We start from the raw sequence: 72,089 nt of genomic DNA on the forward strand, positions 1-72,089 counted from the left end.
CTAACCCGTATTATTAGTTGATGCTTTAATTACCGATAACCGATGACAGTTTATAATGAAACCGCGTCATATACACTTAGCGAATTACATGTCGGACTACGAGTTAAGATGAAGAGGAAATGAAAGCCCATTTCCTCCCCTTGGACTCGGCTTGGTCGAATGATAAGAACAAAAGAGAGGCTCTCTCTCTTTTGTTAAGCTAAGCATTTTCATTTGTAAAAAAACTAGGGTTTTGGAGATCATTTTTCTCTAAAACCTAGATCTCTCATCTAAGCAAAAACTCACAAAATAATCCTCTCAATATTGCAAGGCAATTAGAGGATTCATTCTAGCACAAGGGCATTTCTCGGACAATCTTGGGTGCATCGTTTAGGAGGAGATCTACTTTGATCTCTCATTGCCAATTTGCACTAGGACCGAAGGTTAATTCTTATCTTTATCGTTTCATTATTGTTTTTCGTTTATGACTATAAATCACGTATTAAATTTGCGTTATAATCCTTCAAATTATGGGTTTTATACGGATATTACCCTTCAGTCAGAGGGTGCAGAATATGCCCCATCAATTTGCCCCCAGCGTAGTCTATGCCGTGGTATGGGCTCCGATGTATGTTGAGCGTATATTCTGCGTAAGACAAAATTTTTCTGCCCCGGCTTCTTCTACCTCGGCGTGGCTCGCTTAGGCCGTACCATATCCCCCCACAGGATGTGTAATGGACATCAGATGTGGAAAAGAAAGTGGTGCTGGCCGAGACCGAGGTTGTGAGCGCCGTGTGCTTTTGATTGCCCCCAGCCGGTGTTGACAAGCTTGGTTGATCATGTGGCCGGCGGAGAACAGATACTTAGGAGTTTGCTGAGGAAGATGAATGGGCAGAGAGATTTGAAGGGGCGTGTTGAAGACGCTTGGTCACTGTTGCATTGATTGACGTTCAACTGTTGCAACGATTGACATTCCGTGGTTGCATGTCTGACACGTGTCCGTCGCCGATTGGTCGACGTTTCATGGGTCAGCCCTGATTGGTCCTTCTTCATGGGCTTTCCCCTATAAATAGAGCAGTTAGTCCCTGAAATTGGCCACCAATTTCATTTTCCCTAAAAATTTTCTTCTTTCTAGCCCTCTTTGACGAAATTTCTCTCTAGCTTTCGGAATTGTTACTTCGGCTAGCACTTTTCTTCAAGGTAACAACCAAATTTTTCTCTTTTTAACTTGTAAGTTTTGTTGTAAGCATGTCTTCTGCTGGTGCCGGACCTAGTAAACCTGCGCCGGGGGGTTCCCCGTCGCGTCTTGACGAGGGGGAGGCACTGGCCGCCGTCCCGCTAAGGTCTGGGGGCCCTAGGTCCCCTTCTCCCGAAGTTGACCCAAAAGTTTTGGAGGATTGGGAGGATGACGCCGAAACTGATGAGGATTTTGATGATGTCGGCGAGGATGTTGGAAGGATTCGTCCTAGTGAGGGGAGGCAGCTCGTCATGGACCATGGCGACGCCTGTAAGGCCGGCCCTGACCGTGCTTGGACCCACATATTCGCCAGTTGTTCCGGTGAAACATTCTTCGAAGGCCATTTCTACTTCGGCAGGGGATACAAAATTGTCGTCCCTGAGGAGGGTCAGGCCGTCTGTTGCCCTCCACCGGGTTGCATCGGCGTATACATCCGGCACTTGGAGTACGGGGTCCGGTTTCCGCTGAACGAATATGTTATGGCCATTATTAGAGCCATGAACGTCGCCGTGGCCCAACTGCACCCCTTGGCTATCAGGACCATAATCGGCTTTGTCTGGCTCTGTCTCTTCAAGGGGGAGGTCCCAACGGTTAATTTATTCCGTCGGCTTCACCACCTTCGGCCGTCATTTCCTGGTCGCGTCGGATGGTACAGCGTGCAAATGGAGCCGGGTTACGTCTCCGTTGATTAGCTTACTTCCTGCAAAGACTGGAAAGATCGGTGGGTGTACGTTGAGGTGCCGGATGACTATCCGCTGCCTCGGTCCTTTCAGCACCAAGTTAATTTGCGGTGCGAGACTAAGGCGGAGCATCACAGATGGGTCACCCGGAATAAGCTCAAGATGGACGCCGACAATGTCCCTCTTAATGCGGATGAGAAGCTGGCGATGAGGCTTTTTGAGGTGGACAAGAGTGGGCTGCCGAAAAGATGGATTCCCCCGACGCAGATCATTCTTCAGGATGAGCTGCTCTGCCATGTCGGCCTCATACCGGCCCTAGCACAGGGTGAGTGGGGTCGGTGTGAGGCCCATCTCTGCTCTCAATGTTTCTGCTTCTTGAACTTTGATTTATTTCTTCTACTTAACTCTTGCTTTGTTTCCTTTGCAGACCACTTTGGACCGGACCTGTCTGAGGATATCCTCCGGAGAATGGGGCTGCACAAGGACAAGACCGTTGCTGATTTGCATCCTAAGGCTCTGGCCCGTGATCGCAGAACGTCGCCGAATGATCTCATGGATCAGCAGCTGAAAGGCTTGAATGTGGAGGCGGCCCAGGCGAAGGTTGCTAGTAACATGCCGCGCCGGACGCGGAAAGCGAAGTCTTCGGCGGCGACGGCGTCGACATCAGTTCCACCTCCTATCCCTTCAGTCCAGAAGGAGACGGTGGTGATTGTTGACATTACCAATGGGGAGGACTCCGATGCGGAAGGATCTCCCCTTGTCCTTAAGAGGAAGAAGTCTACCCCGTCGCGCGGGTGTTACCGAGGGCGGCAAGGAAATGGGCCCTCCGACCAAGAAGTCCAAGCCTGGTACTGATCTATCCTATGGCTCAGACTTAGCCGGCTCATTGGGTGTTCCTGATGACAGGCTTTCTGGTTTGTCCATGAATGTTGACATGGATGATTTGATTGAATTTTTTGTAGATCAACCGCTGCCGTCCACCGGACACAATGTTGAACGGCGTGCCGAGGGGAAAGCTGTGCAAGCAAGTGGTCAAGATGCCACCGTTGTCACCTCCTTCCCGAAGCCTACCCCCTCCAGATTAAGTCGGAGGGCCTAGATTTGATCAGGTTACTGGCGAAGTGGGCTGATACGGCCGGTGCTCTTATTATGGAGCAAGAGAAGACCATGGCTGAAGCTGCCCCACAGCTTGAGCGGCTAAGGCTTGAACTCGACGCGGCCAACAAGGAGGCTAAGAGGGCCAAGTTTGAGGCAGAGGAGGCAGTCCGTGCCGAGAGAAAACTCAGGGAGGACGCTGAAAAGGAGGTCCTTGCTGAGAGAGCCAAGGCCGAGGCTGCGGCCAAGCCGCTAAGCTGCTGGAGATGCGTGACCTCGTTCAGAAGCACGCCGACCTTTACCGTACGCAGAGGGACGAATTTAGGGGCTTGTTCCAGGCCCAGGGGAAGGTGGTCCGGAACAAGGATGCTATCATCGCCCAAAGGGAGGAGGACATTGAGACACTCCAAACCGTTCTCCTCCCTAACGTGTGCGCCCAATACCGGGACCTGGCCGAAGAAGCTGCCAGGGAAGTGATTGAGGAGCTCTTCCCTCTTGATGGTTCCTTTCCGTGGGACAAATTTGACGAGCTGTTTGATGACAAGCTCGAAGCTAAGGAGGAAGCCGCGAAGGAGAAGGCCAAGGAGGAGGTAAGGGTGAAGAAGGAAGAAGAGGTGGCCGCGGAGAAGGAAGCCCTTGCTGAGAAGACTAAGGCGGCCAAGGAGGAAGCTGAGAGGGCAAGGGCAGCTGAGGCTGCTGAGGCTGAGGCTGAGGCTGCTGAGAAAGCTGAGACTGCCAAGACAGCTTCTGGGTCGCCCATCAAAGATGGTGCTGCTACCGCTGCTGATGGCATGCAGCAACAGGCATAGGGAGACGGGCGGTCGTCACCGAGCTCACCGGCGTCTCGGATAGTCAGAGGCCGTTCGGGAGCCAATTATTAGGCCTTTCCTCCCTGCCATCTTTTGGCGCTTAAATGATACGTCTGTAACCTTTTGCTTTTCTTTTCCTTGTATTTTGTACAACTTTGGTAGGTTGTGTTTTGGCTTATCCCTATGGGGACGGCCGTCGTCTGTATTTTCCTCACTTGTAACCTGTTATTATTTTTAATAAGAGTTTGCTTATTTTGCCTCTGGCTTGGCCGAGGTCTTTTCTTGTCTTCGTCTGAGTTGTCTTCTTACGTTATTAATTGAGCGCTTCTTTTGTTTCTACCTCGGTCTGGCCGAGGCAGTTAGAATGCGTATCTCAACTGTGTTTAACGTTCCTAAGGCATGCTGATCGCTTTTGCGAGTATCAAATGCGCTGGTAGTGGCTGCCGTAACGCCTGCTTCCTTATAGTGACTGCCGTGGCGTCTACCTCTTGGAGTGACTGTTGCGGCGTCTACCTCTTGGGGTGACTGCCGTAGCGTCTACTTCTTGGGGTGACTGCCGTGGCGCCTGTTTCTTGATGGTGACTGCCGTGGCGTCTACCTCTTGGAGTGACTGCTGCGGCGTCTACCTCTTAGGGTGACTGCCGTAGCGTCTACTTCTTGGGGTGACTGCCGTGGCGCCTATTTCTTGATGGTGACTGCCGTGGCGTCTACCTCTTGGAGTGACTGTTGCGGCGTCTACCTCTTGGGGTGACTGCCGTAGCGTCTACTTCTTGGGGTGATCGCCGTGGCGCTGTTGTTTCTTGATGGTGACTGCCGTCGTGGCGTCTACCTCTTGGAGTGATTTCTTCTGCGGCGTCTACCTCTTGGGGTGATCCTAGTAGCGTCTACTTCTTGGGGTGACTGCCGTGGCGCCTGCTTCTTGATAGTCACCATGGGGGGAAATGAACACTTTGATGGAAACTTGGATGATTCTTCATTAGATATAAACATGCGTCGGGGTGCCCACAGTTGTCTCGGGCACCTCCGCCGCTATACAAAATTTTTCCCGAGATTGTCCGTCCCAATGGCTTATCAAAGGCGCACCCTCCATGTCTGTCAGCCGGTGTGTCTTGAGAGAGCGTCGGACCTGGGAATGTACTGTATCTGGAAGGACTTCAATTTGGCGGTGTCGGCTTTTATCCTTTCCAGGTATCTTACCATCCCATCGTCTCGAGCCTCATACTCTCCCCTGATTCGGTTGGCCACCAATAGTGAGCATGTTTTTACCACGACGTGCTCCGCCCCGGCAGCCCTAGCTAACTCGACTCCCTTTACCACCGCCTCGTATTCGGATCCGTTGTCTGAGGCCGAGAAGGTAAATTTCAAGGCGTGCTTAAACACGTCCCCATTTGGGCTGGTGATAAGGATGCCGGCTCCTGAGCTGTTCGCCGTAGGGGGCCCGTCAGTAGTTATTTCCCATATGCCGGGATGCGGTTCTTCTTGGACGGTCGGGGTTCCTCCAACCATGCCGACGTTGGTATTCATCGGGTCTTCCTCCTGCTGCAAGGATGGGCTCTTCCCCTTCTCTCGATCGCTTTGCCACTTTGAGGGATTGCATGTTGCACCCTCTGGCGGATATCTGGGTGTTGACCACCTCGTCCTTCTCGTTCTTGGAGACGAGCTTATGCGCTTCCCCCCGGTCCGAGACATACATCAGTGTCAGGGCCCGGATGGACATCACTGCGTCGGCCTCGCTCAGAGTGACTCGGCCTATTAGAACGTTGTAGGCGGACGAGCCGTCGATGACCACGAACTCAGCTAGGATATTCTTAGCCGCATCTCCCTCGCCGAACATCACTGGCAACCTGATTGACCCCAGGGGTACCAGCCGGCTCCGGAAAAGTTGTACAGCGGATTGGTGCAGGGGCTCAAGTCCTCAATCTTCAGGCCGAGCCCCAGAAAGCACTCCCTGAACATAATGTTCGTGTAGGCGCCTGTGTCAATCAGGCACCTCTTGACCAAGTGGTTGGATATGTCTAAGTGGACTACAAGTGGGTCGCTGTGAGGGGCGATGACTCCCTCGTAGTCCTTCTTCCCAATAGGTATATCGGGGATGTTGGAAGCGGTGGCCGCTGTTTTGGGAACAAAGTTGATGGCCTGATACAGCTCGTTCAGGTGCCGTTTGTGCCCATGAGCGGACCCGCCGTTCTCGTTGCCCCCGATGACAACATTGATTACTCCTATCCGTTCGAAGACGGATTTTTTATTGGAGCCGCCGGCATCAGTCTTTTGGCCTTTGGCTACATATTTGTCGAGGCTCCCCTTCCGGATCAGCTCTTCGATGGCATTCTTCGAGATGCCGGCAATTGTCGATAAGGTGACCGGTGTGGGCCGTGGTACTCGTAGTAATCGGCTTGTGTCGCCGTCCCCCCGGCTTGGGGGCCTTTCCCACTTCCCGGCCCTCGTGCTTGCTCGGGGCGAAGACCTCGGCGCGGATACGACCAAGGGGTGTGGCCATTGAACCGCTTCGTAGTACGATCCCGAATTCCCCGCGCCGCCGAGTTTTGCTTTCTCGTGGACTGTCGATCGTGACCTATTATTGTCACGGCGTCCTTCATCCGGGTTATCCTCCCGGACTCTTTCTCTCGAGTGCCCGCCTCGCTGGGCCTACCCGGTTTTGTGGTAGTCCTCCACCTTTATGGCCTGATCGGCCATCTTCCCGGCGGAGTCCAGTTCAGCCGCCGCACTTGATGAGCTCATTTTTAGGTCTCCTCTCGGGAGGCCTTTCATCAGCCGAAGGTCGCCGGTTCATTGTTCACTCACCACGAATCTGCTGAACCTTGGCGTCGAACCTCTTCACATAACTTCGGAGAGACTCGCCTCCCTCCTGTCTGATAGTCACGAGGTCCGAGGTCTCAACGGCCCTCCTCTTGTTGCAAGACTACTGGGCTAGGAATGTGTCCTTTAGGTCGGCGTAACAGTATACCGACCCGTCGGGTAGCCCCTTGTACCAACTTTGTGCCATCCCATGCAGTGTCGTTGGGAAGACTCGGCACCAAACCTCGTCGAGTTTCTCCCATACCGACATGTGAGACTCGTAAGCCTCAACGTGGTCGGTTGGGTCGCCTTCTCCTTTGTATGCTATGGGTGGCAGCTTTAGCTTAGTCGGCACCGGGGTCTCTAAGACGTAGGTGCTGAGGGGCTGTCTGACCACGTGTCGAACGACACGCGGCGATCGACTCCTCGCACCCCTAGTCCGGCTCCTCTCCCCGTGGCGGGAAGGGCTTCTTCTCCGACTCTGGCGAGTCGGGCTTCTTCCCCGACTCTGGTGAGTCGGGCTTCTTCCCGACTCGGTGAGTCGGGCTTCTTCTCCGACTCGGGTAAGTCGGACTTCTTCACTCCTCCGGGGAATGCCTCGTTGGTCTTTGCGGGCGACGCCGTCCTCCCGTGAGTGCGGGAAGGACTTAGGTCCGCCACTAGCGCTCTGGGCTCCCCGCGTCTTGACAGGGCCGACTTCTTCCAAAGGTGCTCCGTTCAAGTCTCTTGAGTCACATTATGGGCCCCGGTCTCCTGGGACGGGTTCCGCCGCTCTTGTCGGTGTGACGAGTGAGCCGGCGCACTACTAATTAAGTCCAGGAGTAGCTTCAGTTTTGCTGCCTCGACCACATGTCCCATGATGGTGACCTGGTCGGCGGGCAGCGGCGTATCTGGTATTATTGGCATCCCGTACTCCGGCTGAATTATTAGGCTTGGTGGAGGGTCATGAACACCGCAATGTGGACGGTATCCTCATGGTAGAATTCGGTTTCGTCAGTCACGAATACCTCTTGTTGTTTCGACATCTTCTTAGCTTTTTGGGTGGGTTTTTGTTTTTTGTTTGGGAATGAATGTGACTAGCTTCTAGTATCTTCCCCACAGACGGCGCCAATTGTTCCGGGTGTAATTCCAGAGCAGTTATTTGTTACCACCCGTGCTTGTAGAATGACGTCTTTGGTAGGCTTCTCCTTTCGGTCTCCTGAAACAGTGAACAAACTGAGGGCTCGGCTTGGGACCGAGCGAACTCACTCCGACGCTCAAGTCAGTAACTTAGAGAGGTAAGTTGTGGTTACTTGGCGAAGTACGTATTGTAGAGAGATAAGGAAGATATTACCAGATGAATAGTGATTCTTAGGTTAAATCGTGGATCCTTTCCTCAATGAGGGTTGAGGAGTATTTATAGACTTTCCCCTTTTGTCACGTAGTGGCCAAGTGGCCAAGTGGCTAGCAGGTGGAAAGACTGATGTACCCTCGGCTGACGGACCGATGGCAGGCCGGCGGGCCCTTGATGACTCGCCGCCGAGGGGTCTTGGATATGAGTACGCGGATATGTGCCCCGGCTGGCTAGTTGACCTAGCCGAGGTACAAGAGACAGGCCGACAGGCTGCGTCGGTTAGGCTGTCTAAGTCGTTGACTTGTTGTGGATATCTTTGACCTTGCTCAATATGTTGACTTGGTCAGAGGGTGCAGAATATGCCCCATCAGCATCTAATAATATTTCGGTGAACAAGAAGCAATTTACATCATCATCATGAAGAAGGAAAAATGCATCTAACAATACTTTGAGGTAAATTTCTACATTAATCATACGAACAATTATTAAAAGAATACGAGTTAAAAATACGAGCACATAAGAATACGAGCTATTAAAATAAGAATACGAGCTAATGTAAACAGAATACGAGTTTAAAAGGATCACGAACGTAAAAATACGAGCTATTAAGATAAGAATACAAGGTAATGTAAAAATAATACGAGCTTTAAAATACGAGAACATAAGAATACGAGCTAATGTAAAAATAATACGAGCTTCAACTATTTTCATGCATTAGAAATTTTAAAATTACTTCAAGATGATGCTCACGAGTCACGTCATATGATTTGTTCCGCACAGTCAACCAATTATAATAATTTAAGCGAGAAGATGATTCATTAACTGGATGAGGGAGGAAGATGAAGAGGAGTTAGAAAAATATGGAAGCAGTCAAGAGGAGGAAGGGGAATTGGATTGAAAATTAGATTACGTTACCCATTTTTTTGTTTCAAAAGTATATTTGAAAAAAGACTAAAATAACTTTGGGTGTACAATAGCATTATACATTCAATTGTATAGTCTTGGAATTGTCATAAATACTACTATACCTCCAGTTATATAATGAGCATTATACAACCATTATACCTTTATCCGAGCTTATGTTTACGTGTAATTTTTCTTAACTTTTAAAAATTTATTTTTTTATGTTGAAATGTGTTAGTTCAGAAATTTTACAGTATAACTCAGAGCATGTTTGGCCTAGTTTACTTAAAATGAATTTCTATTTTTTAAGCTTAATTTTTCAAAAGTAGTTTTCAAGAAACAGAAACATCAAATTGATGCTTCTATTTTTATGGGCAAAAACATGATATTTGAGCTTTTGAGAATCTATTATTAGCTTTTAAATTTATGGTATGTTTGGCCAAAAAGTGTTTTTATGTGCAAAAACACTTTGAAAAGTAAGGTCAAACACACACTCAAGTTTTTTAAAACAAAACTCGAAATTTTTTGTACAGAGCTCGAATTATAAACAGCAGTTGTAATACAACTAGTATAGTCTTTTATTGGAAAAAGGATATATATACAAAACGGAGGGAGTAGTTTATTTCAAATAATGTAGACTCTACTGAAGGAAGGAAATGTGAGTCGATATCAGGTGGTGATACCCTAGCACTACTATTCTTAGTTTTAATTAGCCTAAGGCTCTAAAGGTAAAGAAAGGAAAGGGATGAATGTAGATGCACTGAAGAAGAGGAAAAACAAGAGTGGACTTGAATGTTCTTTAGCATATTTCAGATATGGCTTTTAACCTTAAAGCTTTGATTCAGCAATTCAAAACTTCTTATGGTCAAAAACATCATCCCCACCACTATTAACAACAAAGAGTAAAAGGGATTATGACAGTTGCTTAGCACTCTGAGAAGCTTAGAAAGAAATATGACATTTAAAATAAAAGAAGCTTAGAAGAAGAATAACTACATACATACTATTACAATGAAAGACATCTTGTCTTTCTTCTTTTCCTATGAAGGAAATGGAAAAGAAGAAAGAAAAGCAATTCCCCATGATTAATTACTGACTTTATCGTACGCTAGCTATGTGAATTAACGACTACTAGATAAATTACACCAGTTCTCATTTAAGACCGTTGTATGAAACAAATCTGTCTCCCATTGGCAAATAAGATGATGTGGATCTGTTTCACAATACAACGGTCTTGCATGAGATCAACTACGCTAGCTAGCTTGATTAAAGCATTATTATTATTATTATTGATAACTACAGCTTTATCTCAATTCCCTTGATCATTTCATCTACCTTCGGGGTGCAATGGGAAGAGCTCTAGGGTTTGGTCACCCAAATCATTGTTGTTTTTCTTCATGTTATTGTCTTGTGCAAATTCAAATGTCCACTCTCGGATCTTCCTTTTGCATGGACTCGTCTCTTGTTCCTCATCAATTTCAACCTAGTTTATAATGAACATTTTGACAATCGTTAGACTAACGCTAAAGGTTTACGAAACATGAATATATACATCTATATGACATAATTCATACATAATATGCTTTTAATGGTGCCTAACTAGTATCTACAGTAGATTATAATCATATATTTGATGATTTACAATTAAACCGGTCTGTAAGAACATCTTCGATGTTTTATTATGATAATTCACAATTAAACCGGTATTATATTTAATCTCTTAATGCAGACAATATAAATAATAGCAAAAAAAAAAATAGATAATGTAGTTTAATATGATTAGATCACTACAAAGTTTCATAGTATGTATGATACACTTTTGAAAGTCTTTTTAGTACGTTAATATTATTGCTAAATACCATTATTTTTTCCTTACTTTGGTCGTCTTTTAAGCATATTTTTTGTATTATAAGTCCATTAGATCCTACACTGTACTATCATAAAGGTCTTGATTATCACAGTGCCTTTTATTATATGTATGTGTACCATGTTGAATGTTTAGGAAAAAAATAATCGAGTACATAATATTAATTAAAAAACTATGGTCTTGCGAGAAGATTTTCTAATAACCCGGCCCTATAATAGGAATTATTGAAGGTTAGGGTTTAAGACGTGGTACTCACTCTTGGCCATCAATATTTTTATAATAAGTGATTTCTCAAAATAGATTGCTTAAAAACATACTCCGTACAAATTTACTCGGAAATTGAGATAACCCCTATTTACTTTATTTCGCGTAAATTTTCTTATTAAAAAACTTTTGTATGCATAGATATATAGGATGGATGTGACGGGTCACCAAATAACATTAGAATTTAAAGTCAAGAAAATGAGGTGCATAGTCATACCCTTGAATCCAAAGTCAAGAAAATAGAGGCATCAAGAGAAGAAGAAGCATTATGTGTCCTAGGACTATGACTTAAACCAAGGACATTACGCTTCAACTTTTGACGTTCACGAGCTTTATGATTTTGGAACCAATAGAACACATTTTTGCCTTCAATTTTGCCATACTTTGCTAGTTGTTCTGTTATCTGTTCTATTTGTTGCGCATTTGGTGTACGCATTCCTCCTTTGTACAACCTCTCTAGGATGCTTATTTGCTCTTGTGCCGGGTTCCATCGCGTCCCTCCTCCGTGTGTTTCTACCTGTTGTGTATCAATAAGAGTCATATCGATTTTAACACTGACGGGTTTTCAAATATTGTAAGTATGATCACTTCTCAATTATCCGATCAAGCTTGGATAATGCACGTACCAACTCGTACAAAATATATTGGCTACAAATTCCTTTGGAAAAGAATTCGACTATACCACCAACAGCTTAAGCTAGTAGACTATACAACCAGTTGTACATGATACCTGGTGGTATATTTTTTGTATGATCGAATATGTCAACTAGGTTAACCAATAAAATTATAAGCGGTGATACTCTTAAGCTGGGTTCGAATTCCCCTAAAACAACAGAAACCATATGAAAACATACCTGGAGAGGAGCTGAGTCTTTCTTCTGATCAGAGCAAGGAACAAGCTTTGGCAAACCGGTCTCAGGCTTAATGAAGCTCTTAAGATCAAATGAATTACTGACACTGACATTGTCAAGCTTGGGAGCAAGCGGACGAAACCGCTTGCACCCAAGTGAAAGAGATGGGGGATCATATGCTTGTTGATTATTATTATTATTATCCCAAAACCCACGTGCAAACGGGTGCACCTTCATGCTACTTCTGCTAGCCATGGACATGTACAAGAAAATTACATTGATAAAATTAGGTGGTAATTATAAGGGGGATATATATGTGTGATGATTGATAGGTAAATAAAAAGTAGGCTAAATGTAGCAAAAAGAAAAGGGAATGGAAGAAAATTGATGATGACAATAATAAAGTGAAGAGAAAAAAGAAAGTGGGAAATGAGGTGGTGCTTGGTTGCACCAAGACCAAATGATGAGGTAAGGTTGACTTATGATTTCCTTACCAAAAAGAATTGAATTTGGAAAAGGAGGGAAACTTATGTAAAAAGTGAGTTTTGTAATTATCAATTAGTGAGTGAACTTAGTGGTTTTAGTTTTACCTAATTATGGAAGTAGATTAGTTAGGTAGTAATAAGAGTAGACAATAGACACATAAGTTCATAGACTATACCATCATCAGCTGCTAAATAACTGGCGTTATAATTTATAAGTTGTAAAATTTACAATATAGGACGGTTAAATTTAAGTATTGATATCAAAAAATAAAAATATAACTTGAAAACCTTAAAACAATTGAGAAAAATACACATAAGTTCAGTTAAATTATGATTTCCTTCCCAAAGACAATTGAATTTGGAAAAGGAGGGAAAATTATGTAAAAAGTGAGTTTTGTTATCAATTAATATGTGAACTTAGTGATTATAGTTTTACCTAATTAACGGAAGTAGATTAGTTAGTTATTAGGGACTTAGGGAGTAGACAATAGACATACACACATCTTGATTAACTCCTTAGAAATGGAGACTAGATATGATATAGAGCTTCATTCACTCATTATTATATTAGGATTTAATCCGTGTATTTTCCAACGATTTTCGAGTTTTTCTTATGCATTACATGTTAATTTCTGCTAAGATTTCTTATCGTCATTGAGTTTAAACTCTGGCTTCATCACTGATTATAAATTAGATGGCTATTATTTCTTACAAGAATAATTAGTATATCTAGGTAATATAAACATATATATATATATATTATCTCCAATATGTACACCAACCTAATTATTTTCGGTCATTTAAATCCCACACAATAATTGTTGTACCCTAGAAGAGAGGAGACAAGTGAAAAATAATCCTTTTTTAGTTGATTTAACAACTTATTCGTATCAAATACAAGTATTTGTTACTCGTAGCTAATTAATGGTTATCATGATTGCTTAGGGCCTAATGGCCTATCATTGGCACGAATATACTATTTTTTTTCCAAAATTACTAGTACGGAGAAATAAATATACAAACTTGACTCTTTTAAGTTGCGGTGCATTTTAATACTTAATAGACAATAGTGTTATGAAAATCTTTATCAGACAAAAGAAGTATTCTAATATGAGACATTTAAACTACAACTACGTACAACATTAACTAATCGGATATTGATTCTCTCTATTTTGTTTCTCTCTCAATTCCGTTTGACAACATTTCTTATTTTGGAGAGGATTTTACAAGATTATTTACAGAATGAGTGAAAATTGAAATGTCTGAAATAAATTTGAACTCTTTATTTTATTCCACCGAACTAAAATCCGGATTATTAATATTAGGTACCGAAAAGTTGAAAATCTCGAAAATCTTGACTAAACTTATGATGAAATTAAAGTAGTAATGAAGGAAATAAGATGGTAAATGAGCGTGTGAGTTGAGGAGTCTAATCAAAAATGTGGTGGGGGAGTATAAAGGGTATTAGGTCGTGTTTTTCTTGCTTTCATCATTATATTTAGTGTTTGCTTTTCGGTGCCAATGCTTGGGAATTATTACCTTTATTATTATTATGTGTTCACTAAAGTTAGAGGGAATGTGTGATGAAAATAATAACAAAGTTAATTCCTCCAATCCATTTTGCTTTTCTAGATACGGATAGATAGTGAAATTCAGGAAAGCATACAGTAAGGAATTTCATCTCATCATGAATTTGAGAGTTGTACATCAATACCACATAGTCTTAATTAATACTCACTCCGTCCCAGTAAAAAGTTATTTATTTCCGTTTTAAAATGTATTAGTTAATAGTGAAATTCAGGAAAGCATATAATAAAGAATTCCATTTCATGATGAATTCTAGAGTTGTCCTCCGTACATCACTACCACAATATCTTACATTTTAACTAATAATTAATAAAGATATTGATAAACAAATTTTATTAATAAATACACTCTAAGTAAACATAATGGCAAGCTAACTGATATAGCTAATAATGATGTTTCAAAAATTCTCAATTTAGTTCATCAAGTATAATTTACTCATATAATAACTTACGTTGTATCTCGAAATCCTACAAGTTTTTGTTGTCTTATTACCTTTCCCGCAATTGGATCACTCCAATGCTCCGGGTACCCGTCTTCAGGACGATCTGGTCACAGGGTTTCGCTTCTCCGTAAGTGAAAGATTTGTCCCGAGGCACCTCACTCGAAAAGCTCGTGGCCGCGTCAATAACGTTGGTCGTCTATCACCTACTCGATCAGCTACTAATCTAATTGAGAGCTTTAGAACAGTAAAAGTGGTTTGTTCAATTAGATCTCCTAAACTAGGAGAACAAGAATCAGTCTTTCTTCATTTATCGAGAGAACAGTCAAAAAATGAAAAAAAATATGCAACCTAATATCCTTTGTCCTCCTCTAACTTATAAAGATAGAGTTTGGTAATTTGTTGCGAATTTAATAGAGGTTTAGCAACTTGTCTTACACCTTGTTTGAATACAAAAATTGAAGGGAAAGAGTGGGGAGTGTATGCAACCTATAATAAGGTCTTAGTGACGGAGTAAGATGCAAGTAGACAAGTAGTGTATGACATTTAAAACCTCATTTTCACTAAGACCCCTCTATTTCTACGGGCGGTTCTTGAATTATTTATAATATGACCCAGTGCCTTAATATCCTAGATAAGCCACTAATTTAAAACAATTCAAATTTCCTCCATTTTCTTAAAGAAATGGATAGTCCATTTCTTTTAACGAAACAGATTCCATTTTGTCACAACCTAATGGTTCAAAACTTTCATCACGAAAAATAAATGGAAAAATCATAAAATAAGAAAAAATATAAAATTGGTTTAGAAAATGGTGTTTTCATTTTTTTTTAGCAAATGAAAAGAATCTAAACTCGATTTAAAGTTATTATATACGGAGAATTAAGAAGATACACACCTCCTTGTGTTATTTAAACTATTGTACGGCTGCGGCAATGCGGCATAGCGGCATACACCTTACAAGGATTTTATAGAAAACCAATTCAATTGGGGTGGAATATAAATTAAATAGTCGAAAATGGACAGACCAAATCCACCTGAAAGGCAATATGTCCAACGATATTTCGTCTTGTATGGAAAATGTTGGTAGTCCCATTTTCCAAAAACAGTGTAATCCATGTTAAGCTTTTTTGTTTACGTATTGACTTTGGCGACAACCATGAACCACCATGCATTAATTAACCAATTTAATATTGTTTGGCGCTTTTGCAATTTGTCTCAATTAGTGCCTCCTTCATTGCTAGCTGCCAATCTTCTCTTATTATTTTAATGACATTTATTAAACATAGATCATTATTTTCTCATGGTGAGTGTGATATGGCATGCATGAACAACAGATAAAGGGACCCTGAAGAGTCACGGACGAGGGCACCTAAGAGGGGGAGGGGGTGAATTAAGTGTCTATTTAAAATTTTAAACTTAATGAAAGCTTCTTTTAAAACTCTTAAACACTTTAAACAATGCTTAGATGAAAAGAGGAGTCGATACTTAGAACTACAGAGTTAGAAGTATTCAACAACGATTCAGCAAGCAGAAGTTACAGTGTACTCAACAGTTGATGATGTAGATAAAAACGTGAGTAGAGTGTGGAGCGGAAATAAAATGAAATAGACACGATTAACGATATTTTTAAAAACTGGTTCGGTCACTACTCCACGACCTACGTCCGCGCTATTTTATTAAACGTCTCAGAAGTAAACTCATACAAACTAAGACCACCCCGAATAATAAAACAACTCCCCAACCTACTCCGGTTGCTAATGCTTAAAAACTACTCCGCTTCCAAGACTTTTGCTTTGGGCTACTCCGCCGAAAGACTCCTTGCTTAAAGCTACTCCGCAATAAGACTTTTGCTTTGGGCTACTCCGCCGAAAGACTTCATGCTCAAAAGCTACTCCGCTTCGAAGACTTTATGCTTAAGGATAACTCTATCCTAAGACTTTTTGGTTCTACCCGTTTGTTACAAGACCTCTTATCTCAATGTTGTTCACTCAATTGAACGGAGGAGATAAAGTTTAAGTACAAAACACGGGATCCTTGAACACGACTAAAACGACTAGGTGCAACAACAAACTCAAGTAAAAGACTCAAAAGATAAATAAACAAACTTGCAAAAGATTTAAAGATTTTGAAATGATAAACAGTTTTGCAAAGTTAATTTACTCGATTGAAAGCTTAAGTCTTTTTCAGTTTAAAACTCGTTTGTTGCACACTTGTAAAAATGAATTAAGCAAGCTATTTATAATGTTCAAGTAGTATACTTTACATTAAAATATCTTACACTCATAAGCACAAGTGATTAAAATATTGTAATTATTAGTTTGCTTGAGTAACATTCTCAAGCCATCCGAATTCTTTACCAAGAAACCGAGTATTCTTCCTCAAGAAATCAGTGCCTAAGTTTGCAAGAAATCAGATTGTGCACACACACAAAAATAGGCTGAGTTTTTCAACAAGAAACAAGCATAAATGGTTGTATGGGAACCATAAACATTTCCATAAATGTAAAAGCAAACAACTCATTTATAATAGGTGTCTTATTGTGCAAGCAAACTTCTTAGCAAGTCATTGAAAGCTCAGTTTTCTTTAAAAGACTTCAAAATATTTCCAGAAAACATTTGTGAACATTGAAAGCATTTTAACAAAGATTCAAATATTTTCGAAATATTTCTTTCAAAGCGAGCCTTAATTAATCTTGACTCAATCTTTGTTTTTGCACCTAAACTTAAATTCGTGTTAAACGATCACCTTACAACACATGACTTTAGCATTAATGATAATCTTCATCTTTGATCTTCATGATGACATTCTTGATAACTTTGAATTGACTATTGGAGCTTCATGCTACATGGTTAAACTTAAGAGGCACACAATTAAATAATAATGAGATTAATTTGTCTTAAGTCATCATCAACACTAGCTTAATCAAATTGGGTTTCTTCAGACCCAGAATGGTTAAACTACACGGTTTGTGATAATAGAGTGGTAATAAGTTAGCAGCCCCCTTGTGTGTTGTTTAGCAGTAATGATTATCAAGATTGTAATGGATTATAATTCACAAATTCTTGTGTAAGGTAAGTCGGTAATTAGTTATTGTTTTTACAATAATTAGTTATTAAGATAAATATATCCATCTTAAAGATAGAATAAATTAAATAACACCTCACGTGTATAGATGGAATAAACCTTCTGCTAATCTCAATACATTTTTTATTGTTTATGTGTGATACTTGATCCGTTTAAGTTTAAGACAGGATATCTTTAAATCTTAAATAGACGAATAATTTAATCCAGTATTATGACTAATTTAGTTGCTTGCGATTCAAGTGGAATATATAGTGGATGTCGTCTTAGAGTAATTAAACATTAAAAATATGAAACATTCATGATGAACGAACAGATATTTGGATTATGATTGATTGCGATGACGGCTTTGCTACTCATAACATTTGAAAATCTTTAACGCAACCTGACAAGCAATGGCTTAGGGAGAATCACCTATCAATGATGAGATCAGAGTAGTCGACTGGAAGCGACGAAGGTTAAAAGCCCAATCCGACCAGACCATCTTGCTTTGTTTTCCAAATGGCATCGTCACAGACTCCTAACGAAGACTTCCATAATGAGGTTTGAAAAATGGTTGGAAAAAAACTGAAAACTACTGAATATAACAAAGTCCCTTGCCAATTAACTTGTTTCTAAAGCAACAAATGTTCCATCTAATAACCGAGCCGATTTGAGCTCGAGCTCCGATGGATTTGGAATCGGCTCGGAAACTTGAGCTCGAGCTCGGAATCGGCTCGGAATTTTCCAAGCTTAAAAAATTAAAGCTCGTACTTGACTCGAGCTCGATTAAATTATTACTTTCTTTACTATTTTTTAATTTTAAATCAAATTAAATATAAATATATTTTAAGAAAAATGCAAATATAAAGTACTTATCAATCATAATTAAAATATAATCATAAATGCTAAAATAACATTTTATTAAGAACAAAAACAATTGTAAAATACAAAATTATATAATAATAAAATAATAATAATAAAACATAAAATGAGTTTCCGATTCATCCCTATTGAGCTTGGGATCGGCTTGGAATCATTTTTAACCGATTTCGAGCCAGGTTGATTCCGAAAGTTCTACAAGCCGGCTCACATCATTTATAGCCCTAGTTCCATCAAAAGGCATCGATCAATGCATGTTATGAGTTTGAGTCCTCTCTATTTCTTTTCGAGGGTCCGAATTTATCTTCTACTTAATGATCGTCCTAACGGTCCCAATTCAAGCAATTAACGATTCCGTTAATAGCGAGATTTCATTCTTACAACAGGAAAAAAAAAATACCAAGCCTTGGTCCGAACATAGTTTGAAAGATAAATATAAATAAACTCATTACTAAACCGTTTAGGTGCGAGTAAATAAGAGACCCTAAACGGTACACCATTAAGTTTCATCCTAATTTGATCATGTAGCTTATTACTTTATTAGTACTTCGTATTATTAATCAAACTAGTTTAGATCTCGTGCAATGATGTGTGGTATTTATAGAGTTTTTATTTTTATATTACTTAATCATGCTAAATTAACACCTCATTAATTATTCATATTTCGCGTCATTATATTTTGATATGAGGAAAAAAATTAAGCTGTAAAATAATAGTGTTATCTCATTAATTGTTCATTTTTCTAGCTATTTTATTTTGTTTCGAGCAAAAAATAAATTAAAATTGAAAATTAATCCAAGAGAATTGAATAATGTGCTGATTTTTTTTTTAAAAAACATTTTTTATACCACAAAGCTAATGACCAATTTATAAATTCTCTCAATTATTTTTTCTATGAAAGTAATCAAAACCATTTATAGTTTTGTTTATATATAGTATGAATCGAGTCATTCTCAAATAATAATACTATCAATAAAAGATTTAATAGTTTATAGTCTTATACTCCCTCATATTCACTATATTCTTCACTATATAATATAACTGCACACCACGAAACATGTAAAACAAGTATTAACTATCAATGTTATAGTAACATTAACCATAACATGAACTCTGAATGCAGGTTATAGTAACCTCTACTATAACTTCAGTATATATAACTTGAAGTTACACTTACCTCAACCATAACTTTGACACGTAACTCAAAGTTATACTAGTTCCAACTATAACCTTGAGCCATAAATCTCAGGGTTACGATAGTATCAGCTATAACCTTAACTCGTATCCAATGTTATAGTAGATTCAACTATAACCTGGATTCATATTTCCAAGGTTATACATGTTTCAGCCATAACTAGAGTAACTACCCAAAGTTGTATTGACTTTAACTATAACACTTGAATCATCATCAAGGTTATACTAGCTTTAGCTATAACTTTAGAGAGCACTCTTGGCCGCCTATCGCGCCGCCATTAGAGTTCATTCGTAAACTCTAATTACGCTCATGACACCCATAATTTAATGCATAAGCGACGTATGATATATAATTAATGCACAAAACATATACAAACATGCGAAAACATAATTAACATGATAATAAACAATCCAACAGGTACCAATCATACAAGACAATCATTAAATCATATTAATTACATCAATTGACATAAACACAATTAAAAGAAAACACCTAGTTACCTTTTTAGCAATTAATGAAAACCTCCATAAAGAAAACGACTAATAAAGCCTTGTCTCCAACATGTGTCAATGTCTCCAAAATCGACATTAAAGAAAGGCACAAATCGAAACCCTTGAAAACGCCATGAAAGTCCTTCTTCTTCTTTACCCATTAAAATAAGAGACCATAAAGGTAGGTCTAAAGGTCCATACAAATAATTCTCATAAAAATATTTGGAGATAAATATGTTGTAAAGATAAGAGCAAGGATTGTGAAAATATATTTTATGTATGAGTTTAGAAGAAAGAAAGATATTCAACAATGGAGTCAAAGGTAAAAAAGAGAACAAAAGAGGAAGAAAGGAGGAATGGCGTGCGGAACTGCGGAAGGTAGACTTGGCAAAATAGGTCAACGGGTCGGGTCAATTCGGGTCGGGCAGTTCGGGTTTCTCATTGATTTCGGGTTAACTCGGGTCGGGACGGGTCATTTCGGGTTTCGGGTCAGTTTTGGGTTTGTTGTCGGGTCCGTTCCGGGTCAAGCGGGTCAGGTTGTTTCGGGTCGGGTCATTTTCGGGTCAATAAATAATAGAGAAATTGTCATTAGTGTTTTCGGTGCAATTAGAGTTATATTTTGTCGGGTCATTTTCGGGTTTGGTGGTTTCGGATCAGGTCATTTTCGGGTCAGGCCAGTTCGGGTCATGTTCGGGTCGGGACGGGTCAATTCGGGTTTTCAGGGCAAATTCGGGTGATGTAGTTCGGTCACTTCGCGTCTCGGGTCAGCTTTTTCGGGTCGGGTTGCTTTTGCCAGGTCTAGTGGAAGGAGTACGTAGAAAAAGAAAGAGCAGCTTGCTAGCTTGTTTAGGGTTTTGTATTTATATAAGATCATAAGAAGGTTAACAAGTGGGCTTTGAGTCCATTAGTTCATATAATGGGTTATCTGATTATAAATCGGATTGAACCATATTAAAACACAAAAGGCCTTATAATAGAAAAGTAGTTATTAAATTAAAATAGTAAAATCGTCCACAGACATTTTAATCAATCAAAAGTAGATTAAAACGAGAAATAATAAAATAAAGAACGAAGACGATAAATATAAATATTCAAAATATATTATTAAACTCCAAAATAATCAATTTAATAAAATACTTTTATAATAAAATATTATTATAAAATACGGGGTGTTACAAAATGGACCAAAAAGTAGTGGAGATGATCTTTTTCCCTTTTAGTAGATAAAGGATTTAGTAGCAGCTAGTCTTGTTATAGACGGGTCAAATAGCTTGAAAGTTGTGACATTTTTTGCCCCCACCATCCCACTTGTTACTTGTCCTATTAGGAATGTGGTGTCGTATTTGACCCGTCTTTAGTGATAGAACGGATATATGCCGTCTATAATGAGATTTTGTGATTTAGTAGATAGGGAATGTTAACAATACACTATTACTTGATTTATCACGTTTGTAAGTACTAGTTGGTGGTCCGCAACCTAACGGCTGCGGCATCCTAATACGTTACTTTGTCGTTTATCTCCGTTACAATGAACACAATAGTATAATTTCTATTACTCGTCGAGGGCATAGGGTTCAAAATCTCGGTCGAGTTGTATCGGATTTTCACTCTACCGATACGAGATATCGCCCGAGAAATCACCGAGATTCTCCGCGATCCGTCCGTGACGACCGATTAAGGACCGATTATACCGATACCACGATTACGACCGATACCGAGATTTAAAACCATGGCATGGTGTTCAACTGAGTTATGTTACTATCCGTCTCAAATGTATAGACTTTTGTAGCCTAATGGCTCTCAGATAGAATACTACACTGGCAGGGGCGAAGGGAGGGGGTAGGCTATATGGGCTATAGGCCTATATAGTTTTAGGACACATACACTCGACTTAAATAGACGAATAATTAATCCAGTATTATGACTAATTTTGTTGCTTGCGATTCAAGTGGATTATATAGTGGATGTCGTCTTAGAGTAATTAAACATTAAAAATATGAAACATTCATGATGAACGAACAGTTATTTGGATTATGATTGATTGCGATGAGGGCTTTGCTACTCATAACATTTGAAAATCTTTAACGCAACCTGACAAGCAATGGCTTAGGGAGAATCGCCTATCAATGATGAGATGAGAGTAGTCGACTGGAAGCGACGAAGGTAAAAGCTCAATCCGACATCGTCACATAGACTCCTAACGAAGACTTCCATAATGAGGTTTGAAAAATGGTTGGAAAAAAAACTGAAAACTACTGAATATAACAAAGTCCCTTGCCAATTAACTTGTTTCTAAAGCAACAAATGTTCCATCTAATAACCGAGCCGATTTGAGCTCGAGCTCCGATGGATTTGGAATCGGCTCGGAAACTTGAGCTCGAGCTCGGAATCGGCTCGGAATTTTCCAAGCTTAAAAAATTAAAGCTCGTACTTGACTCGAGCTCGATTAAATTATTACTTTATTTACTATTTTTTACTTTTAAATCAAATTAAATATAAATATATTTTAAGAAAAATGCAAATATAAAGTACTTATCAATTATCATAAAAATAAATTATAAATGTTAAAATAACATTTTATTAAGAACAAAAACAACTGTGAAATGCTATAATAATAATAATAATAATAATAATAATAATAATAATAATAATAATAATAATAATAATACCATAAAAGAATTTCCAATTCGATCTCTACTAAGCTCGAAAGCGGCTTGGATTTGGTCCACCTCTGCTCGAAATCGGCCTGGAATCACCTTTGACCGATTTCAAGCCGAACTTTGACCGAACTGATTTCGAGGACTCTACAAGCCAGCTCAGATCATTTACAGTCCTACTTCCATCAAGTCATCAATGCATGATATGAGTTTGAGCCTTCTCTAATTTTTCAAGGTCCCGAATTTATCTTCTACTTAATGATCGTCTTAACGGTCCCAATTCAAGCAATTAAGGATTCCGTTAATGGGGAGATTTCATTATTACAACAGCAAAAAAAAAATACCAAGCCTTGGTCCGAACATAGTTTGAAATATTAATATAAATAAAATCATTATTAAACCGTTTAGGTGCGAGTAAATAAGAGACCCTAAACGGTAGACAAGTAAGTTTCATCCTAATTTGGTCATGTAGCTTATTAGTTATTAGCAATGTTGTCGGGATCGGGATTCTACTTTCGATCGATGGAATAGGTAGAATCGAATCGGTAGAATCGAATTGTAGGATCATAAAATTTTACAAACTAGCTAAATATAGTTTTTATGTGGTAAAAACATAAAATTGAAGATCAAAATACATATTTATAAATATTTATTCATAAATTATTGTGATTAATAATAATAATTTTGGTGTCATTGTTATGAATATGTTTCTACAACCTATACAAGATTCGGATTTTACAATGTTATTATATAAAATATATATTTACTCTTTTTTCGTAAAACCCGATCATAGGATCGTATTATAATCTTACCCCTTGAAATTTTCAAACAAATAGGATCGTAAGATTTTACAATTATAATAGAATCGTAAGATCTGGAATCGATCAAGCGTCTTTAGATCGTAAAATCGTCGAATCAGGATTCCGACAACAATGCTTATTTGTACTTCGTATTATTAATTAGTAATGTTAATAATACGGTATTACTTGATTTATCACGTTTGTAACTATGAGTCCACCAAGCATAATCCAATCGTTAAAAGAATTTAAGCACTCTAGCTTAGAGTTTTTATTATTAGACATCTCCCTTCCTATTTTTCTCTTCCAGCTTCCAACCACCTTACCCTCCCACCATAACCTACAGTAGACTGTCACACCTAGAACACCATCACCCTCAATATACCGCCCTTCAAATGGCTATCACTTCTTACTAAACCAGAGAGTGTTGGCTTCAGTACCAACTTCAATCACCCATACCGCATTCATGCTGACAGCCTACGACCGTGTTCCTGGCTACTCAGGGGGCCAGGAAATTAGAAACATAAAGTTGATTTATATCTAAGAGAAACAAGTCTTGTGTTTTATCCAGCTAACAGCCTAACAGCACGCCCTATGTTCCTTGCACCAAGCTGCATCCGCCTAGATGCGATACATCTGACAACTCGCTTCCCCAGTTAGAAAGAAGGGATGAAAATCCTTTAACCTGTGCTATTGCTTCAACTATTGAGTGTGTGTGTGTGTGTGTATGCAATTTGAGAGATATTAGAAGAGAGGGCGAATTTGGATGGTAGAGGTTTACATCCGAATGGCTTAGGGTCCATAGCAAAATTGAGTGGAACAGTTAAGAGGATGCATAATAATAATCTCCCAAGGATGGAAATTAAATGGAGTTACTAAAGAATCACAATAGATCACTCCTGATGACTCTCAATCTTACTCTCCAAGTGAATTGTAACCAGACGATAGCTCTACCGCGAGACTTGTTTCAGTGTGCAAGTTTCACCTACATCTTCTAATGCCTCTTATCATTTTTAAGTTGTGGCATTACAGAACGACAAGCTTGCATTTTAATACCATATATGTTTGCCAGAAACACAAACTCAAGCTCTCGTGAAATACTCCCTCCCTCCCTCCGTCTCAGTCATCCGTTTCCCTTTGATTAAAATAATACTCCTCACAGAATAAATAAAAAAAGGTAAAACATATGGAGTAATTAGGATGTAGAGAGTATATGAAATAGACATCGAGGAATCTAGTATTTCACAGCATAACGGAGAACAAGCCATTGATGGGGACTTCTAGCCGTTCCTGGGTTATGCCACCCTCGGAGGCTTGGCATTGCCCATTTCAATCCTTGAATGGCTTACAATGAACGCAGCAAAACCAAGTATGACATTCAAACAACGTATAATGATAAGACTTGCATAATTCTATAAAAGATGAGATGAAATCTAGTCACAAACAATATACAACTCTCGATTACTCTAAAGGAGAATCAATAAAGGTTGACCAACTTTCACATCCCAAATTTTACTTTATAGAACGAGTTAGAAAGTCATTTATAGATTTATAGCATTGTGATGAAAGGGTGGTTAAAAAAAAGTCAACACATCAAGGAGAGAAAACGGTTGGAGACTCGATATATAGATGCATTGGCTCTAATTGGAGTTATAGGACATTTCAAGAGACAGCGTCCCGAATCATAATAACATCCTTTAGCCTCTAAATTTTAGAAACTATCAGTTCTCCTGTAGCAAGTAAGTTCTGCCAACCTCACACGTCGTAAGGACCATTCAGAATACAAACGGACGAGCACACAAGGTGGTCCATCCCAAAACCAAACCTAAGACAAACAACAAGTGCCCCTAATGTGAATTTGTCAAGACGGAAATAAATAGCTAGCTGAGAGAAACAGAACCATCAAGATCAATAAACATAGCTAAAAGGACGAGCAGTTGAATAACATACTCCGTAAGAAAAGCCATATAAAAATTGGGGAAGCCAGAAAGCATTCCAATTCAGTCTTGCCTCCAAACACTTCACCCTTACACAATAATGTTGTGTAATGAATTACGATGACACGCTTGGGAGTAGATGAGCAGTTGCTGATGAAAATCTGCACATTTATTAGAAAGATGAGTTGCAAGGCAAGGAAGAAGGGGAAAGATTATTCACCATAAACACAGATTACCTTTACCAAGTAAGAGAATCCCGACATCACACTCTTCTAATTTAGATGATACCTTCCATGTTTCTTAAATACACTTTCACACAATACCGGCAAACTCTACGGTTATTTACAGCATTTCATTTAGCCACGCCATGAAGAAGTCCACCAATGCAGGTTCTACGCAAAAACCTGCTTTTGTTGTTGACGTTGCAGCATGTTTACGTGAGAACCACTTGTTTCAGACTTTCGGGGTATTTCCACTATATTACAAAGCGGACAAGCTAATTTTGTTTCATCTTGAATAGTTTAGCTATAAACATCTTCAAATAAGATCGTCCAGTTCTAGAAAGTCTCCTTCTAGGATGGATACTAATTGCTCAGCAGTAACTGAATCAACCAACAAATTAGTGCTGCCAGCAAGCCCAAGTGAGGTTACCTGTTGTTGACATAACAGAATAATATGAAATGTTTATAATAAAATTCTGATTCTTACCAACCTAGGCTTATTAAATATCAGTCGCAGAGGTAGACTCCTTCCTGAATTTGGTGTTTCAATTTACATGGTTTTTGGTATTCTATATTAGCAATTGAGGATGCAAGGAAGATGTTGTTGCCATACTAATGTCAAAAGTTCTTTAAAATCCTTCACCAAAATGACGATGATGCGAGCAGGAATTAACTTATTACCTTGGAGACACATGTTTGTCAATGTGTGTGCATATGAAACAGGCAAGGTTTAGAAGTAGCGACTCCGCCAAAGAAGGCTTTATCCTCTAGGTAATGCACAAATGAAAGAGAGGCCTGGGGAACCAAAGAAACTCAAGGTGCTTAATTCTACCCACTGTATAACTCCGTTATGGAAATAATTCCTTACAAGATAGTTTCACCATAAGTCACAAGAGCCACAGGGTCCACAATTACACGATTTACGCCTAACTAGATCTCCAAAAGTCTCACTCCTAGACTCCTAGTACTTCCAATACCTTATAAACACTGAGAATATATCATGAAACTTCAGACACATCACATAACTCCAAGTCTCCAATCACCCCAAATGTTCGATACAACAATGGGAGAACCTTTACCAATGGAGACATCAGGCTTGAAATGAAATTTGAGAGGGAAGAAGGAGTAGGATTGGGAGCTTAAAGGTAAATGTAAAAAAAATCTCAGACAAGAGAGCTACCTAACTCTATTAGCAAATGCCATAAGGAAAAAGGATCCAGAACAACTAACAAATTTGTGACCTTGGTGACACGATTTATAATTTAAAGCAAAAGGATATCAACAAATTTTATTTTATGATCACACTGCTCCAATATCTCCAAGATGACTGCATTAACACTATTTGGCATTCACCTACCAGATTACATAATCATGTACAACATAACTATCCACACAGCCACTTTAAGTTGCCCACCTTCTCCCATCGCAGACAGTGCTTTTACTTATTCTCACTATCACACAACCCAAAACGCTCTCAGTAGCATCCCTGCCAGCCTCAAGTTAAATCTTAAGACAAAAAACACAGGTTATTGTAACTCCGTTGCAAATTCAAAGTCAGTGTCTATCTCAACGGGGATCTTTTTCTTGGGATGGTGGTGGAACAAGATGTACCTATAACTTGAGAAATGTGCATCCTACGGCTAGGGTAAAAAGTGCATTACAATCCTCAATTGTGACCAGCATTCATGAAGAGCCTTTCGTTTTAAGTTCTAGTTCATGCTTACGAACCTAGATACAGATAGCCTATTAGTTACGTGTATATTAAAAGGCCAAAAAGAACAAGACAATCATCCAAAAATCAGCCCTGCGAATTACCTTAATAAAAAGACATGACCCATGAAAAGCAGTAAGGAGAAGAAATTGCAATAAGGACAAGGGAAATCACCAAATTGTTCGGCTGCATCTCCCCAATCAGTCCTGTTGCTCCACCAACAGTCGTCTCATTAGCATAGTCATGTTTTTCTTCATCCACGAGATGGAGAGCACTGCCATCATGCTGAATACCTATATGACGTACAGTGGCAACACTCTCCTCACCACATGAGCTTAAAGCATGTTCTGAAATGCTATTTCGATGCCGTGATTTAACAAAAACTCGGCAGACAACGAAAGAAGCCTGCAATGATTGTCCAATATAACATTCAAATTTCAACAGCACAACTGTAAAAAGCAAGTGGAAAGTGGCAGTAATGGGAAAGTAAACTTAGGCTGTGTTTGGATACAACTTTGGAGGGAAAGAAAAAAGGGGGCAGGGAAAGGAAAGGGAGGGAGAATGGAGTAGGTGTGTTTGGACACAATCTTCTCAAATCTCTCCTATGTTGGAGGGATATTGTTTTGCCTTGGAGGAGGGAAAATGGCTCCCTCTACTCCATTTCCTCCAAGTCACTCTATTCAAACAAGGCCTTGGTCGTAAAGCTTATTTACTTTTGATCAAAATAACTAAATCAAGTTTATGCAAAAGATGAGAGCTGGTGGAAATACCACCACCAGTAGCCTCCCCTTGGTGACTGTAAAAAACTCTAGGGAGAGATTGAATACTGGTGATGCTGGCAACAAATGGTTAGGCCAGGCTCCCCTTATTCTGTATCAGCAGGAAAAGCGTGCTTACTGGATGAAACGATCGACAAATGAACAATTTGAACTCATTAGATTAAACTAAAGTTTAGGCATCAAGCAAAGTGTGGTCTGGGGATTTTTTATGTGCCACAAGCTCTTATACAGACTAGGCAATGCAAATCCTACTACAAGGACAATGCAAGATATATTCATATTCATTCCAGATAATTTGGGATTGGGGATGTTATTTTACTAAATTATAGATTAGGTCATTAGGATAAGTTCACATTAACCTAGGGATATTAGTATTTCTATATACTGTGGATAAGGAATAAGTATGTATTATTGATCCAAGAAGTCAAAAATTTCAACTTTTGACTCCCGTTTACTTGGGATTTCTTTGAGTCAGAAAGTATCTTAACCCCATTGTTCATACCTTAACTACGTGCTGAGGTTCATGCCTTTGACAGAGACAAGGTTGTCTAGGGGCCCAAACCAAGTCCGAGCACAACCAAGGGTCTGGTCATACATGACTCATATCAATCCCGGTGTTCTTAATCTCATTTTGGGATCTTGACACTTAGTCTCTTTCCATTTAATTCGTATGCTTCTTCTTTTGTTAAGCATCTACATTTTCCTTTGTTTATCGCACTTTCATACCCAAGATTACAAGGTTATGTACACTAAAACCATAAATGCAAGATATGCTCCCACTCACATATCACCTGTATGGCTGTATATAAGCATTTTGACTATGATAACTGACTGTATTGAGCATATATCACAGCAAGCCAAACAAGCACCTTTAGTACTATAGTTCCACTCCCTACTCATCAAATTAAGCACATGAAATCCAGACACACCGATAAACAACTTAATTAGTCCATAATTTTCATCTCCTAAATCCAAAAGAATGGTTTGAGTACACTTTGATATCACCATATCGTAGCCAACTGACCCATGCCCCACATCCAACAAGACAACATTTTAACCTCTCCCATATGGAACACCAAGACTCAAGGTGTATAAGCGACAACCTTTACGGTTTATACCTCTTATAATAAAGCCAATCTTTCGATAAACAAAACCAAATTCCACCACAAAATCAATATTCCTCAATACAAATCCTATTAATGTTTTGCACAATGCTTTCTCCAAATATGTCCTTAATGGGAAACAAATCCAATACAATGCCACTCCCAATTTGGGTTGTCCCAAAATAACTAACCACTTTCTATAATCAAATCACAATCCTATATTTTAAAACGCATCCTTCTAATAACTACTTTATAACTCCTATGGGTCATGTTCTATGTAATTGGGATTCGTTATGCACAATATTGATGTAAAACCGTCTTACAAAAGAGATTGTTCTATAATATAATCAACTTCAACTTCTAAATCACAATCTGCTTATATATCCTTTAAAGGGCACTTCCAAAAGCCGGAATCAAACAACAATTAAGCAACAAAACAGCGAACACAACTAACATTAACAATTCAATTATAGAAAAATACAATTAAAAAAACCTAAAAAGATTGAAACAAGCAATTGGGTTGGTACCTTAAGATTATCAAGAAGAGCATACTCATACATCAACCAATCAGTTCTAACAAATTTCCTACCCTTATACTTCTCCATATAAAAAATAAAACATTTCCTTCTTCCCAAAATACCCTTGCCACCATTACAACCCATCACATCCCTAACCCTCCCTTTCCGCTTCCAAAACCCGAACCCAGCCCGCCTCCTCTCCCGCTCATCCCCATCACCACCAACCGCAGCAGTATAGCAGTACCAATGACGCCTCTGCCCCCGATACCCAAACCGAAAACAAGTAATTTCCGGCATATCAAAGGGGTTATAATCGTACAAATTGATATCGCGTATCGTGTCGTAACGTACATTGGTACAAGGAGGGTTGTTGTTCTTGTGGTGGAGGTAGTAGGAGATTAGTTGCTCCTCTGAAGGGTAAAATCGGCAACCTGGGGGTAATGTTGAGGATGATGATGGTGGCTGTGGTGAAGACGACGTCGCTTTAGGGTCTCCCATTCATCGGATTGTGAATTGCGAATTTGTGTGGAAAAAAATTGGGGGGTTTTTGTTTGGAGGGTTTATTGAGGGTTTAATGGGTTTATGGTGAAGGGTGAGCAGCCAAAGGAAAGGGGAAAGAGGGTAAAAGGGAGGTTTTATAGGTGGGATGATCTAATTGTAGCGTGATGGTGAAGCTTTCTTTGTGGGTGTAGTAGTGGTGTACTAGTAAACGTTTTATTTTATTTTAGTTTATTAAAAAAAAAAAAAAAAAAAAAAAAAGTTTATAACCCAAATCAAGAAAATCAAAAATCAAAACTTTTTTCCCTGATGGTGGGTCTTTAAAAAGCGATGTTTGAATTTTTTTTTTTTTTTTTTTTGGGGGAGAACTCAATATTAGTTTTTTTATTAATGTTTGGTCCAATAAAAGGTATACAAATTGCAATAAGGTAAGTTAGGAAAATATCAAAAGTTGTAACTAGAGATTTGAAAATTTTCATTTTTAGAGAGGGTGTTTGCCTCATGCTAACCCTCTAAATCCACATTGCCCTACTAAACATAAAGTTTGATGATAGTATTCCAAAAACAACATTACCAGAACAAAAATGATGAGGGGCAAAAGAGATGAAGTAGACAATGAAACTTGATCAAAGAAAACGAGCTTTTAGTTGTTAGAAAGTCTCGTTTGAGGTAGGGAAGCACGCGACCGGTTTCCTTAACTCCAATTTACAGTTTAATGGAAAAAAGACTTCATATATTCAATTGTTTGGGCTTAGACATCATCATACGTCGGATGTTGGTTGGTGAAACCCGAATCGATTTTATAGGGCCAGACGGACCGAGTTACGACATGCCTAACCCTGTCTTGGCATGACCATAAGTTTGGGCGGGTAATATTATTAACAGATGATTTGATTTGTTGGCTTATAATAACAACCAATTTTGAAATAATCAAATGTCACATAGTTCTTTACTTACGTCACTTAATTGTCGGTGTCGGCTAGTTCTCTCTTTAATTTCTGCTTCAGAGTTGGCTAACATGCTTTCTGATGAAGTACTTTTTGTGTTATTATAGGAGCCAAAACGTGCTCCTAAAACACAACCTTCAAACTGAAATAGTGGGAGCAAAACTCTCTCCCACTAACGATCAGCAGTTGCCGGTAGTTTTCCAAGGATTAACACTATAACGCTTAGACTCGCCCACTCGAGACCAAGAGCTTCTGGAACGGAATCAAAACTTTACCCAGAAATCATGTTGTTATAGAGAGGAAGAAGAAAGGAGAAGAGTGTGTAGATGATGTGTGTTCTAGTGCTCCTAAAACACAACCTTCAAACCGAAATAGCGGGGGCAAGACTCTCTCCCATTAACAGTTAGGTTGACCGACTATTACACACAAAACAGAACGAACTTCGACAGTTTATATACACACAGGACCAAAAAGGTAAAAGTGGGCCAAGGCCCGCACCGCAGGTGCTCTACCTGAGCTCAAACCCAACCCCAAACCCGAGCCCAAGCCAGGTCGGGTCGCCGCTGGAATAAAACGGTTTGGTGGTCCGTAATCAGCCCAAAGCAGTCCCAAAAACTTATTTGAAATACCTTACAAAATAATACGGAGTACTAATATCCGGAGTACTAAAGCATCAAAATGCCTAACAAAATTCAATTTCTCTGGCCAGAACGTAGAATCTACAAGGTTTTACCGACCGCTGACACATTCACGAAAAACTGAAGTGTTATAAACTTGCGCAGCTACAAAGAGCCAACCAAAAAAAATGTAATGTAATAAAATAATAACTACAATCTCACAAGCGACATTCTCTATAAGATTGAGAGTGATTATTCAATCGTTTGAGTAACACGATATCTTGCATCGAAGCTGCCATCCTGTACATGAATAAATAGCAACAATCAACATCTGGCGCGCATATTCGCAGTTTATGGTGGATTGAAATCAAATAGTCAAGTGGCTGAATATCAAACTCCATAACCTGCAAGTTTGCGACAAGAACTCTATCTACTAACTGTTTTTTCGTATTTCTTAGCTGTAAAGGTTTCCCCTAATTCAAATGATTACTGGGGCACATGGACACTGAGAACCTATGACGTATTAACTTCCAATCAATGAAGCTTCCCAGAAACAAGTAGCATGACATTAAACCAATCGAGCTCACATGAAAGGGATTAAATTTAAAGAAAATTGCTAGTGAACAATATTTTTAATTCTATTTCCTCTCTAACCCGGCCAATGATATGAGCTAAACACAAAAACAAAGAGAATAAAGCTTTACTAATAAGAAAGTTCAATGCATCTATACTGTAGTTTCAGATTGAACTTAGCAAAGAAGGAAGAACTACCTGAGCTCCTGACTTTGTTTCGTAAAAAGTTCACAAATTTGCCAAGTATATTTGTCTTTCTATAAAACCTAATCTAAAGGTGTATATTGTCACTAAGATTAGAAACTCTCTATCAACGATCATACATCAAACTTACTTGGTTTGACAGCTGAAAAATCTTCTTTAGTGCGACATCCAGCTCATCTCCACTTTTAGTTACATCTTGGTCTTTCCTAATGAAATTTTAGTAGAGCACGACAATAATCAGAAAAGTTTTAAGAAGAGTTTCATGAGAGTACAGTAAAAGAAAAAGGTAACATTTTACTCACAAAATGATAGATTAAAATATGTAAACTTCCAAGTTTTTTTTATCTTAGTAATAGGCTTGAAACACTTTTTAAAGTCATTCCATCTCCATCTTACAAGGTGGCGAATCACATGAGATAAATCACATACAAGCGTTTTGAACAAGAGAAAACACAATTAACACCAACGCTCTCTTTCGCCGCTTAACTCTAGTTGTTTCTTATCTACCATTTAACCACCTAGGTCGCATATTCAAAAGTTAAAACAGTTGTCAAAACTCTACAACCACCATAACTCTCCCTCCCTAAAACCAAATTCCCCTCCCCCTGTACTCTCAATTTGAACAAAAACAAATAGAGAGTCACTCTAACCCTCACTCTATCAATTAGAGCAACCCTCCTCCTTCCCAGTCCAAGCAAAATCAAGCACAAACTTTCTTTCCTTTCCAGCTCTCCCTCATTCCATCTCAAAACTCTCCATCTCTCCCACCGTCCCACCCTATCCCGTTGTCCAAGCTCTACAACCACCATAAATCTCCCTCCCTAAAACCAAATTCCCCTCCCCTGTACTCTCATTTTGAACAAAACAAACAGCTCATTCTATCAATTAGAGCAACCCTCCTCCTTACGAGGCCAAGCAAAATCAAGCACAAACTTTCTTTCCTTTCCTCCTCCCCATCCCTCCCCCATCCCATCTCAAAACTCGTCATCTCTCCCACCGTCCCATCCTATCCCTATCTGCTTCTCCTTCCCCCCATCTCAACCAGTCGGGTTTACAAGATCGTTTTTTCTTTATTCTATATGTACAAATCCATAAAGCTAAATCTTTTTTCAGACAACATAATCAACCAATCCCAACCCCAAACCCCAACCCAATGTCATCAGATATCAGTATGTAATGGTGTGGCATATTCTCCAACCCCAAACCAAACCAACCCTAACCCCATCCGCAACCCAAACCCAACGTCACCAGATATGAGCATGTAATGGCGTGACATTTTCCAGGTGGGATGATTTATATCAGGTTTTGGGTTATGGTTGAGATGTATTCTGTAGGTTAGAGGTCGGCTTTACAAGGTCTAATTACAAATACCTAAATCACAATTCAAAAAAGCCACATCAATAAATATGGTCGGGTTTACAAGGTCGTTTTTCCTTCATTCATAACACTACCACATGTACAAATCCAACAAAAGCTAAATTTTTTCTAGAAAACATTATCAACCAACCAAATAAAATTTATTAAATGAAGAAAGCATCGATCGACATAAGAATTAGCAGGACACCTCACCTATGAACAACCCATCAAAAATGGGGAGAAAAAGGATGAATAACCCGTCAAAAATTGAGAGGAAGGAGGAAGTGAAAGGAATCAAGGTAAGAGAAAGTAGGCACTCACCACATGAGGAAGGAGGAGAAATGAATGGTCGAGGATGAAATACGCTGACTGAGGGAATAGATAATTATAACAACAGTCGGTATTCTAAGAGATAGTCTCCGTGTTTACTTCAACTCCAAATGGATCATTGATAAGTTAATGGCATAAAACAACATTTTAGTACTTCCATTTAACAATAACTTAGAATAGAAAGGCACTCTCAGCTCTTTAAAGTATCCTTACGCAATATATTCTTAATAAGGTATATGATAAACTTTATACTCCTAGTTTCTAAGGAAGCATCAAATAATCCACTCGAAATGATTTGAGATTTCGTGAGGGCGAGCGAATCCAAGAGCCCATCTTCTAAGTATACTAAACCATCTAAAACCATTCACAATCTTCTACACAATCTTCTATTTGCATCCACAGGAGACCCTCAAAGTGAACATCCACCAAAAGTCAAATTTGTCCTTACAAATGAACATCCTATTTGTGACATTGCATGGTCTAGTTTCCAGATTAGAACCTAGCAACAATCCTACAACATATTTAAACAACTCTCCAGGAAAAAAAACTGTTCCGTGTGTAATTCCGGAGCAGGATTTGTTACCACGTGAGCTTGTAGAATGATGACTTTGCTTGACTCTTCCTTTCGGCCTCTCCTGAAACAACGAACAAACTGAGGGCTCGGCTTGGTACCGAGCGTACTCACTCCGACGCTCAAGTCAGTAAACTTAAAAGGGATTAAGTTGTGTGTTACTTGGCAAAGTATATTGTAGAGAGATAAGGGAGTTTATACCAGATTAGAGTATTGTGAGGTGAATTGTGGATTATTCAATTATTTTCGGATCCTTTTCTCAATGAGAGAAGTGGAGTATTTATAGACTTTCACCTTTTGTCACGTAGTGGCCAAGTGGCCAAGTGGCAGAGCAGGTGGAAAGACTGTTCTACCCTCGGCCGAGGGACCCATGGCAGGCCGGCTGGCCGAGTTGACTCCATGCCGAGGGGTCTTGGATGTGAGTACGCGGATATGTCTCCCGGCTGGCTGGTTGCCTAGCCGGGACCCAAGTGACAGGCCGACAGGCTACGTCGGTTAGGCTGTCTAATACGTTGACTTGCTGTGGATGTCTTTGACCTTGCTCAATAGGTTGACTCGGTCAGCGGGTGCAGAATATGCCCCATCAAAAACTATATCTAAAGTTTGTTATTGACTTTCAGAGTTTTACCTAATTTCGTATTAACTACCCTTTGTGAATTAATTAATTATAATGACCAGACTGAATGGGAAAACGAGGAAATGAAGGATCATAGTAACCTTGTGATAACAAAAATTCGTTTCATCCCCACCGTCGTTGTGCCATTCCTCCAAACACCTGATACTCAATTCCTTTCACTGCAGCTAAAGCGGGAAAGCAAAAAATATAAATATTTGAGTAGAAGTGATGAGAAAATTTAGTCTTTAAAGTTAACCAAGGTATTATTTTGCTTTAAAAAAAAACAAATCCATTAACTTTGTCGACTCTAAATGTTAAAATGTGATGGAGTAGACAACAAAACTACAATAACGTATGTTAAACCTCTTTCCCAAAAGTTTTATTTCACCAAAATCCAGTTAAATGTATTTATTATATAGCACCATAACCCTTTACAAAGATCATTTCTTTTACGAATGTCCCTTGATTGGATCTGTCATCCAAGACCTGAACATTATTAGTTTCAACGAGTTTTTGTCAAATTATGATACTATTACAAGTCAAAGTTTTCTAACGAAACTTAATCATCTCAAGGATTTAATTCCAAAAGATTATTTCATTAAGATTATTTTTATTTGGTGGAATGCATGGTTTCATAGAAATGATATTATATTTAATAATGTTAATTTAAGTATCAGCAAACTTATTACTTTATGTAATAATAGCACTAAGTCCTGGAATGTGACTAGATTTAAGGACCTCAACAATCCCGAGATAGAAGAGTCAGCTAGAAACAACTCTAGTAAGGAAGAAATTTGGTGGGAAAAACCTAGAAACGGTTTCATAAAGCTAAATTTTGACGGATCAAGAATAGAAGGTAATAAAGCTGCTTCAGGATATTCTATAAGAGATCACAATGGCAAAGTCGTTTTGTTGGGAGCAAAAAAGTGCGGATCCAATAGTATCCTTGTTGCGGAAGCTCTGGCTTTAAAAGAAGGTATTTTAGCAGCTAAATACTTAGGAATCTCAAAGTTAATTGTGGAGGGTGATAATTTATGTGTTATTAACTCAATTTGAGGTACTTGGCAAATTCCTTGGGAAATTTCTAGTATTATCAAGGATGTAAAATTAGACCTTCATTTTTTCGATGAAGTGATAATTAAACATTGCTTTCGTGAAGCCAACAAAGTTGCTGACTTCATGGCTACTATTGGACATTCATGTCCACTCTTTCGAGGTGGTTTGATAGCCGGTGGCTTCAACTTACCTCCCTCATTCGAAAGGATGAAATAAGTCGGTCCTACCCTAGAGGATCGACCCAGTTTTCTTACCTAATAAAAAAAAAAGTGGTACAAAATTAGAGAACTAAAAAAATAAGAAGAAAAAGCACAACAAACACACATATTATAGACAGACTAATCATTACTCCGTATGAAATTGGTAAATTAGCATTTCGACAATTTAATAAATAAAATAATAGACTACCAATAAATAATATAAAACAAAAACAAAACGACTTGAATATGCATATAGAGAGAATAGAAGAAGTCAAGTTTTATATAAAAAAATTTTCAACGTGTAATTGCCCATGCCCATATCATAGTTGTATACAAACACAATATTAAATTTTATCTTATTATAGGAGTAAATTACTTATCTTCTTTTTGTATCATAGTTACACACGTTATGCTATTTTATTATAGGAGTAAATTACTTATCTTCTTTTTGTATCATAGTTGATGGGGCATATTCTGCACCCGCTGACCAAGTCAACATATTGAACAAGGTCAAAGATATCCACAAGCAAGTCAACAACTTAGACAGCCTAACCGACGCAGTCTAACCTGTCTCTTGGGCCTCGGCTGGGGCAACTAGCCAGCCGGGGCACATATCCGCGAACTCATATCCAAGACCCCTCGGCGGCGAGTCAACAGGGCTCGCCGGCCTGCCATGGGTCCCTCGGCCGAGGGTAGATCGGTCTTTCCACCTGCTAGCCACTTGGCCACTTGGCCACTACGTGACAAAAGGTGAAAGTCTATAAATACTCCTCAACTCTCATTGAGGAGGAGATCCACAATTTAACCTAAGAATCACTATTCATCTGGTAATATCTTCCTTATCTCTCTACAAAATACATTTCGCCAAGTAACAACAGCTTATCTCTCTAAGTTTACTGACTTGAACGTTGGAGTGAGTTCGCTCGGTCCAAAGCCGAGCCCTCAGTTTGTTCACTGTTTCAGGAGACCGAAAGGAGGATTCAACCAAGGACGTCATTCTACAAGCACGGGTGGTAACAAATAACTGCTCTGGAATTAAACCGGGAACAATTGGCGCCGTCTGTGGGAAAGAGATACTAGAAGCTAGTCACATTCATTCCCAAACAAAAAAAAAAAAAAAAAAACAAAAACCCACCCAAAAAGCTAAGAAGATGTCAAAACAGCAAGAGGTATTCGTAACTGACGAAACCGAATTCTACCAAGATGATACCGTCCACAATGCAGGTTACGCGACCCTCCACCGGCGGGTAATTCAACCGAGTACGGGATGCCAATAATACCGATACGCCGCGCTTCAACCAGTCACCATCATGGGACATGTGGTTGATGCAAAAGAAAACTGAAGCTACTCCTGGACCTAATTGGTAGTACGTCGGCTCACACTGTCACACCGACAAGAGCGGCGAAACCCGTCCAGGAGACCAGGGCCCAGAATGTGACTCCAAGAGACTTGAATGGAGCACTAGAAGAAGCTGGCCCTGTCAAGACACCGGGGGAGCCCAGAGCGCTAGTGGTAGACCTGAGTCCTTCCCGCACTCGTGGGAGGACGGTGTCGCCGCAGCACCGACGAGGCATGCCCCAGAGGAGTGATAGAAGTCCGACTCACCAGAGTCGGAGAAGAAGTCCGACTCACCAGAGCCGGAGAAGAAGCCCGACTCACCAGAGTCGGAGAAGAAGCCCTTCCCGCCACGGGGAGAGGAGCCGGACTAGGAATGCGAGGAGCCGATCGCCGCGTGTCGTTCGACACGTGGTCATACAGCCCCTCAGTGCCTACGTCCTTGAAACCGCCGTGCCAACCAAGCTAAAGTTGCCGGCGTTCACATACAAAGGGGATAGCGACCCCACCGACCATGCCGAGGCCTTTAAGTCGTACATGTCGGTGTGGGAACAACCCGATGAAGTCTGGTGCCGAGTCTTCCCAACGACCTTGCATGGGATGGCTCAGAGTTGGTACAAGGGGCTGCCCGACGGCTCGGATCTTTATTCGCCCGACCTAAGGGACGCCTTTTAGCCCAAAGACTCTGCAATAAGAGAAGGGCCGTGGAGACATCGGACCTCCCGACTATCGACAGAGGGGAGCGAGTCTCTACGGCTATGTGAAGAGGTTCGACGTCAAGGTTCGGCAGATTCGAGAGCCGAACCCGAACCGGCGGCCTTCACGATGAAAGGCCTCCTAAGGGGAGACTTAAAAAACGAGCTCATCAAGTACGGAGGCTTGGGCCTAGACGCCGCTAGGAAGATGGCCGACCAGGCCATCAAGGTGGAAGACTATCACAAGACTGGGTAGGCCACAACGAGGCCGGGCACTCGAGAGAGAAAGAGCGCGGAGGACAACCGGATGAAGGACGCCGTGACAATAATAGGTCACGGTCGACAGTCCGCCAGAAATGCAGCTCGGCGGGCGCCGGGGAGTTCGGGAACGTACTACCGTAAGCGGTACGGTGATCACACCCCCGGTCGTATCTGCCGAGGTCTTCGCCCTGAGCAAGAACGAGGGCCAGAAGTGGGAAAGGCCCCCAAGCCAAAGGGAGACGGTGACACGAGCCGATCGCGAGTACCACGGCCACACCGGTCACCTTATCGACAACTGCCGGCATCTCAAGAATGCCATTGAAGAGCTGATCCGGAAGGGGAGCCTCGGCAAGTATGTTGCCAAAGGCCAAAAGACGATGCGGCGGTTCAAATAAGAAATCCGTCTTTGAACGGATAGGAGTGATCCATGTTGTCATCGGGGCAACGAGAACGGCGGGTCCGCTCATGGGCACAAACGGCACCCGAACGAGCCGTATCAGGCCATCAACTTTGTGCCCAAAACAGCGGTCCCCGCCTCCAACATCCCCCGACATGACTATTGGGAAGAAGGACTACGAGGGGGTCATCGCCCCTCACAGCGACCCACTTGTAGTCCACTTGGACATATCCAACCACCTGGTTAAGAGGTGCCTGATTGACACAGGCGCCTACACGAACATCATGTTCAGGGAGTGCTTTCTCAACCTCGGTCTGAAGGTTGAAGACTTGAGCCCCTGCACCAATCCGTTGTACAGTTTCTCCGGGGCCGGCCTGGTACCCCTGGGGTCGATCAGGCTGCCAGTGATGTTCGGCGAGGGGGATGCGGCTAAGAATGTCCTAGCTGAGTTCGTGGTCATTGACGGCTCGTCCGCCTACAACGTTCTCATAGGCCGAGTCACTCTGAGCGAGGCCGACGCAGTGATGTCCATCCGGGCCCTAACACTGATGTATGTCTCAGACCGGGGGGAAGCGCATAAGCTCGTCTCCAAGGACGAGAAGGACGAGGTGGTCAACGTCTAAATATCTGCCAGAGGATGCAACATGCAATCCCTCAAAGTGGCAAAGAAGTCAGAGAGAAGTCAGAGAAGGGGAAGAGCCCATCCCTGCAGCAGGAGGGCGACCCGATGAATACCAGCGTCGGCATGGTTGAAGGAACCCCGACCGACCAAGAAGAACCGCATCCCGGCGTATGGGAAATAACTACTGACGGGTCCCCCACGGCGAACAGCTCAGGAGCCGGCATCCTTATCACCAGCCCAAACGGGGACGTGTTTGAGCACGCCTTGAAATTTACCTTCTCGACCTCAAACAACGAATCCGAATACGAGGCGGTGATAAATGGAGTCGAGTTAGCTAGGGCTGCCGGAGCGGAGCACGTCGTGGTGAAAACATGCTCACTATTGGTGGCCAACCAAATCAGAGGAGAGTATGAGGCTCGAGACGACAGGATGGTAAGATACCTGGAAAGGGTAAAAGCCGACACCGCCAAATTGAAGTCCTTCCAGATACAGTGCATTCCCAGGTCCGATGCTCTCTCAAGACACACCGGCTGACAGACATGGAGGGTGCACCTTTGATGAGCCATTAGGACACTGACAATCTCGGGAAAAATTTTGTATAGCGGCGGAGGTGCCCAAGACAACTGTGGGCACCCCGACGCATGTTTATATCTAATGAAGAATCGTCCAAGTTTTCCATCAAAGTGTTCATTTCCCCCCACAGTCACAATCAAGAAGCAGACGCTACGGCAGTCACCCCAAGAGGTAGACGCCGCAGCAGTCACTCCAAGAGGTAGACGCCACGGCAGTCACCATCAAGAGGTAGACGCCACGGCAGTCACCCCAAGAAGTAGACGCTACGGCAGTCACCCCAAGAGGTAGACGCCGCAGCAGTCACTCCAAGGGGTAGACGCCGCAGCAGTCACCATCAAGAAATAGACGCCACGGCAGTCACCCCAAGAAGTAGACGCTACGGCAGTCACCCCAAGAGGTAGACGCCGCAGCAGTCACTCCAAGAGGTAGACGCCGCAGCAGTCACCACCAAGAAATAGACGCCACGGCAGTCACCCCAAGAAGTAGACGCTACGGCAGTCACCCGAAGAGGTAGACGCCGCAACAGTCACTTCAAGAGGTAGACGCCACGGCAGTCACCATCAAGAAATAGACGCCATGGCAGTCACCCCAAGAAGTAGACGCTACGGCAGTCACCCTAAGAGGTAGATACCGCAGCAGTCACTCCAAGAGGTAGACACCACGGCAGTCACTATAAGGAAGCGGGCGTCACGGCAGTCACTACCAGCGCAGTCGATACTCGCGAAAGCGATCAACATGCCTTAGAAACGTTAAACACAGTTGAGATACGCACTATAAACTGCCTCGGCCAGGCCGAGGCGGAAACAAAAGAGGCGCTCAATTAATAACGTAAGAAGACAACCCAGACGAAGACAAGAAAAGACCTCGGCCAAGCCAGAGGCAAAATAAGTAAACTCTTATTAAAAGTGATAACAGGTTACAAGTGAGGAGAATACAGGCGACGGCCGTCCCCATAAGGATAAGCCAAAACACAACCTACCAAAGTTGTACAAAATACAAGGAAAAGGAAAGCAAAAGGTTACAGACATATCATTTGAAGCGCCAAAAGATGGCAGGGAGGAAAGGCTTAATAATTGGCTCCCGAACAGCTAAAGCTATCCGAGACGCCGGGTGAGCCCGATGACGACCGCCCGTCTCCCTATGCCTGTTCTTTTATCATCGCGATGTTAGCAGCATCATCTTTGATGGGCGACCTAGAAGCTGTCTTGGCCGCCTCAGCTTCAGCAGCCTCAGCAGCCTCAGCTGCCTTCATCCTCTCGGCTTCCTCCTTGGCCGCCTTAGCCTCCTCAGCAAGGGCCGCCTTCTCCGCGGCTGCCTCTTCCTCCTTCTTCACCCTTACCTCCTCCTTGGCCTTCTCCTCCGCGGCTTTCTCCTTAGCTTCGAGCTTATCGTCAAACAAAATCAAATTTGTCCCATGGAAAGGAGCCATCAAGAGGGAAGAGCTCCCAATCACTTCCCTGGCGGCTTCTTCGGCCAGTCCCGTGATTGGGCGCACATGTTAGGGAGGATAACGGTTTGGAGCGTCTCAATGTCCTCCTCCCTTTGGGTGATGATAGCATCCTTGTTCCGGACCACCTTCCCCGGGCCTGAAACATGCCCCTCCATTCGTCCCTCTCACGTGCGGTAAAGGTCGGCGTGCTTCGAACAAGGTCACGCCCCTCCAAGCCTTAGCGGCTTCACCACCGCAGCCTCGGTCTTAGCTCTCTCAAGAAGGGACCTCCTTTTCAGCGTCCTCCCCGAGTTTTCTCTCGGACGGATCGCCTCTTCACCTCGGCTTTGGCCCTCTTAGCCTCCTTGTTCGCCGCGTCGAGTTCAAGCCTTAGCCGCTCGAGCTGTGGGGCAGCTTCAGCCATGGTCTTCTCTTGCTCCATAATGTGGGAGCCGGCTAGCTGAGTCCATTTCGCCAGCCTCTTGTATATTCTCGTCCCCTCTGCCACAAGCTCGGTAGGGGAAACCTTATGGAGTAAGGAGTCAACGGTGACATTTCTATCACCCGCCTTCTCAGGTTGCTTCTCTAATTGCCGAACAGTGAGAACTGCGGTTGCCGACGGTTGATCTACAAAAAATTCAATTAAAGCATCCGTGTCAATATACATGGACATATCGGAGAGCCTGTCATCAGGAACGCCTAATGAACCGGCTAAGTCCGAGCCACAGGATGGATCTGTACCATGCTTGGCCTTCTTGCTTGGAGGACGCATCTCCTTGCAGCAGCGATTGCAGAGAGTAGCAATGAAGCATCGCAGCAGGGTGGGCTCTTTCCTTTTACGGACAAGGGGAGACCCCTCCGCATCGGAGTCCTCCCCATTGGTAATGTCAACGATCACCACCGTCTCCTTCTGGACTGAAGGGATGGGAGGCGGAACTGATGTCGACCCCGTCGCCGCCGAAGACTTTGTTTTCCGCGTTCGGCGCGGCATGTTACTAGCAACCTTCGCCTGGGCCGCCTCCACATTCAAGCCTTTCAGCTGCTGATCCATGAGATCATTCGGCGACATTCTGCGATCACGGGCCGAGCTTTAGGGTGCAAATCGAGAACGGTCTTATCCTTGTGCGGCCCCCCATTCTCCTGGAGGATATCCTCGAGGCAGTGTCCGGTCCAAAGTGGTCTGCAAAGGAAACAAAGCAAGAGTTAAGTAGAAGAAATAAATCAAAGTCCAAGAAACAAAACATTAAGAGCGAAAATGGGCCTCACACCGACCCCACTCACCCTGTGCTAGGGCCGGTATGAGGCCGACATGGCAGAGCGACTCATCCTCGAAGAATGATCTCGTCGGGGGAATCCATCTTTTCGACACCCCACTCTTGTCCGCCTCAAAAGCCTCATCGCGCCTTTCTCATCCGCATTAAGAGGGACCTTCTTTGGCGTCCATCTTAAGCTTACTCCGGGTGACCCATTTCTCACGCTCTGCCTTACTCTCGCACCGTAAATTAACTTCGTGCTGGAAGGACCGGGGCAGCGGATAGTCATCCGGCACCTCAACATACACCCACCGATCTTTCCAGTCCTTGCAGGAGGAAAGCTTATCAACGGAGACGTAACCCGGCTCCATTTGCACGCTGTACCACCCGACGCGGCCAGGAAATGACGGCCGAAGGTGGTGAAGCCGACGGAATAAATTAACCGTTGGGACCTCCCCCTTGAAGAGACAGAGCCAGACAAAGCCGAATATGGTTCTAATGGCCAACGGGTGCAGCTGGGCCACGACGACGTTCATGGCTCTAATAATGGCCATAACGTAATCATTCAGCGGAAACCGGAGCCCGTACTCCAGGTGCCGGATGTATACGCCGGTGCAACCGGGAGGGCAACAACAGACGGCCTGACCCTCCTCGGGGATAACAATTTTGTATCCCCCCGAAGTAGAAGTGGCCCTCGAAAAATGTTTCGCCGAACAACTCGGCGAACTTATGGGTCCAGGCACGGTCGGGCGGACCTTACAAGGTTCGCCGTGATCCATGACGTCTCGCTCCCCTCATTAGGATGAGCCCTTTCAGCATCATCACCGTCATCATCAACGTCATCATCATCCTCCCAACCCTCCAAAGCTTCTGGATCAACTTCGGGAGAAGGAGACCTAGGACCCCCGGACCTTAGCGGGACGGCGGCCAGAGCCTCCTCTTCATCAAGACGCGACGGGGAACCCCCCGGCGCACGGTTACTAGGACCGGCATCAGCAGAAGACATGATTCACAACGAAAACTTAACAATGAAAAAGTTAAAAATTTGTTTGTTTACCTTGAAGAAAAGTGCTACGCCGAAGTAACGACTCTGAAGATTAGAACAGAAAGAAGCCCTTGAAAGTTTAGAGAGAAGAAAATTTTAGAGAGAATGAAATTGGTGGCCAATTTCAGGGACTAACTGCCCTATTTATAGGGGAAAGCCCATGAAGAAGGACCAATCAGGCACGACCCATGAAACGTCGACCAATCAAAGGTGAATGGACACGTGTCGGACATGCAACCACGGAATGTCAATCGTTGCAACAATTGAACGTCAATCAATGCAACAGTGACCAAGCGTCTTCAACACGCCCCTTCATCTCTTTGCCTACTCATCTTCCTCAAGAAAATTCCTAAGTATCTTTCTCCGCCGCCACATGATCAACCAAGCTTGTCGGACCTTACTGGGGGCAATCAAAAGCACACGGCACTCACAACCTCGGTCTCGGCCAAAGACCACTTTCTTTTCCACATCTGATGTCCATTGCACATCCATGTGGAGGGGGATATGGTACGGCCTAAGCGAACCAAGCCGAGGTAGAAGAAGCCAAGCGAAAAATTTTCAAACTTGCGCAGAATATACGCTCAACATACATCGGAGCCCATACCACGGCATAGACTACGCTGGGGGCAAATTGATGGGGCATATTCTGCACCCGCTGACCAAGTCAACATATTGAACAAGGTCAAAGATATCCACAAGCAAGTCAACAACTTAGACAGCCTAACCGACGCAGCCTAACCTGTCTCTTGGGCCTCGGCTGGGGCAACTAGCCAGCCGGGGCACATATCCGCGAACTCATATCCAAGACCCCTCGGCGGCGAGTCAACAGGGCTCGCCGGCCTGCCATGGGTCCCTCGGCCGAGGGTAGATCGGTCTTTCCACCTGCTAGCCACTTGGCCACTTGGCCACTACGTGACAAAAGGTGAAAGTCTATAAATACTCCTCAACTCTCATTGAGGAGGAGATCCACAATTTAACCTAAGAATCACTATTCATCTGGTAATATCTTCCTTATCTCTCTACAAAATACATTTCGCCAAGTAACAACAGCTTATCTCTCTAAGTTTACTGACTTGAGCGTCGGAGTGAGTTCGCTCGGTCCAAAGCCGAGCCCTCAGTTTGTTCACTGTTTCAGGAGACCGAAAGGAGGATTCAACCAAGGACGTCATTCTACAAGCACGGGTGGTAACAAATAACTGCTCTGGAATTACACCCGGAACAATAGTTAAACACATTATGCTATTTTCTTTATCTTATCATGGAGTGATTCGTAAAAGATATAGTTTTTGGCTCGAAAAGTCGAAAGTGTTTCAAAAGAGTTGGACTCTCTGTAATCGCTCGAAAAAAGTTTGCTTTATTAATATAGATAGATAGATATATAGATATAGATTACAAATATCCAATGTTACTACAATTCTTTTCACTATTAGCAGAATTATTACTTTTACTCTTAAGTATCCAATGAGTGATTACTATCTTAAGTATCCAATGAGTGATTACTATATACAAGGTTACTTTTATTACTCTCACTACATATGCATTAAATTAATTAAGTCGAAATAATTATGGAATATTTTATTTTTTTTGTAAATTTTACTCTTTAATATTTTCCAAAATATAATATACTTATATTATACGAAGTATTTGTTTATGTTTAAATAATTAACATCTTTATACTAATTAATGCCATAAGTGAGTCATCATATTTCGGTGTTCTCTAAATTTATATCATCAACCAAAACTATAATATATTTACATTAAGTCTCTTGTTCAGATCCATCAAACGGTGCTAGTGATTTAAAATTATTTAGTATAATTAATTTGTATAATTTTCTTTAATTACATGCATAACTCTGTATAAAATCCTTATTTTTCAAATTTGAAAGCAAATAAAGATTGTGTTTGGGTGTGGCGACTTGTGGGTATTCGTTGGCTACCGAAAGGATGTGGGAATGAAAGGGAAGAGACTCTTCCTCCTTAGCTGGTCTCGCGTGTGTTTCCCGTTCCCCTTTAGGTGTTTGGATAAAAGGTTGGTCCATCAGATTGTTAGCCCCTAACCCCTTCATCTCTGAACTTCTTGCGATTAAGAATGGTCTTACCTTTGCAGCCTCAAACATTGGAAATTTTATTGTCAGTTCTGATTGTTCACTTGCGGTAAATGCGATTTTGGGAAACTCGGCTCCTTGTGGGCCTTACACTAACATCATTTTGGAATGCAGGGATCTCTCAAAAGCCTCACCTTCAACGATCATTATCTATGAGAAAAGATCGACTAACCATGTTGCGGATGCCATTTCCAAGTTCGCTTTACATGACTCGAGCTCTAATGGGGGCGTCTTTAGCTGGGATGTAGCACCACCTACTTTTGTTTTATCTTTGTATAATTCGGATCTTGCCCACGTTTGTACTCCTTTATCCCCGGACCCTCCCCCCTAATTTGTATTGAACCTTCTTGTGTTTAATGTTATCGTTCATTCTCATCAAAAAAAAAAAAAAGAAAGGGAAGAGACGGATTTGTTAGACCATCTGCATCGGCATTCAATTTTTACAAATTGATGACGAAAAGAGAAAAGTGATGGTGGGTTATCACTGCATCCATCATCATTAGCAAAAGAGAAATTGATGCCCATCAGTATAGTGAAGTAGAAAGTGATGCAAAAATGTGGGGTATCTTTGAAAATTTATATTATTTTAATAAAACTTTCACAATTCCCAACTTGCTTGTTTTCATTTGTTTCTAAACTGAATGTTTTACAATTGGCAACGGCTAATTTTTGGCAACGGCTAATTATTGATAACGGCTAAATTTTTTTTTTTTCATTGTCTATTTTGCTATAAATAATTGTTAAATTTCCTTATAATTTTCCATCCTATTCTTCTTACTTATCTTTACTATATTTTCTAATTTACATATACTTATTATTCTCTCATATTTACCCATTTTATGGATCCAAATAATCCAAGACCACCTTATTATGAAAATCCCGATCCTAGAATATTAGAATTGTGGAATGAATTTCAACAAACTCATAGTAATATTATACAAGAAAATTCAATGCCCTCACAAAATCCGTATCTCCAACAAAATACGTCACACGCACAAATTCCATATCCTCCTCAAAATCAATATCCCTCTCGACAATATAATATTAATCCATTTCAACAAACTCATTCTAATCCTCCACCGCCACCGCCATTATATCGACCAAATATTAATATTGTACCTTTGAGTCATAATTTCTCATCACAAGAAAATAATTACCTCCCATTTCCTTCTCAAACACCTCCGAATTACCGAAATACTCCTCAAAATAATGTTCAAATTGAAGAACTAGAAGACAATAACAACAATGAGGAGGCATCGAGTCATATTGTACATTTTACCCGGGAAGAGGATGAAGCTTTGATTTCGTCATTTATGAGTGTCTCTCAAGATAGTATTGTTGGCACTAACCAAAAGAAAGATGCACTTTGGGGGAAAGTCACATCTTTGTATGAAGAAGCGCGTCTTACCAATTCACTTAAACTTAGACAGAAGACTGGCAATTCTATTGGTGGCAGAATGCGGCGTATATGCAGAGCCGTCATGGCATAGGGTGATTGTTTTGCAGAAGCTAATCGAATCAAGAGAAGTGGGATGTCAGAAGATGACGTCATTCAAATGGCTCATAAGTTACATAAAGGAAAATTCAACTATGAACATGCTTGGCGCTTGTTAAGACATTATAGAAAATGGGAAGATCACATTGCTCCATATGCCGGAATTAATCCGGGGAAAAGAGCTCAACAAGAAGATCCAACCACTCCTACAAATGTTGGTACACCCGAAAGCGGTAGTAGTGGTAAGAGAACTAGGCTTAATGATGGAGGGTTCTCTCCACACTTGCGTAGAAGAAGGAAGTGCATCTAATACTCGTCCAATTGGTAGAGATGCAGCTAAAAAAGGTAAGGGAGCGTTGAAAACTGTTATCGAAGAGGTGAGTCATTTCAGTAACGCCGTGAAGAATTTGAATTTTAATATGACTAGTGATAAAGATAATGAGGTGAGGAGGCTGGCCATAGATGAAGAGAAAGTAAGGGTCAAAGAAAAGAAGGTTAATTGGTCAATACTTAGCAAACTAATGGACTGTCCGTCTTTAACTCCGGAAATGGAAGAGATGAAGGCTAAACTCATAAGAGAACTATTATAGTAATTCGTACTATTTTAGAAAATATTATGCTCTTTTATTAGAATGTAATGTATTTCGTGCTATTTTAATTTATATTATGCACTTTTATTAGAAAGTAATGTATTTCGTACTAGTTTAGTTTTATATTATTCTCTTTTATTAGAAAGTAATGTATTTGTATTATGTAAAATATTGTCTTGTAATGTAATATATTAAATTTTATGTACTTGTATTATATTACAAAATCTTATCTTATCTCTTATCCACATAAAATCTAACAACATCCATATAAATCCGAAGAAAATCTTACACTATCAACATAAAACCTTATCTTATCCTCATCAATTTCCTTTATATAAAGCACTCACCCTCACTATCTTTAAATCACTCAAATAACTCTAAAATATTCTCATATTTAACAAAAAAATGTATCCCTCAAGTTCTTATCATCTTTCTCCCCAGGCTCACCACCATCATCTTCTTTCTCATCATCTACCTCGTCGAAGAGAATGCTAGGCGGAGAGGCGGAGGCGAGAAAAGAGTTGCAACATACGAAGCGATCAGTATATGGTAAATTATATGGCAAATAATGTTATACCACTTATATTGGTAAACTATATGTCAAATAATAAAGAAAGAACATATATTGAGAGAAATCGAGAAGAGGGCCATGTCCGTCTCTTTAACGATTATTTCTCGGAAAATCCAGTTTACCCTCCACAAATGTTTAGACGTAGGTTTCGAATGCGCAAACATTTATTCTTGCGTATTGTAGAGGGTGTAGGAGCTTATGATAGCCATTTTCAAAGACAAACCCGATGCTGGTAGGTTAAGTTTGTCACCATTAATTAAATGCACAAAGCACTCTTCGTCTCTTAGCATATGGAGAGGTCACGATAGAGTGGACGAGTACTTGAGGCTTGGAGAATCAACAACAAGGAAGGTTCTTGTTAGATTTCTTGAAGTCGTTATTCATCAATTTGGGGATGAGTATCTAAGACGTCCAATCGTTGAAGATCTTCAAAGGCTTTTACGAGTTGGAGCGTATAGAGGATTCCCCGGCATGTTAGGAAGTATCGACTGCATGCATTGGAAGTGGAAAAATTGTCCTAAGGCTTGGAGAGGTCGGTTTCAAGGACGAAGTGGAGAAGCGATCGTGATATTGGAAGCAATTGCATCACAAGATCTATGGATATGGCATTCATTTTTTGTGTACCGGATCGTGCAATGATATAAATGTGTTACACCGGTCACCTGTTTTTGATGACGTATTAAATGGGCGAGCTCCTCGGGTTAATTATATAGTTAATGGTCAACGATTTGACACGGGTTATTATTTGACCGACGTATATATCCTCAATGGTCAACTTTTATACCATCGGTCTCTCTTCCACAAACACCCAAGGATAAGTTGTTTCTTTGAAAGACAAGAGGCAGCAAGGAAGGATGTGGAGCGTGCTTTTGGAGTACTTCAAAGCGCGATTCGCGATTATTCGAAACCACTTTAACATGGAAAGAGTCCATGTTACATAAGGTAATAACGACATGTATTATACTACATAACATGATAGTGGAAGATGAACGTGATACATATGCAAATTATGCTGATTATTCAGAGTATGAGAATCTTCATTCACAAGTTCAAGAAGCTGAGTACGGAGCGGGATATCAGATTGAAATTGATAGATATATAGTAAATCGTGACAATTTGCGTTCTAGAAACACGCACAAGTCCTTAAAAAAAAAATTTAATTGAGCATATTTGGCAAATCGCGTTTGGCGATGGAAATTGAAGTATTTAAATCAGCAACTTGTACTCATAGTTTCTTATTATGTTATGTATTATTGTCTTAGAATTTGTAATGTTTTCAATTTTTTAATGAAAAATATTTTCTCTATTTTTAAAAGTACGATTATTAACTAAATACGATTATTAATTAACTTACACAATTATAAAAATAAAGTTAATGTTAAGTTTTTGTTAAATAAAAAATGTATGGGGTAGGATAAAGTAAGAAAGAGAAAAATTGATGGTTAATTGATGTGGGGAAAAATGAGTAAAATTTGGTGATGGTAGAAAAGGTGAGGTGGATATGTGATTAGGATAGAGAAATGATGAAAAAGAGTAAAATGATGGAAAATATATGATGATGGATGCGGATGGTCTTAGAATCAGTTGGGCGAAGACGGTGAAAACTGAAAACTTTTTTGTTGTCTTGTTCTGCAGTGTCGATGTCGTTCAAGGCTTTCAAAGACACCCTTAAACCATGCACCACCACTTCTACCACCTCCTCTTCTTCTTCTTCTTCTTCTACAATTTCCCAGTTCAACCCTAATCCAATTCACCCCAGAAGAATTCCCCCCAAAACTTCCATTTCTCAGCAACTCCTACGTCTCGATCACTCTCTTTCTCAACAGACCAAACTTTCCGATAAACAACCACCCATCACCAAGGAAAAGGAAAAGGAAAAGGAAAAGGTAAAGGAAGATAATGAAGACTATAGAGGGTTTGGTAGACCCAATTTGGATGTTTTTAGTTTCGGCGAAACTGGCCCTTTTCAGCCCCTTCTCTTGTCCTCTCCCGGTGTCCTTCCGCTTGTTCAGGTTTTCATTTTTTCATTATTAACCTAATTCGTAATCGCCTCATTTTATGGTTTCTTATCTTGCAATGTTGTTCTGAAATTGCACGGTTTCTTATCTTGCAATGTTGTACAGGTCCCTGCTTCTATTAATTGTAGGCTTCTCCAGCACCAACGGGAAGGAGTTAAATTTCTATACCAATTGTACAAGAATAATCATGGAGGCATTCTTGGAGACGACATGTGAGTACACCAATAATCAACGCCAACCACTTGTTGATTATGAAATTCTTCTTTCTTTTCACTGAAATTAATCAGACTTCTGCCTTTTTCTATTTCAAGGAGCAATCAATTGACTTCAATTGTTCAAGTTTCTTAACAAGTTTAGTATTATGAAAAGTATAGTTTCTGCTGAGCTTGTTTAGGAGGAACATAATGAGGGTCTTGTTCTTGATGGATTCATCCCTAACTTAGTAGCCAAGCTAACATTGACAATACAAGACTAATCATGGAGTAGAGACGACTCTAGGTTCACCATTTTTCAAGTTATATTATTTGCTGTATACTTACAACGTTTTTTTCCTCTTTAGTCCTAATTAATTGGGAATAATGCAAGGTCCTCCCTGCAATGGATTGCTTGGCACATGTTTTCTGATTTTCGATAAGTAACTAATATGAGCATTATAGCAATGCTTCCATGTCGCAAAATTATTTTTAATTCTGGATTATTGGCCGGTAAGTTTGTACTATGACCTACATGGCTGAATCCTGCAAAAATTGCATTTCTTCTGAGATTACTCTTCCCTGGCATCAAGAAATGATATAGACTTTAGAAATACTTGTTTCTTTCTTGATTCAGTTATGCGTTTATGTAGGGGATTAGGGAAGACAATACAAACTATAGCCTTCTTAGCTGCTGTTTTTGCGAAGGATACAGAATCTGCTAACCCTGCTACTGTGAAGAGAAATCAGCAGGGTCCTGTTCTCATTATAGGCCCCGCATCAGTTCTGCAGAACTGGGAGGATGAATTCTCTAACTGGTCTACTTTTCGTGTTTCTATATACCATGGACCAAATCGTGACTTGATTCTTAATAAAGTAGAGGGGCAGGAACTAGAGGTAATGATAACAAGTTTTGATACATTTAGAATATATGGGACTACAGTTTCAGAGGTTATGTGGGATATTGTCATTGTTGATGAAGCACATCGGCTGAAGAATGAGAGGTCAAAGTTATACATTGCATGCCTTGGTTTTAAAACTAAAAGAAGATATGGTCTAACGGGGACTGTAATGCAGAATAAAATAATGGAGCTCTTTAATTTGTTTGATTGGGTTGCGCCAGGATCTTTGGGATCACGAGAACATTTTCGTGACTTCTATGACGAACCTCTTAAGCTTGGCCAAAGGTCTAGTGCTCCTGAACTGTTCATCCAAGTTGCTGAAGAGCGCAAAAAGCACCTCACAACACTTCTCAGCAAATATTTGTTGAGGAGGACAAAGGAGGAGACTGTTGGAAATCTTATGTTGGGAAAGGAAGATAACATTGTCTTTTGTGAAATGAGTGAACCGCAGAAACGGGCCTATCAGAGAATGTTGCAGCAACCAGAAATTCGGTGCCTCATAAATAAAGATCTTCCATGCTCATGCGGTAGTCCACTTAGCCAAGGGGAATGTCATAATAGAACAGTTCCAGACGGTGTCATATGGAGATATTTGCACAGAGATAATCCAGAGGGTTGCGATTGGTGCCCTGGTTGCCTTATTTTTCCATGTATTCTTAAGCTTCAGCAGGTTTGTTTCTGAATTTTTATCTGCATGGGATGTTTTAATGCACTGTTGTTCTCTCTCCCCTTGACCATCCGGATCAGATGATCTACTGTTACGAGTAACACAACAGAGTCTTGTGTAGTCCCAAACATTCTACACGTAATCTTTATTCTCTTTTTTTCTCCTTCCGGTTGAGCAGGCTCATTACAGCAGTTGGATGGTACCTGATAGCCTGTTCCTCCAGATGCTCCTTACCCGAGGAGTGATGTTGTAGAATCTAAAAATGATAATTTTCTAGCCGATAACCAAGCAATGTGTAGTTAAACATGAAAGTTTCAGTAACTGTAAAACAATGAGATCATTATCAAATAGTGGGGACAATTTAAAGAAGAAAACTATAATTTGCCTCTCTTTTCCATTGATTATTTCTTTTGCTTCCATCTTGAATTGAATATTTTGTTTTTACCAAGTAAACCCAAATATTTGGAGTGTATATGTAACGTAAATGAAGGAAGAGAGGAAGGGAAATATACAACAACAACATTACCCCAGTGCCTCAATGGCTCTCGCAAATTGAGAGGTAAGGGGGGGTCGGATGTACGCAGCCTTACCCTTGTGTTAGCAACACAAAGAGGCTGTTTCCGAATGACCCAAGAAGAAAATTGCGTCGAGAACTGCATTGAAGGACTGCTACTTCACAAAAGAAAGAAGCACATCCACTTTAGTGAGCCATTTTGATTTATTCCATTATAATCCATAACCAAAGAGTAATGAGTCTCTGGCTCCATTGGAAATATGGAAAAAGAGGAAGGGAAATATAACTTAGATAAATTTAGCATAGGAAGATTGTTCAAGGTTTTCATTTTTCTACAGCACTTAGACCTATTATTTGAGATAGAAATTGGATATATATGTGACTCATCAAATTAAAGGAGGTTGGTTGAAGTGGAAGAGGGCCATTTGGATTCAACATAGATTGAAGCATCGGTTCTTCCTAACGACAATTAGTTATATGACATTGTTTGTTGGGCTGTGAAATTTCTAATTCAAAGAAGTATGTGGTAGATATGTCATGTGTATGCTATTTGTGGATGTGTCAGTGTGACGATCCAAGGATTAATTGAGAAACGTGATTAGGCAGATGCATGAGCTGCGTTTGTTGAAGATAAGATGAGCTCCGTCTACATATTTTTAGAATTAATTTCTTTGAAATTCCTGATGCATTTGGGGGTACCGGTTTGAGATTTATGAGAAAAGAAGTTTCTGTCAAAGTATGCTTGATTATCTTTTCTTTGGGGTTTGGGGTTGAAGGTTCTCCATTATTGCTGGACTAGAATCACAAAAATAAACATCCCATAACACTGAATAAAGACAGACAATCCATTTTGTTCATAACTGATTTCCACTAGAGTGCGTCTTTTCAGTATTAATGTACTACTATATTTCCTTAAAAATGATTTCGGAATAAAAAATGAAGGTTGGTTCTGATAATAGTCTGGGGGTTTGATGGCGAAGCTTTGCAAGATATTCCCTTTTGTGGATTGATTTCTATTTCTTAGGAGGGAGAGGATGGCTTATTTGATACAGAAATAAGTTGTAAAATAATGGTCGACAGTGGAATAGTTTCAACAATATTTTAGGGAAGTGTGTTTGTTAAAGCGATAGTCACTTGATATTATTTGGCTCTGCATTATCAAAGTATTTTAAAGAAAATTGATAGGATTAATTCACAATCCTTTGTTTCAGTGTGGGTTTGGCTCAAACATATTTTATCAATTAATAGGGAAAAAGGAGAATGAAATTAGTTGAGATTCAGGAGTAGGATTCTCCTATGTTCCTCTGACACTTCATTTAGCTGTCGTGACGCGCGTCCGACACGAAGTTTCGACACTTCACTTTAGACCAAAGATTGAAAAAATCGCACAAAGCCGTATCCGAAACTCTGCGTGTCAACACCATGTCGAAGAGTCGGGGTAACACAGGGATTCTCCAGTCGTTATTGTAAATGTTTTCAATTTAGTTTCTAAGAAGTTCGTCAAAACAACGCGGGGATGTTGAGAGATAGCTTTTTTTTTCGTTTGGTGAGATATTTGTGTTTCAAATTGGGTGCTATGACCAAAAACTATGGAGCCATTTTGCTTTATCTAAGTATTTCTGTGCTATTGAGTGGAGTTTGCCTCAGTGTCTGCAGTGCATTATGAGCTGTTTTTAAACTGTAGGTATTGTCAATTTTGTCATGCTGAAGTTTTAGTATTACCAGTCATTCTTAATGCTATTTTTGAGAATTGAATGATTGTTGTCCTTGTGTGATCCCAAAGGTGATCAAGGGTATAGTAATAATTCTTTGCATTATATGACAGATTAGCAATCATGTGGAGCTTATCAAGCCAAACCCAAAAGATGATGAAGATAAGCAAAAGAAAGATGCTGAGTTGGCTGAGAATGTTTTTGGTCCTGATATTGATTTGGTGGGAGGGAAGACTCAAAATGAAAGCTTTATGGGTCTCAGTGACGTGAAGCATTGTGGAAAAATGAAAGCTCTAGAGAGATTAATGACATCTTGGATTTCACATGGTGATAAAGTTCTCCTCTTCAGTCACTCTGTAAGGTGAGCTCCATAACTTGTATTTTCATGGAGATCAGGGTTGTTATTTTGCTACGTCTTTGGTTTAAAACTTTCGTTTTCGCAAAACAATTTGACATATTTTACTTTACAACCTGCATGCTCTTTTTTTTCCTTTCTAGAAAGATCATTACACCAGTCACTACATTGAGATTTATTAGGTAAATCTATATATCAATACGTTCAGGATGTTTAAAGCCTAGCTTTTGTTTTCTCCCGCTTGCTTGGCTGAAAAGGAAGATTATTAGCAGACATGAAATAGTTTTGAAAATATGTGAAAAGATTGAATATGTACCGGTAATAGCTTTTGGGGGCATTTTTTTTTTCCCTGATAAGTTAAAGAAACTAGGTTGATCGAAAATCAACCTATACCATCCTTGCGGATGAAAACAGTAAAAGAAAATCAACGATTTTCAAATTACAAGGAAGCAAACATAAATGAAAGGGCACCAAACGGAAACTCTCGTAAGAAAAGAATTTCACTTTAAAACCCCATAGAAGAATTAAAGAAAATAAAATAAACAACTTAAAGAAGTAGTCTTCACTCTTCTCCCAACATCCAGATTGTTGTAGGGATCCCAAGTCAAACTAGACCTGGAATGATTTAGAGGACAACAATGAGGGGGAAGATGGATGGCTTGATCTGAAGTCATGTCATAAAGCAAAAACAAAAAGAGAACTTAAATAGCACCTCAAGCTCATGTGCTTTTCTTCCCAGCATTTTTTTATCGGCAGTAATGAAGCTCATTGGGGTATCTTGATGTGGAATCGTGCCAAAATGCAGCATTTGATGATGTGATACCATGTTTCTTATGCTGATTCATTTTGTCAGGATGTTAGACATCCTGGAGAAGTTTATGATGCGGAAGGGATATTTCTATACAAGACTTGATGGGTCGACACCCACTGGAGTGCGCCAATCTCTTGTTAATGATTTCAACTCAAGCCCAAGCATGCAGGTAATTTATATGTATTGAAATTACTGACCTGAAGGAGCAGATTCACCATTTTGAAGAATTTACCCTACTAATTTACTGTGCAGGTGTTCCTAATTTCTACTCGAGCTGGGGGCCTTGGACTAAATCTAGTTAGTGCCAATCGGGTTGTGATATTTGATCCAAGCTGGAATCCTTCACATGATTTGCAGGCCCAAGATAGGTCATTTCGTTTGGGCCAGAAAAGGCACGTCGTTGTTTTTCGCCTTATTGCAGCTGGGTCTCTTGAGGAGCTTGTATATACCCGCCAAGTTTACAAACAGCAGTTATCAAACATCGCAGTTTCTGGAAAATTGGAAAAGCGATATTTTGAAGGTGTCCAGGTGTGTAAAATCTCTTTTGTCTTTTTCGCACACTGAAAGTTCTCTTATATTTGCTCTTCAGGATCAGCTTTGAATAGAAATTTATTGTGTTTTCCCTTTCCTCTTTGCTTTACCTCACCTTGACGGGTTTTAAACAATAATTTACAGTGGTCAGCCAAAATCATTTTTATCTTGTTCTTCCTTTTTTTTAGTTGTGTTTTTCCTTATTATTGCTATTATTGTTAGGGTGTTCAGAATAAACCGAACCGCAATAACCGAACCGTAAAACCGAAAAACCGTCCATTTTTAAGGTTCGATTAACCGAACCGTTTCGACAAAGCGGTTATTTGAACCGAACCGTTAACTTTATTATGGACAAGGTTCGGTTAAGGTTCGCAATTTTAGATAACCGGTTAACCGCGAACCGAACCGTTCACAAAAAAGTAAGCAAAAAATTAAAATATTATATAAAAAATTGTTCGTTCGTTTAATTTTTTTAGTGTATCCAAATTTAAAATTTCTTAAATTGATTAATGCTAAAGTTTAGCTTATTAACTTTATTGTTGGGTATAATATATAACGAAAATTTAATTAAACTATTAGAAAAAATTAACGAAAAATGAAAAAAAAATAATATAGAACGATTGTCGGTTAACCGGTAACCGAACCGCTAATAACCGTTTAAAGTGGTTAACCGAACCGTTTATAACCGTTTCTAACGGTGCGGTTTAGGTTCGGAGTTTTGCCGAACCGTGTGCGAACCGAATTAAATTATAGGTTCGGTGAACCGAACCGCGAATTAACACCCCTAATTATTGTTACAGGACCACAAACAGTTTCAGGGCGAGCTCTTTGGAATATGTAATTTGTTTCGTGATCTGTCAGACAAGCTATTCACCAGTGACATCATTGGATTGCACGACAAACATGCACCTGAACCCGTGGGAGGTGAAAAGCAGAATGTAAATAATATAGGGGTGCATCTTGTTCAATCAAAGGAGGCAACCAAGTCGTCTTTTTCGGAGTCTAATGTTACAGAGCCATCCAGTTCACTGAGTACTGCTGTTAATAAGCCACTACTTAAAGAACTAGGTTTGTATCTGTATCCTCTATCTCCAAACCCTCCAATTTGTTTTTCCAACATGAGATATTAGGCATACCAACCTTTTTATCAAAAAAGAAAAGATAACTTCATGCCTATGAAAAATACAGTCATCATGCATTTGAAACAATGAAAGGTTTTACGGCATTTGAAAAATACAGTCATCATACACTTTCAATGGAAACACGTGTATAGTCCAACATGGTTGGTAGTTGCTTTCTCAAACTGATCTTTATTCCACCTTGCTTGATATGTCAAAAACGTCATTTAAAAGTATACGAACTTTCTATCATCAGCCAACAGTCTAAAAAGTTGATCTTATGCAGGTATTCTATATTCACATCGGTTTGAAGACATTGTCAACTTTGGTCCCGAGAAAACTGTTATCATGGCTGAAAAAGCAGCCTCAAATGGTGATACGAAGGAGCTGCATAACTATCCACTTACTGAAGCCAAGCTGTTGAATGATGTGGCAGAAACAAAGCCTATGTCTAGAGAGAATAAAAAGAGGCAGTTTAGTCTAGTTGCCCAGTGGATGGGCATGACAGAACTCGAGTTCAGTAAGTGGGTTATATCTGCATCTCCTAGAGATCGAGAGAAGACGCTCCGCGATTATAAAAAGAGGAGAAAAGAGACGACATCACGAGCTTAGACATGGGATATGTATGGCGGATTTCTGGTCGAAAGGGATAGACCTCAATAAAGACGGTTTACCACGCTTGCCTTAGTTCTTCATGAGTCGATGTCACTCATGTACATACAAAGTGAGAACCAAAACTTGTGCAGAAAATGTCTCTGTTTTAGCTTCTTTTTAACAAACTAATTCAGCAGAGATGTTCATCGAACCACACTAATATAAATGAATAAGTAGAGCTTTGTAAATATATTTTTTAGTCAAATAACAATGAATGTTAAATCCGTGTTGTTAGGGTAGCAGCAATATTTGTTTGTGTTGATATTTAGTCTGCTTGGCAGGTCTGTTGTACTCTATGTACTCTTTGTTCTGTTTTGTGATCTACTTGCTCTATTTGCCGCATTACCTCAAACAGAATTTTTTCTCCCACAAATTCTTTTGTTTCATACGGACCATTTTGGCCTGAAATAATAAGACGGGAGTTTGTTGCCATTTTATGTAAAATGTAATCACAATGGTCCGGCAGTGTTACAGTTTATGGTAACTTGTTCTCTAGAAGTAATCACATTTGACTATTAAATGGTCACAAAACCCCGTCTTATTATTTCAGACTAAAATGACCCGTCTGAAGGTAGACTCACTCTTTTTCTCCGGTCTCGTCATTTCCAGTCAAGTTCTTTATCAGATTACCGATACTTTGTAGGTCACTCGCATCATATTGCACAGTTGCGCAGGAATTCGACTTCAAAATGTGGCGTAGATTGTCTACAACTCCACACAATCGTGACAATCAAAAGTAGATGTTGTATTAGAATTTCTTTGTTGTGGTTTGTTGACTAGGTGTGTGTAGATTGCCTCTTCCCTTTATGCAAAAGAGGTCATGTGAAGATTTGCATTGTTCTTCATAACCTAGTAGGTGTCCTTTTTTATTGGTCGGGAAAGTAAACATAGTACAATGAGAAAGAGTTTAGTGGAGTGGATCCTATTAGATTTACCCCTACCCAGATAATAAAATTCAGGGGAGTTTATAAATATTGAACAAAATTGAAGAACCCAGATAGATTGAAAGATAAGTTTCAAAGAGGGGTTGAATGATTTTAGAAGGAGTATAGCAAAATTAATTTAAGTTTGAGCTTGGAAGCAACCCGCTATTTATTTATAGGCGAGAACAGACTCTTATTGGTTGCTTTGCCTATCTATTATAATATCTATTCTTCGCGTAATAAAAAGTAGTAAAAATTGTTAACTATCACCTAGTATTTCCTGTATTTTACAAACTACCACCTTGTATTTCATTTATTACAAATTACCACCTACATTATAGTGTATATATCCCAACTCACACCGTATTTTATTCCCGATTATCAAACTTAATTTCCCGACTCATTAAATGAATAAACTGTAATGTGACTAAAATACCCCTATTTTCATTCATTCCAATTTCGAAACACTCACTATCAATTAGATAAACAAGATCAAAATCCAATTATCTGAATCAAAATCCAATAATCATAGCTCATCATTCCACATTATACACCTCCGCCAATCCACCATCCTCTTTTTCCCTCCAGTCCGGCCATCTGACTACCACCCTCCGCACTTGTAATACCTTGTATATATTTAAGTATAACTAGACCGAATAGAGAACCCACTCGACCGAGTGCAGCTCCACTCGACCGAGTGATCCAATACAGTAGGCTGGAAAGCCTGGAAAGTCGGTCACTCGACCGAGTGACCTTCCACTCGACCGAGTGGTGCCTCCACTCGATCGAGTGGGCTTCCACTCGGCCGAGTGCCGGTCGAGTGAGGTTTTTGTTCGTTGTTGAGGTTTTTGTGGTGGTTATCGTGGTGGTTGGGGGTCGGATCTGAGGGCAGGAGGCGGTTGGGTCATGACCACCGTGGTGGTGGTGGCCAACGGTAGGGGTTGTGGTGGTCGGCTTAAGCATAGATTGTAACACCCCCATTTATTCGGGAACCTTTAGCTAGACATTCCCAAACAAATAGAACTGTTGCCATCTCGGTTTCCCGAGGTAGTGAATAACAAAGTACAACAATACCAAAGTACTTTAAATTAAAACTTAGCGATTACATGTTTATTACAATTAACCAACTAAAAGTTAATATAAAATATTTACAACTCGCAGCGGAAAATAAATAAAATGATCTCATAATCTATATGATCTAGACTTCTAGGTAGATTGGCTAGTCCTCACGCATCCCATAGCTCCCAAGTCATCTAATCTTTAGTACCTGTCAAATCTGCTCCCCATAAAACGGTTCACCGCAGGTGTTCACGAATACACAGTCAACCGCGAGGTTGAGTAGGAATAAATAAATACTAACAACAAAACATACGATAACAATCCAATTTCCTTTTACATTGCACAACTCCCTGACAACGTGCTCCTTTCTTGACTTAGCACAACTCCCTTAACAACGTGCTCACTTTACTTTGGTACCCCTCCCTTAACAACGTACCGCCAACATGTAATAGTACCCCTCTCACAACGTACATATTATCATCACCCCAGTGTACAAACTCCCTCAACAACGTACAACTGACTGTCGCACAACTTTTTACAATAACCACATTCACACTCAACGATAACAATTCAAATCACCTCATGAATATTATCAACACAAATCAATATAGCTCACACTTCCAACAATTACAATATTATCAACCAACATATACAATATAAATCTCCCTTCCAACAATTACGATTATATCAACCAACACAATTCACATACGATCAATTCACTTTAATGTAAATCATCCAACAAACATTATCGAGTAAAAGTTGAGTAGGATTTATCCCTACCTGGCAAGCAATTCCAATTATGCAGCTCAAGCGATCCAAATAATTAAAGCAATTCGAACCCGATTAATTTCTTCCCCAAATCTTCACCTAACATAATATTATAATTTCCATCAATTACTAATTATTACCTTCCATTATTATTTAATAATTTATAATTATATTCATTAACCAATTTAATTATTTATTATTATTATTATTAAGGTTTACGATATTAAAACCCGACTCAAATAAAAACCCGAGTCAAACCCAACTTAAAAACCCGATTATAAATAAACAATTCAAGACCAAATACCCATGTAACCCACTACCCAACCACGTCATATCCACGCAACAGCACAACCCCATACACGGTTGTATCCCGTGTACCCTAACCCCTTACATTCACCATACACGACACCACTGACCACCTAGCACCACTACACATCCCTCCACCTCCTAGCCCGCACCACGACGTAACCCGACAACCACCAACCACTAGCCTAGCCATTCCCTACAGCCCACAAACTCCCGCCCTAGCAACAACAACCACAAACACTACCAATTACCGAAAACCCGACATCAACCACCACCACATACTAAATTCCTCGCCAACACCACCACGACCACCACTACCACCTCTGGCCACCACCGTTGACACCTATGTCCTACGGTGACTCCAGGGGTGGTCCTCTTTCCCCGGTGCGGTCACAAACATGGTCACAACTCACAATGCTTGTCTTAAGACGGTCACGTCGCTTCCTCTGTTTCCCCCTGTTTTACGCGAACTCCTGCCATAGTCGCACAAATCCTGATAAAAACCACCACCGACCACCCCAAAGTGGTCGACTAACCGCCAGGAACACGGCCAACCCTCGCCCAGGTCAGACTCCCTCCACACCGTCCCACAATCCCATGTTTATACATAGTGTAACTAACATATAACCATCACTAATCCTATGAATTCTGGCGAGACACCGCACACACCACCACCTGTAACCACCCTTGACCTCCCACTAAGGTCTACCAGCCACCACGAGCCAACCAACCCAGGGCTGGGTTCAAACGAGTCACAACAAGGGTAAAAAAATACCAGGTTCAACGTGTCCCAAACACCCACGAAAACCCAGTAATTACCACGCCCCTGACGGTTAACGGCGGTCAAACGGAGGTCCGGCCAACCCCCTAGTGTCCCACGGTCAAGTTCACGGTCAAAGCAAGTCCTATGGTGGTCTAGTTTACGAGTTATATTATTTACAAAATCAATACATTAAATTGTCAGATGGTCTTACCTTTTATCGCTAATTGCCTCTTCCGTCTTCTAAATCTCCTTCCTCTTCTTTTATGAATTACTTTTCAGGTTTGTTAAGTATTTATAGTCTAGGTTTAGGGAGTATATGAGGCCAAATAGGAAACTATTGTCTTTTCTTATTATTATTAGGAATTATCAAATTATACTTATTATTTTATTATTAAATCCCGCTTTACATTCCGACTACTACTCATACTAGGCCTAATATAATAAGCCCATATTTATTTACAACACACGGCCCAAGGCTTAGTTACTAGCTAAACTCAATTCCCAACTTGCTTACTTATTTTATTATTTAATTAACGTCTTTCTCGCAACTATTATTAGAAATCTCATTAATTAATTATTTAAATTATATAAATTATTCTCATAAATTATTATTAAATTATGGGGTATTACATAGATGTTCGAGTTTGTTGGTCGTTGTTGATGTAGCCGTGTTGTTGTTTGTTGTTGATGTCGTGTGGTGGCTGTGCTGGCCGTGGCCCACCACTGGTAATGGTGGCGGCTCACGGTGGTGTAGGGTGATGGGTTGTAGCGGGTTTTGGTTAGTTGTATAAGACGTGTTTAATTAGTGTATACGTATTCAATTAGTATATTTTTTACGTATTTATATACGTATTAGATTGGTATATTTATACATATTTGTATTATTATCGTATTTTAGGAAATGAGTTTTATGAGACGGTTTTACGAGACGGGCCTAACTTGTGTGACGGATTGCTTATGCGGATTTTCTGTGAGGTAGGTTTATCCTACTCAGTTTCATTGTTGCATTTATTTATAAAATGAGTCTTTTATCATTCATTTGCATTGAGTGAGTCGTATTGCATGTTGTTGGTCTTGACGACTCGACGAGTCGGGATATTGAGGAACTGGTATCCATGACATGTTTGACATGTCATGGCGTATATGGTATGTCATGCATTGTATACTGTGACGGTTGTTGTATGTATGTTATGATCGTATATGTGGAGGATTGGTTGTTTATTATTTGGAGACGTAAGACGGTTGGGAGACCGTCTTACACTTAAGTCGCCTCTTGGACCTTCCCACTCTAAAGAGTTGTGCACATTAATGGCTTGAGTTACGGAGGGACTCGTGTGGTTGAGACACGACGTCTGGCAAGGGATCCGGTTGGCTTCCGGACCCGGTACGTCTGGGCGTGTCCCAGTACTTGTTTGTGTTTATCGGTATGTCTGGGCGTGTCCCGATACCAGTGTGGTTGTCGGTATGTATGGGCGTGTCCTGGTACCATGGTGGTGGTTGTTGATGATGGTTCGTTCATATCATGGTCGATGTAAGCTCACATACTCGAGTCGTGTCACACTTTATTTATTTAATGAAATTGACGTTTGTGTGTCTGTGTAATTGTCACCTAACTCTTTTGGGTGGCCTGTGTCGAACCACATGATATCCTTTGGTCATATGGGGAGCAGGTTAAGTACATGTTGTTTAGATAGCACGCGAGAGACGGGACGAGCTTGATGAGTCACGAGACGAGTCTAGTTGGCTAGAAGAGTATAGTGGTTATGAGTTGTACTTTTATTCATTTGTTTATGTTTATGTAAATCATTAAACATTACATCAAGAAAATGTTCTTTGATTGAAGTTTTGAAACCCTACCTGGGAAAACCGAGATGGTAACGCTCCAATTATCTTGGCCGGATAGTTGGGGTGTTACACTATCTTACTCTACTGAATAAAATTACTCATAAAATTAGTAACTCTACATACTCAAAGAAAAATAACACAAACATACTACCATAATTGAATCCATGATCGTACTCATAATCATAAACTTTAAAGGAGTTAATGGGTGTAACATGTATGAACTAAACAATAGCATACTATATACCATGAAGAGAATGCAAAACACATTCAAGGAGAACACATATATACTTTTTGGTAAAAGAAATATAACTTAAATACGTAACACAACTACAGTATCTACCCACTCTCTTTATTAGTCGATTTCTATTTTAGTCTATATGTTTCGAGTTTTATACTAGCCTTGAGAATAATTTCCCCGCTAGACGTGCGGCCGAAGGCTCACCACGCTGATAAGGATTTAGTCGTATCACCTATATCAAAATAAAACTAAATTACTACTAACCAATAGCTAGCGGTAAGAAGGGTCAAATTCACAGGGAGGCGAGTTAATTGTTCTGCTAGTTTGTTAATATTTAAGTCCGTCTTAAAGTAGAAGTTTCTTGAAGGGTTGATTGATTGATTTCTATAAACTAATTGCAATAAAGTAATAAATATGGGAATTCAATAATATTAAAGAGTCCAAGGATCAAGTTCACTAGGTAGTTATCCGGGGGTGTGATTTAACTAATTGATAGAGCAATTTATGTTGTTTAAGGTCGTAGGATCGGTCGATTCTAATATGTCCTTTAGGTCTAAGCTTAACATGCGGTCGCTATCATTAAGTCAGCCTATTCAATTATCGTAACCTATATTTAGTCTTAATCTGGTCGTTAATAGTCCTAATTCGTAATGCTAATTAACTAATCCTGGTCATTAATTAATCAATTAGGTTTAAGACAACAATTGAACAACAACCAAGAGCAATTTAACTATCAGTTCATTAATAAAACCCCTTCTAACACCCTAGATCCATTTTCACCCTAGATAAAGGAATTAGCTACTCATGATAAGAGAACTAAAAACAATAATAACAATAGAAGACATAATTAAAAGCATGTAATAAGAACAATTGAGCAATTAAATAACTTGATTGAATAATAAGTGAAGAATGACTAAAGTACCGTAGCAAATTAATGTGGAACGAGTTTTAGATCCAAAATAACAATAACCGACTAAACCTAGGAGTTTTCAGAGTTCTCAAAGTAAATAAAGCGTAAAAATACAATAGGGCACGAATTGTGTATTTATACTAAACATAAACCGATTTAGGAAATTTGCGGGAAAAGTCGTCATACCGATGTATACTCGATCGAGTACAAGGAGACTCGATCGAGTACACACCACTCGATCTAGTACAAGGCAACTCGATCAAGTACTTCTTGCTTGAGCTCTTTTCTTCGTCTAGTATTCTTCAATTCTCTTCCTTTATTCTTTTAGATTTCCATGTCTTGCCTCGTGTATTCCTTCATGCCATCTCCGCTGGTGCTTTATTTCATTCTTTTGCTCCACAAATGCATCATTCCTGCATTTAAACACCAAATAGCAGAAGTACAACATTCTAATATAAATGACATATAAATAATATAATTTAGCACGAAAACCATATCAAAAGTAACTAAGGGGAGGCATATAAATGTATATAAATATGACTTATCACACGCGGTTGAAGGGTTTCTCTGATACCAATCTGTAACGCCCCGAAAAACAAGCAGGTAACTCAAAATAGCTCTTTTATTTAACAAAAGACAACAGCGGAATTACAAGAGCATCACCGCCGTATTACCCTTTCAGAGAATACAAGGCTTTTACGATAAAATAAAGATAAAAACAAAAATTACAATTAGCTTAAGCTTAATAAACTGTAGATATTATAGGTCTTATCTTCTAGGTAAAATTCCTCACACTTGACCTTGCCGGATACTTGTACCTGAAAAAGAGTGAACGTAATGGAATCAGCCAACCACAGGCTGAGTATGACTCCAGTGCCTCCACCGGCCTTATGTCATTTCGTTTATTCATAACAAATTTTCCTTATTATATCACACAATATAATAAATTTACCAGAGTACCTAGCTTACCAGAGACCAATATGGTATCCAAACATTTTAACATTTATCACTCTCATATAAACATGATATATATTCACATCACCTTAATAACCCATTATTGAAGAGATAGACATTATTTAATTTAAATCTTGATAATAATTATAAATATAGTTATATTTATAATTATATATGCATGACCAGCCATTCATATAGCCCGTGCTTGGTCTTGAATGCTGTCTTCCACTCATCCCCTTCCCTAATTCTGACTTGGTGATAGCCTTGTCTAAGATATATTTTGGAGAAGAACTGCGCTCCACTCGACTCATCCAACATGTCATCCAGTCTAGGGATGGGAAATCTATACTTGATGGTGATGTTGTTGATTGCTCGCCCCTAAAAAAAATACAATGCACATCCTCCAGGTGCCATCTTTCTGCCACTCGCTCTGTAGTGTTATCACACAAGATAAGCACGCCGCCCGCCGGTTGGTGTCTATTCATTGTGAAAGACTCCGTGGTTGAAGAAGGTTTCCACGTAAATTCTTGTGTGTTGTTTTAGCAACTATCTGCCTAATGAGGAATGGTACTCTGTTCAAACTCGATTTGCAAAACCCGGGAGCGGATTCCCCTCCGGCAGGTAGACAGGAGACGGCCATCTCAAGGCACCTTTTTACTTAACAAACGGACTTTTTAAATGAAAATTTTTAATCAAACAGGTATGAATGCCTTTTTCACTAATAAATCCTAAGGGACCTAATCTCACCCTACTCTAGCTAAAGAGGCACTCTTCCCCCGATCTTTATCTTCATTCTGTAAGAAGAGGTCAGTCCTCTGCCTATCATTAATCCAACCAACCTGTGTGAGCGGCTTTTGTATCTTTCTCTAATATGGAATGTTAAGGAAAGCTTCTTTTAAACAATTCTCTTTCTTTTCCAAGCCCTCTGATCTCAAGTCCTCTGATCTATAGTATAGTACAGTCATGCATGGTATGTGTATGGTCATTCAAAGACCTTTCCACTGTTAAATTTCCCCAATCATTGCAGTGACCACAACAACTGATGCGTGCATTTTATATAGGTATTTTGTACTTTATTTGCACGCATTTCAATGCATTTTGTGTAGTGTTTAGCTACAAATGTCCCCCGAATTGTTTACTTTGGTTTGTCTTGTATTATTTGCAGGTATGAACCGAAAATGAGCATAATCAAGCCTAAAACATGTCCTTATGCATGCATTTAGGATATGAGTTGATTCGGAGCCTTAAGACTACTATTTTGAGATGCGCAAAGGAGTAAGACAGTTAGGCGAGCAAAGGAAGAACTTCAAATTATAAGTGCCTACTTTGAAGAGCCATATCTCGAGTTATACAATATATTTTCAGGTGATTCCAATTGAAGGTGAAAGCCTGTCCTCTTAGCTTTCCAACTCCACCGGAAACGCCCTGTTTGGCCAAGTAACGAAGAAATGACAGCCATTTTAAGTTCAGTGCGCGAAGCAGGAATTGTGCGCTGGAAAGTACTCGATCGAGTACAATTGTGTTCGATCGACGCCTTTTTCTACTCGATCGAATGGTGCCTATTTAATAAGTGTTCGATCGAGTACCTAAAGTACTCGATCGAGTGGTTTGAGCTTAATTCTACTCGATCGAGTAGTTTCAAATGACTCGATCGAGTGGTTTGCTATTGGGCTAGGGCTTTTTAGTCTTATTTCGTTATTAGGTTAAATAAAAATTATCTTTGCTATATAAAGGACAGAGATAGAAACATATGGAGACATATTGGACGCTGTTCCTTGACACTGGATAATTTCTTCTCTCTTTTCTACTGTTGACTTCTTTCCTCTCTTTTTCCGGATCTTTTCTCTGTAATTCTCTTTTTCCCTTTTCTCTCTTTAGTTAATGTTTATTATTTCTCTTCCCTTTATTCTTGCTCTTTTCTCACTCTTGTCTAGCTAATTCTCCCTGCTAGGATTAGGGGATTCGATGGACCGATGTTAATTGCTAATTAGGTTTATAGATTGTCGTTGTTGTTCTTGTCTATGTTGTTAATCACTGCTTTAATTGTATCTTGCTAATTGAATCGATGCCTTTACCCTTTTTAACCTTGGTAAGCCTTGACCTAGATCGGAAGGTTGGAAGGGGTAAGACCTGCAGTGAACAATAAATTGCTTTAGTGAGGGCGGAAGCTAAGCTAATAGTGTTTTAGGGCGAATTGAGACCGGAAGGAGATATTCATTGCCCCTTAGACCGACACATCAACTAATTTGTGACCTTAAATGCAATTGACTGACGTTCATTGATGACCCGACATCCTAGTCTTCTCTTTCTTATTAATTTATCTTATCTTTAATTCTCTTTCCTTAATCTTATTTAGTTTAGTCAAAACAATTCAAACCCCCAGACTGTGACGTAGACAGACCAAATAGACAAGTAGATAGTGACCGCCTCCCTGTGGAGATCGACCCTACTTACCGCTGACTTCTGTTAGTAGTACTTAGGTTTTATTTTTGGTATTAAAACGACGGTATCAAATTTTGGCGCCGTTTCCGGGGAGGCAACTACTTTATTTACTTGTTTAATTTTGTCTGTTTTTAGCCTCAAGGGATTTTTCCCTTGAGGCCGTTCTAATCTTTTTCTTTAGTGCTGTTTTGATAGGCCCTACAGGTTCTACCTAGACAGTTCTAGGTAAAAGATTGTCAAAGGGAAGGCTTGAGTACCTTTGACCCGTCACCTATGTTCCATTATATGGCGCAGCAGGTGATTTACTGCGGGAGATGTGGTGTTGCTGAGCACAATACAGCCGTTTGCTTAGCTGAAAATGACGATGTTTATGCATTCAAGCAACGTGGACAAGCTAATCAATCTGTTGTAATTGCGCCGCCACATCTACCTTATCAACGAGGCTATCAACAGCCTCCATTTATTTGGCCACCGCGACAAGAAGCTCTTCCTCCTGATAAACGGAAAGAAGAGATTGCTGAGTTGACGTCTTTGGTGAAGGCACTTGCACTCCAAGTGCAAGAACATGATAGACAATTTTTTGCGCAAATTGATGAGCTCGAGTCTGAAATAGCTCAGTTTGCTGTTGAGTTGAATATTGGGCAACCAGAGGAAGCATGCGTTACCTACGCAGAGAGTGGTCTTTCCCACGAAGGACCCACCTTGTCTAGTGCTGCTGATGACTGGGATGACTCGGATTGCGAAGTTTTATCAGATAATGAGGCCTCACGCGAAGAATTCTGCACTGATCAACAAGAATCACTCGATCGAGTGGATTATATTGATCGATCGAGTGAAATACCTAAAGAAATGTTCGATCGAACACAATACATCACTCGATCGAACAACTGCTTAGAGGAAGTACTCGATCGAGCTGTTTCATATACTCGATCGAGTGAAAATCATGAGGAAAGCTCTCGATCGAGTAATAAATCCACTCGATCGACTAATTTGGCCAGAGAGAGCAATGCAACGTCACTTGAGTTCGTTCTAGATGACGATTTTGATGATGATAATGGTTACGGTGAATCTCCCCTTTTCAAAGCCGAGTTGGATGCGCTTGAGGCTGCGATTTATGGGACGGTATCCACAGAGGAGAATGACGAGAAGACAGCTGAGTCGGTAATTGCTCCTAGCGCGGATGAGGTAATACATTCTTTTGTCATTGATTCCGACATTGAGAGCAACCCACCTGAGATAATTAACAATAATTTTATTGTTGTTAATATTAATAGTACGCTACCTCGTATGAATCGTGTTTCTTCTTTTAATGCTATACCCCCTCCCAGTTGGTCAGTTAATTTAACAGTTTTTCACTGTTCTTGTCATCTTAAATTTGTTAATCTAAAACGGTACCCTAAATTATTGTTAATTGCTCCTGAGCTCCTTTATTTTGTTGATAAATTTAGGAGCTGTCATAGGAAATTTGTTAGACTCAAACATTTATACATTTTATTTTCCTATGCTACTGTTTTACCTTGGTGCTACTTACAGTTTTGTGTAGCACATGCGTAGCTGTTTGATCGGTTGCTGCGCGCTTTGAGCTGTTTTGACCAGGCTAATTAAGAGAGGCTCGTTGAAGAAAAGAAGGTCGAGCTGGGACCTGACTGAAACCAGCGCTGTCCGGGAGGCAACCCGGAGTTTTAATTTTTAGTTGTTTTTCAAACATTTCATTTCAGTTTTGTGTGTGTAATAATTGGTTTTTAAACCATAGACTGGATCGGCTAAGCTTATTTTTCTAGTTTTGCGGGCTGTTTTATTGCGTCTTTGCAGGAGTCTATTGAGGATGGTTCGATCGAGTACTTTTTGTACTCGATCGAAATCTTTTGATGCTGATTTCACTCGATCGAACACAAATTCAACTCGATCGAGTGCCTGCCAAAGATGATCATTCGATCGAGCACCCTTCTTCCTCGATCGAGCTGTTTTAGATGACCAAGTCACTCGATCGAGTAATCTACTTTCTTGATCGAGTGCTTTTGCCTGGATTAGCTTCCTGTGACGATGTTTTGCAGCTATTAGCGACCTCCCATGTTGCTGGCTGGTTTGGGGAGGTCCCTATTCGCGTATTCTTGTGAGTTTTACGCATCTCCACTCTCTCCTTTTTAGTTTGCATTTCCTTTCCCTACTTTTGGGTACAATGAGGGCATTGTATGGTTTGGTTTGGGGAGGTTATGCATCCATATCTGTGTCTGCATATTGTTTTGATTGCATTTCTGTTATCACGTTTAATTTCTGTGTGCACTGTTTCTTATTTTTATAAAACTCAAAAATCCCATAAAAATTAGAAAATTCGAAAATTCAAAAAAATTCACGTTTATTTTAGCATATAGGTCGAGTCGGAACGGTTAATTTCCGTGATGAAATTGCACTTTAACTTGTCTTTTTACTTGAGACTTGCACTTTCGTTGATGGTTATTAGCTTAGTCTTGCGCATATCTACGAGTTAATGTCAAAAATTTAGCTGACTGTTTAGATTTGACCTGATAAATTAGCAACCTACTTACAATTTCTGAGTTTTAGAGCCTTATAACTGGCGACATTCATGACCGGTTTACATAGGAATTGAGAGTAGTACTCCTTGCATAGCATGTTCATTATTTTTGCACATTTATGAAATTCGGTTTCTTCTTATTTGCATACATTCGGGTTTGTGGGCGGTGTCACATGCAGGGAGGAGCTTACAATTTCTCTTTCTTTCATTTTCACCCATTTAGCTCCACTTTAGCCAAATTTAGCTTTTTTGACCCATTAGCTACATCCAAAACTGAGCCTGCCTAGTCAAGCTAGTTTAGTTTGTCTTTTGTGGTATGTTTTTCCGTCTGCAGTTTGGCCCGTGTGTATTCTGATTAGATTTGGTGAAGGATGAAGGAAAGGAGAATGAAAAAAAAAAATAATAAAAGAAAGGAATTGAAAAAAAAAAATGAAACGTGAAGAAAAAGAAAAAAAAAAGAAAACGAAAAATCAAAAGAAAGTCACGTGTATGCAGAAAACCAGAGAAAGGAAAAGTATGAAAAAAATTGTTGAGCTGGTTGTATATTGAGATCGTATGTGCTCACTTTTATGTTGTGACGGTCTCACTCCTCCGTTTTAGTTTACATTTTTTGAGGAGATAGTGTATTTGGACAGTGAGTTGTGTGCCAATGAAGGACACTTGTGTTTATTTTTCAGACAGTTGAGATTTGGACGGTCTTATATGGTTCTGTTTAGGAACTAGCTTGAAGCTTTTACCTCCACATTTCCATAATTTTTTTTGCCTTTTCTCACCTGAGCCTCACTTTTCCATATCATTTGTAAGCCCTCAGCTGTGACGGACATTGTTGGTTGGAGTGTATGCGTAGTACTTGAAT

The 72,089-nt window shown here is 40.3% G+C and overlaps 3 protein-coding genes across 4 annotated transcripts; 1 reads left to right on the top strand and 2 right to left on the bottom strand.

Moving 5' to 3' along the window:
• Positions 1 to 9,770: 9,770 nt before the first annotated feature.
• LOC141658687 (WUSCHEL-related homeobox 4-like) lies at positions 9,771 to 12,117 on the bottom strand. Its single transcript, XM_074465568.1, has 3 exons — positions 11,818 to 12,117; positions 11,181 to 11,480; positions 9,771 to 10,315 (listed from the first exon to the last, which is right to left on the bottom strand). The coding sequence occupies exons 1-3, from the start codon at positions 12,073 to 12,075 to the stop codon at positions 10,160 to 10,162; spliced, it is 714 nt and encodes a 237-aa protein (XP_074321669.1). The 5' UTR covers positions 12,076 to 12,117; the 3' UTR covers positions 9,771 to 10,159.
• A 12,644-nt stretch (positions 12,118 to 24,761) lies between these two features.
• Positions 24,762 to 30,367, bottom strand: LOC141586642 (NAC domain-containing protein 101-like). 2 transcript variants are annotated; one of them, XM_074407938.1, is made up of 4 exons: positions 29,689 to 30,367; positions 27,454 to 27,684; positions 25,584 to 25,998; positions 24,762 to 25,508 (listed from the first exon to the last, which is right to left on the bottom strand). In XM_074407938.1, exons 1-3 carry the CDS (start codon positions 30,175 to 30,177, stop codon positions 25,885 to 25,887), a joined length of 834 nt encoding a protein of 277 aa, XP_074264039.1. In that variant the 5' UTR covers positions 30,178 to 30,367; the 3' UTR covers positions 24,762 to 25,508; positions 25,584 to 25,884. The 2 variants fall into 2 exon arrangements, with proteins under 2 accessions (XP_074264039.1, XP_074264040.1); XM_074407939.1 differs by having other exon boundaries at positions 24,951 to 25,508; positions 25,590 to 25,998; positions 29,689 to 30,353.
• Positions 30,368 to 50,599: 20,232 nt separating this feature from the next.
• Positions 50,600 to 58,834, top strand: LOC141586643 (switch 2-like). Its single transcript, XM_074407940.1, has 8 exons — positions 50,600 to 51,031; positions 51,143 to 51,249; positions 51,882 to 52,800; positions 55,137 to 55,384; positions 56,232 to 56,358; positions 56,442 to 56,717; positions 57,521 to 57,788; positions 58,125 to 58,834. The coding sequence occupies exons 1-8, from the start codon at positions 50,660 to 50,662 to the stop codon at positions 58,448 to 58,450; spliced, it is 2,643 nt and encodes an 880-aa protein (XP_074264041.1). The 5' UTR covers positions 50,600 to 50,659; the 3' UTR covers positions 58,451 to 58,834.
• The last annotated feature ends 13,255 nt before the right edge of the window (positions 58,835 to 72,089 follow it).

The sequence above is a fragment of the Silene latifolia genome, chromosome 6, assembly GCF_048544455.1.
Source record: "Silene latifolia isolate original U9 population chromosome 6, ASM4854445v1, whole genome shotgun sequence".
In the NCBI taxonomy this organism is placed as follows: domain Eukaryota; kingdom Viridiplantae; phylum Streptophyta; class Magnoliopsida; order Caryophyllales; family Caryophyllaceae; genus Silene; species Silene latifolia.

Coding starts and splice junctions, on each gene's coding strand:
- LOC141658687 (XM_074465568.1), bottom strand. CDS start 12,075: ATGTCCATGGCTAGCAGAAGTAGCATGAAGGTGCACCCGTTTGCACGT. Junction 11,481..11,817: donor AAGACTCAGCTCCTCTCCAG/GTATGTTTTCAT, acceptor GATACACAACAG/GTAGAAACACACGGAGGAGG. Junction 10,316..11,180: donor TCTTGACTTTGGATTCAAGG/GTATGACTATGC, acceptor ATTATAAACTAG/GTTGAAATTGATGAGGAACA.
- LOC141586642 (XM_074407938.1), bottom strand. CDS start 30,177: ATGGGAGACCCTAAAGCGACGTCGTCTTCACCACAGCCACCATCATCA. Junction 27,685..29,688: donor CTCTTCTTGATAATCTTAAG/GTACCAACCCAA, acceptor CAATCATTGCAG/GCTTCTTTCGTTGTCTGCCG. Junction 25,999..27,453: donor AGATGCAGCCGAACAATTTG/GTGATTTCCCTT, acceptor TGTCAACAACAG/GTAACCTCACTTGGGCTTGC.
- LOC141586643 (XM_074407940.1), top strand. CDS start 50,660: ATGTCGTTCAAGGCTTTCAAAGACACCCTTAAACCATGCACCACCACT. Junction 56,359..56,441: donor ACTCAAGCCCAAGCATGCAG/GTAATTTATATG, acceptor TTTACTGTGCAG/GTGTTCCTAATTTCTACTCG. Junction 56,718..57,520: donor GATATTTTGAAGGTGTCCAG/GTGTGTAAAATC, acceptor TTATTGTTACAG/GACCACAAACAGTTTCAGGG.